The sequence below is a fragment of the Salvelinus sp. IW2-2015 genome, linkage group LG1 (assembly GCF_002910315.2).
Source record: "Salvelinus sp. IW2-2015 linkage group LG1, ASM291031v2, whole genome shotgun sequence".
NCBI lineage: Eukaryota > Metazoa > Chordata > Actinopteri > Salmoniformes > Salmonidae > Salvelinus > Salvelinus sp. IW2-2015.
In genome coordinates this window covers 28,355,242-28,425,629 of record NC_036838.1, presented here as the reverse complement: position 1 = coordinate 28,425,629, position 70,388 = coordinate 28,355,242, and the positions used below count along the sequence as shown (strand labels likewise).

The 70,388-nt window shown below is 42.0% G+C and overlaps 7 protein-coding genes across 13 annotated transcripts in view; 4 read left to right on the top strand and 3 right to left on the bottom strand.

The window, feature by feature from the left end:
- Positions 1-5,729: 5,729 nt before the first annotated feature.
- Positions 5,730-12,532, top strand: kbtbd12 (kelch repeat and BTB (POZ) domain containing 12). Its single transcript, XM_023988072.2, has 6 exons — positions 5,730-5,885; positions 6,320-7,526; positions 7,904-8,174; positions 10,263-10,413; positions 10,877-11,074; positions 11,789-12,532. The coding sequence occupies exons 2-6, from the start codon at positions 6,448-6,450 to the stop codon at positions 11,956-11,958; spliced, it is 1,869 nt and encodes a 622-aa protein (XP_023843840.1). The 5' UTR covers positions 5,730-5,885; positions 6,320-6,447; the 3' UTR covers positions 11,959-12,532.
- A 515-nt stretch (positions 12,533-13,047) lies between these two features.
- Positions 13,048-16,192, bottom strand: LOC139027767 (interactor of HORMAD1 protein 1). The gene is made up of 6 exons (XM_070443646.1): positions 15,860-16,192; positions 15,460-15,620; positions 15,304-15,352; positions 15,126-15,201; positions 14,691-14,806; positions 13,048-14,409 (listed from the first exon to the last, which is right to left on the bottom strand). Exons 1-6 carry the CDS (start codon positions 15,914-15,916, stop codon positions 13,129-13,131), a joined length of 1,740 nt encoding a protein of 579 aa, XP_070299747.1. The 5' UTR covers positions 15,917-16,192; the 3' UTR covers positions 13,048-13,128.
- A 13,037-nt stretch (positions 16,193-29,229) lies between these two features.
- Positions 29,230-34,063, top strand: lg1h1orf159 (linkage group 1 C1orf159 homolog). 3 transcript variants are annotated; one of them, XM_023988051.2, is made up of 9 exons: positions 29,230-29,304; positions 30,080-30,164; positions 31,070-31,154; positions 31,346-31,441; positions 31,581-31,637; positions 32,709-32,843; positions 32,956-32,981; positions 33,145-33,175; positions 33,436-34,063. In XM_023988051.2, the coding sequence occupies exons 2-9, from the start codon at positions 30,093-30,095 to the stop codon at positions 33,534-33,536; spliced, it is 603 nt and encodes a 200-aa protein (XP_023843819.1). In that variant the 5' UTR covers positions 29,230-29,304; positions 30,080-30,092; the 3' UTR covers positions 33,537-34,063. The 3 variants fall into 3 exon arrangements, with proteins under 3 accessions (XP_023843819.1, XP_023843812.1, XP_023843829.1); XM_023988044.2 differs by lacking the exon at positions 33,436-34,063 and having other exon boundaries at positions 33,145-33,395; XM_023988061.2 differs by lacking the exons at positions 31,581-31,637; positions 33,436-34,063 and having other exon boundaries at positions 33,145-33,395.
- Positions 34,064-37,933: 3,870 nt separating this feature from the next.
- LOC111967980 (RING finger protein 223) lies at positions 37,934-41,902 on the top strand. Its single transcript, XM_023993492.2, has 2 exons — positions 37,934-38,155; positions 39,121-41,902. The coding sequence occupies exon 2, from the start codon at positions 39,154-39,156 to the stop codon at positions 39,856-39,858; it is 705 nt and encodes a 234-aa protein (XP_023849260.1). The 5' UTR covers positions 37,934-38,155; positions 39,121-39,153; the 3' UTR covers positions 39,859-41,902.
- Positions 41,903-42,418: 516 nt separating this feature from the next.
- Positions 42,419-51,458, top strand: perm1b (PPARGC1 and ESRR induced regulator, muscle 1b). Its single transcript, XM_023988033.3, has 4 exons — positions 42,419-42,534; positions 45,234-48,939; positions 49,637-49,753; positions 50,074-51,458. Exons 2-4 carry the CDS (start codon positions 45,258-45,260, stop codon positions 50,181-50,183), a joined length of 3,909 nt encoding a protein of 1,302 aa, XP_023843801.1. The 5' UTR covers positions 42,419-42,534; positions 45,234-45,257; the 3' UTR covers positions 50,184-51,458.
- Positions 51,459-54,699: 3,241 nt separating this feature from the next.
- Positions 54,700-64,717, bottom strand: rereb (arginine-glutamic acid dipeptide (RE) repeats b). 5 transcript variants are annotated; one of them, XM_023988008.2, is made up of 17 exons: positions 64,604-64,717; positions 63,194-63,242; positions 62,784-62,908; positions 62,183-62,282; positions 61,828-61,926; positions 61,356-61,436; positions 61,004-61,157; positions 60,767-60,847; positions 60,152-60,345; positions 59,828-59,995; positions 59,492-59,605; positions 57,980-59,244; positions 57,555-57,768; positions 56,313-57,033; positions 55,701-55,862; positions 55,358-55,561; positions 54,700-55,188 (listed from the first exon to the last, which is right to left on the bottom strand). In XM_023988008.2, exons 1-16 carry the CDS (start codon positions 64,627-64,629, stop codon positions 55,359-55,361), a joined length of 3,756 nt encoding a protein of 1,251 aa, XP_023843776.1. In that variant the 5' UTR covers positions 64,630-64,717; the 3' UTR covers positions 54,700-55,188; position 55,358. The 5 variants fall into 5 exon arrangements, with proteins under 5 accessions (XP_023843776.1, XP_023843743.1, XP_023843759.1 ...); XM_023987975.2 differs by having other exon boundaries at positions 55,061-55,188; positions 55,363-55,561; XM_023987991.2 differs by having other exon boundaries at positions 55,061-55,188; positions 55,363-55,561; positions 55,701-55,838.
- A 405-nt stretch (positions 64,718-65,122) lies between these two features.
- Positions 65,123-70,388, bottom strand: part of eno1b (enolase 1b, (alpha)) — an 8,524-nt gene continuing 3,258 nt past the window's right edge. Inside the window, exons 3-12 of the mRNA XM_023988021.2 lie at positions 70,373-70,388; positions 69,023-69,081; positions 68,763-68,832; positions 68,439-68,572; positions 67,316-67,538; positions 66,919-67,116; positions 66,370-66,571; positions 65,976-66,084; positions 65,737-65,795; positions 65,123-65,578 (exon numbers count right to left, since the gene is read on the bottom strand). The exon at positions 70,373-70,388 is cut by the window's right edge and continues 80 nt beyond it. Coding sequence (XP_023843789.1) covers positions 65,512-65,578; positions 65,737-65,795; positions 65,976-66,084; positions 66,370-66,571; positions 66,919-67,116; positions 67,316-67,538; positions 68,439-68,572; positions 68,763-68,832; positions 69,023-69,081; positions 70,373-70,388 — 1,137 coding nt within the window. The 3' untranslated portion in view covers positions 65,123-65,511. The remainder of the gene's footprint in view (positions 65,579-65,736; positions 65,796-65,975; positions 66,085-66,369; positions 66,572-66,918; positions 67,117-67,315; positions 67,539-68,438; positions 68,573-68,762; positions 68,833-69,022; positions 69,082-70,372) is intronic.

Below are 70,388 nucleotides of genomic sequence, written 5' to 3'. Positions count from 1 at the left end.
CCAAACAAAAGAGTGAGGGTAAACCTCGTAGAACGACACAAGACCCGTAATACACAAAACACGCAGCACATGCTGAGACACCACATAGGTACTCACAGGACCAACGGACATGGGAACAATAATCGACAACCCAATTGGAAAACAAAGGGCACATTTACACAAACAAAATAAGTGAGGAATTGGAACCAGCTGTGCGTAATAACACAGTTCAGTCAGTCTAGATGGCCGGGGACGTCGACCTCCGGAACTGGTGAACAGAATGAGCAGCAGTACCGGGGGGATCCGTGACACAACCTTCCTAACTCAGTTGCCGGAGAGGAAGAAAACCGCTCAGGGATTTCACCATGAGGCCAATGGTGGTTTTAAAACAGTTACAGTTTAATGGCTGTGATAGGAGATAACTGAGGTTGGATCAACAACATTGTAGTTACTCCACAATACTAACCAAAATTACAGAGTGAAAAGAAGGAAGCCTGTACAGAATAAAATCTATTAAAAAAAATGCATCCTATTTGCAATAAGGCACTAAAGTAAAACAGCAAAAATGAAAAAATGTGGCAAAGAAATGTACTTTATGTCCTGAATACCAAGTGTTATGTTTGGGACAAATCCAACACAGCACATCACTGAGTGCCACTCTTCATATTTTCAAGCATGGTGGTGGCTGCATCATGTTATRGAGCTATGCAACTACAAAATCCTAGAGCAAAACTGGGTTCAGTCTGCTTTCCACCAGACACTGGGAGAGAAATTCACCTTTCAGCAGGACAATTACCTAAAGCACAAGGCCAAATATACACTGAGTTGCTTACCAAGACGTCATTGAATGTTCTTGAGTGCCCTGGTTACAGTTTTTACTTAAATCGGCTTGAAAATCTATGGTAAGACTGGAAAATGGTCATCTAGCAATGATCAACAACCAACTTGACAGAGCTTGAAGAATTTATTTAAAGAATAATGGGCAAATATTTTACAATCCAGGTGTGCAAAGCTCTTAGAGACTTACCCAGCAAGACTCACAGCTGTAATCGCTGCCAAAGGGGATTCTAACGTGTTGAATTATGGGGTTAAATGTTAGAATTTTTAATTCACTTTGACATTACAGAGTATTTTGTGTTGATCGTTGACAAAACAATTGCAAAAAAAAACATTTTAATCCTACTTTGTAACACAACAAAATGTGGGAAAAGTTAAGGCGTATGAATACTTTCTGAAGGCACCCCAAAAGTATTTGGACAGTGACAAATGTTTTGTTGTTCTGTACTCCAGCACTTTTGAAATGACACACTGACTATAAGGTTACAGTGCAGACTGTCAGCTTTAATTTGAGGGTATTTTCATCCACATCAGGTGAACCATTTAGAAATTACAGCACTTTTTGTACATAGTCCTCACATTTTAGGGGACCAAAAGTATTGGGACAAATTCACTTACATGTGTAATAAAGTCATCCAAAGTTTTGTATATGGTCCCATATTCCTAATGGGCAAAGACTACATCTCTACAAACTTGTTGGATGCATTTGTTGTTTGTTTTGCTTGTGTTTGACTTATTCCACATTTTGTTGTGTTACATCCTGAATTCAAAATGGATTAAATATTTTTTTTTATATCACCCATCTACACACAATACCCGATAATGACAAAGTTAAAACATGTTTTTAGACATTTTTGCAAACATACTGGAAATGAAATACAGAAACATCTCATTTACATAAGTATTCACACCCCTGAGTCAATACTTTATAGAAGCACCTTTGGCAGCGATTACAGCTGTGAGTCTTTATGGATAAGTCTCTCTCTATGTTTTCAGAATTTTCCGTCAATTAGCAAGTGGTTGAATCTCACCGGAGAAATCATCCGAGCGAGGGGAACAGCGCCCCTCTGTCTCAGTATGTGTAGCCCATGTATCTGATGCTTTCTGGAGTATGAAATCTTGCGGCCCTAGCCTTTGATTGATTGAGACCAGTAGGCATTTGGCCTCCCRAGGGAGGCCAGTTTGGATTTGGCATCACTCCAATCAAATCACATTCTAAGCAAAACGCCATTTTAGTTCCTGTACTGCTTGTGTTGATGTCCTGCAGTAGCTAGCTTGCTAAATCGGCCCTTTCCTAAGCCATAGATGGAGATGGGGATTTGGACTTGCGGTTTTGACTTAATTCTCTTTACAGGCCAATAATTATCATGGTGATTCTGATCTAAGCATAAATTAATATGTTGTGCCACTGGTCAAAGACGATTGAAGTTCAATATGTAGCCTAGATGTAGCCTAGCCCCTTTAGACTCAAGATAACTAGCTAGCTAATTTAGCTGGTTCATTGTTGCCCATGCAAGGAAGTTAGGCTAGCAAGGTAGCCTATGACAATAAAAACTAAAAGCATACTGTATGACAGAGCCATAGACCATTTGCCAACATGAAAGATAGGAGGCTTTCAACTAGTCTAGTAGGGTGTGTCCAAAKGTTTTTTTATTTGTTCACACATGCTCGCACAGAAATCAGTACCATGGACAGCCACATGATTTAGCAACATTGATTGGACTAAATCGGTTTTTGTATCTTTTAAGTTTGTTTTCAGTGCATTAAACTAAGCATGCATAGCCTTGTTAATTTGATTATGTTTAAATGTTTTAGTTGAAATGGGGCTGAAATAGCAGAGGCAGCAACCTTTGTGCTGACTTGCGGCAACTCTGTGGTTCTAAATCAGTAGTTGTTTAGTCAACTGTCCAAAGCGTTAACTTGCTTGACCACGTTGCAGGTCATATAATTGTTTGTTACATGCAATGTTTGCTTTGTGGACTTCACCGGACAGATGTTGCTCTTCGGTTTTGTGATGGAACAAACCTACAGTGCATTCGGAAAGTATTCAGACCCCTTGACTTTTTCCACATTTTGTTATGTTACAGCCATATTCTAAAATGGATGAAACATTTATAAAATCAATCTACACACAGTACCCCATAATGACAAAGTGAAAACAGGTTTTTAGAAACGCTATGAGACTCGAAATTGAGCTTAGGTGCATCCTGTTTTCATTGATCATCCTTGAGATGTTTCTACAACTTGATTGGAGTCCACCTGTGGTAAATTCAATTTATTGGACATGATTTGGAAAGGCACACACCTGTCTATATAGGTCCCATAGTTGACAATGCATGTCAGAGCAAAAACCAAGCCATGAGGTCGAAGAAATTGTCCATAGGGCTCCGAGATAGGATTGTGTCGAGGCACAGATCTGGGGAAGGGTACCAAAATATTTCTGCAGCATTGAAGGTCCCCAAGAACACTGTGGCCTCCATCATTCTCACATGGAAGAAGTTTGGAACCACCAAGACTCTTCCTAGAGCTGTCCGCCCGGCCAAACTGAGCAATCGGGGAAAAGGGCCTTGGTCAGGGAGGTGACCAAGAACCCAATGGTCACTCTGACAGAGCTCCAGAGTTCATCTGTGAAGATGGGAGAACCTTCCAGAAGGACAACCATCTCTGCAGCACTCCACCAATCTGCCCTTTATGGTAGAGTGGCCAGATGGAAGCCACTCCTCAGTAAAAGGCACATGAAGGCCCACTTGGAGTTTGCCAAAAGGCACCTAAAGGACTCTCAGACCATGAGAAACAAGATTATCTGGTTTGATGAAACCAAGATTGAACTCTTTGGCCTGAATCCCAAGCGTCACATCTGGAGGAAACCTGGCACCATCTCTACGGTGAAGCATGTTGGTGGCAGTATCATGCTGTGGGAGATGTATTTCAGCGGCAGGGACTGGGAGACTAGTCAGGATCGAGAGAATGATGAACGGAGCAAAGTACAGAGAGATCCTTGATGAAAACCTGCTCCAGAGTGCTCACGACCTCAGACTGGTGCGAAGATTCACCTTTCAACAGGACAACGACCCTAAGCACACAGCCAAGACAATGCAGGAGTGGCTTCGGGACAAGTCTCTGAATGTCCTTGAGTGGCCCAGCCAGAGCCTGGGCTTGAACCCGATCTAACATCTCTGGAGAGAGTTGAAAATAGCTGCGCAGCGATGCTCCCCATCCAACCTGACAGAGCTTGAGAGGATATGCAGAGAATAATTAGAGAAACTCCCCAAATACAGGTGTGCCAAGCTTGTAGCGTCATACTCAAGAAGACGCGAAGCTGTAATCGCTACCAAAGGAGCTTCAACAAAGTACTGAGTAAAGGGTCTGAATATTTATGTAAATGTGATACTTCTGGTTTTGCTTTGTCATTTTGGGTAATGTGTGTAGATTGATGAGGGAAAAAAACATTTTGTCAATTTTAATAAGGCTGTAACGTAACAGAATGTGGAAAAAGTGAAGGCATCTGAATACTTTCAGAATGCACCGTGTGTAATTACTTTTTTTCTGTCACTGTGTGACTGTTGTCTTTTTGTTGTCACGGCCTTGTTGTATAGCAGGATGCCATATAAACGAATGGGTTGCAGAGCAAACAACACAATTATCACAACAGGTTGAAAAAATGATTTTTTACTGGCTTGGCTTCCTCAGTGATTTTACCCACGCACCACTACTGATCTTTGTAGTGACTGGGTGTTTTGATACGCCATCCAAAGTGTAATTAATAACTTGCTCAAAGGGATATTCAATGCCTGCTTTTTTTATTTTTAACCATCTACCAATATTTACGAGGCATTGGAAAAACACCCTGGTCTTTGTGATTGAATCTGTTTGAAATTCACTGCTTGACTAAGGGACCTTACAGATAATGGTATGTGTGGTGTACAAAGATGAGGTAGTCATGAAAAAATCATGTAAACACTGTTATTGCACACGGAGTGAGTCCATGCAACTTATTATGCGACTTGTTAAGCACGTTTTTACTCCTGAATTTATTTAAGCTTGCCATGCAAAGGGGTTGAATACTTATTGACTCAAGACATTTCAGCATTTCATTTTTTATTAATTTGTAAAAATTTCTAAAAACTTAATTCTGCTTTGACGTTATGGGGTATTGTGTGTAGTAGGCCAGTGACAAAAAACAACAACATTTAATMAATTTTACATTCAAGTTGTGATACAACAAAATTTGTAAAAACTCAAGGAGTGTGAATAGTTTCTGAAGGCACACACAGTACATACAGTACATATAGCATTTTCTAATTTAAAGGCTAAACAGGATATCACAGAGAAATGCCCTCACTAAAACTGTTTTAGTTTTGCAATAGCTGTTTTGGTCATAAGGGTCATTATTTGCTCTGTTCAGGATGTTTACACGGTAGAGATCCTATTCAATGACTAATTCTATGGTTTACACCAACTCAGGTTAATATTTTAACATATATATTTTTGATTGGTATGAACAAAGTATYAGCTGCATCATAGTTTATTATTGGGATTATTATGAAYATTGGGATTATTATAATTTAAAATGTCTGTAGAGAGTGATGTCATGAAATTCGAATCCAAGCCACAAGCTGGTTCCATGTGCCATTCCACAGATACAKAAGCCTACACGTGATCGAGACACCCCCAAAATATAGCAATAGAAAATAATAGCAATTATACTTGTGAAATTCGACATGAGCATTGCTCAACATTACACAACATTATCATGTGTGAGTCTCCTGACATTATTCCTGGTAAAACCAAAATGTTCCCCTCGCCCTTACATGCATGCCGTTCCATTGGCCATATCACAGTCTATTTTAAGGTTTGTGCTCAGCTCAGAGGGCCAGGGCATTCAGGCAGGCAGCGAGGGAAGGGGAGGGGAGGGTAAACAGTACTGTGTTTCAGAGGGGACAGCTAGGCCGCCTGTCTATCTCTGACCCTAATTTCAGATGCATTCAGCCACATTAACAAGAACTCCTGCAGCCTGGCTGGCTGAGGAACATGACGGTCTACTGGAATTGGAGGATTCCCACTGAATGGTAGGACAGGATGACATAGGCTTGGCTACTGTGTGATCAAAGCGCAAAACAGTAATGGGGGCGAAAGAGTTTAGTGTCACAATGCATGGTGGGAGATGATATTGATGACATATCCCTGTTTAAAATGGATTCCTGGTTTCACTGCGGCAGGCGGGGCATGGCCATGCTTTTGTTGCTGTACTGTTATGTTGTCGTCTAAGTGTCAATGTGGGTAATGGGAATTCCAGTAAGAATGGCTCTTCATACTTACAGATTTATGTTAACAATGTCAGAACTGCAAAGTTGAAGATAGTGACTGGCCTTTTAACTCTCAAATCTTTCCAGAATGACTTAGATGACTCTACTAAAACTCTACTCGGCATGAGCGTAAACAATCTACTGGGCTTGATCAGATCAACATTGAACTTGTGTTTCTTTCTTTCTCTCCTTTTCAGATAAAGAACCTCCTTGTTTACACTGCCACTTAGTGATATTTATTTATATTTTATGTATTTCTATTCTATTTTTATTTGTATTCATTTTTTCTGAGTTGTTACTACTCCTGAATAGACATTTGATCCAAATGGATCTGAGAGCTAAACACAGTCTGGGTCTTCTGGACCAGCTGAGGAAGATGAGGGAGACAGAGAAGCTGACAGATGTGGTGCTAGTGGCTGAGGGCATCAGCTTCCCCTGCCACCGCGTGGTCCTCTCAGCTTTCAGCCCTTACTTCCAGGTTATGTTCACCTGCGGCCTGCGGGAGTGTAGTACTAGGGAAGTGTTTTTGCGTGACACCCCAGCCGATAGCTTGGGTCTATTGTTAAACTACATGTATTGTTCTGAGCTCCCGCTCAACAACGCCAATGTACAGGGGGTCTCGGTCGCTGCCTTCCTCCTGCAGATGGACGAGGTGTTCAACCACTGCCAGAGCCACATGAGGGAGAACATGGACGCCTCCAACTGCCTCGGGGTGTACTACTTTTCCCGCGACCTGGGAGCCGAGGAGCTGGCCGACCATGCCCAGAGATACCTGCGGACGCACTTCGTTCAGGTGTGTATGAGCGAGGAGATTCTGGAACTAGAGGCCCACCAACTGGGGGCGCTGCTGAGCTCCGACGACCTCAACGTGTCGCGGGAGGAGACCATCCTGGACGTGGTGCTGCGCTGGGTCAGGCAGGACACTCCRGGGGATGGGGTGGAGGACAGGCGGAGTAGACACCTGGTTGAGCTCCTGAGGAAGGTGCGTCTCGCCTTGGTGGCCCCTGACTACCTAAGGGAGGCTATGAAGAGGAATATGTCTCTGTTGGCGGATGCAGAGTGTCTGGAGATGATGGAGGAGGCACTGGAGGCCACAGGGATGCATCCGGCCTCCTCACCCCGTAAACTGAAGCTCCGCTATGGGATGGAGACCACGGATCTGCTGCTCTGCATCGGCAACGAGGGTGGAGGGATCCGATCACGGTATGGAAATTATTCGGAACGCAGCTTCTGCTACGCCCCCTCCACGGGCCGCACCCACTACATCACATCCCCACGCTACGGAGACGTTCTGGGATTCGTGTGTGCAGGGGTCGTCACTGAAGGCAACGAGATTGTGGTGGCCGGGGAGGCAGGGGTGAGGAAAATGGCCAGGCAGACGAACAGGAATGTGGAGATATTCAGGTAGGAATCTGAACGAATGGTATCATGAGCTCCGTGTGTGAATGAGATCATCAACAATGGTCACTGATGAGAGTGACAGTCAATGGCATACTGTTTATGTGCTGTGGCCAGGTTGAGTTTGTGGCAAGTTGGAGTGTGTGGCCAGGTAGAGTGTGTGGCCAGGTAGAGTGTGTGGCCAGGTGGAGTGCGTGGCCAGGTGGAGTGCGTGGCCAGGTGGAGTGACAGTATGAGAATGATTGTCAGTAACTCCAGACCAGAGGCCTGCCTAATGGGCTTTTATAGCACTCCTGTCTTTATTTTAGCATGGTGGAGTCTCACTAAAATAGGATGAATCTCCTAACCCCTGCCCGTGACTTTGGTTTTGTTGTCCTCCTCAGGCACAGGGTGGAGGCCCAGGGAACCTGGGAGCACCTGAGCTCAGCAGAGTACCGAGACTCGTACGCTCTGGGGGCGCTGGGTGATACTATTTACCTGCTGGGAGGCCAGATGAAGCTGAAGAACCAGTACCTCATCACCAACTCTGTGGAGCGCTGGTCCCTGCAGGGTGGGCCCTGGCATAGCGCCGCCTCGCTACCCATACCGCTGGCCTATCACAGCGTGGTCCGACTGAAGGACCGCCTCTACGTGCTCGGGGGTCGAACTCCACAGGTAATGGACTAAAGAGAAGGGATTTGATATACAGTACCAGTCAAAAGTTGGGCAACACCTTCTCATTCAAGAGTTTTTCATTATTTGTACTATTTTCTACATTGTAGAATAATAGTGAGGACGTCTATGAAATAACACATATGGAATCATGTAGTAACCAAAAAAGTGTTAAACAAATCAAAATATATTTGAGATTTTAGATTTTTCAAAGTAGCCACCCTTTGCCTTGATGACAGCTTCATGAGTTAGTCATCTGAAATGCTTTTCCAAAAGTCTTGTAGGAGTTCCCACATATGCTGAGCACTTGTTGTCTGCTTTTCCTTCACTCTGCGGTCCAAGTCATCACAAACCATCTCAATTGAGTTGAGATCGGGTGATTATGGAGGCCAGGTCATCTGATGCAGCACTCCATCACTCTCCTTCTTGGTCAAATAGCCCTTACACAGCCTGGAAGTGTGTTTTGGGTCATTGTCCTGTTGAAAAACAAATGATATTCCCACTGAGCGCAAACCAGATGGGATGGCGTATCGCTGCAGAATACTGTGGTAGCCATGCTGGTTAAGTGTGCCTTGAATTCTAAATAAATCACCTACAGTGTCACCAGCAAAGCAMCCCCACACCATCAAACTTCCTCCTCCATGCGGGAACCACACATGCAGAGATCGTCCGTTCACCTACTCTGCGTCTCACAAATACACAGTAGTTGGAACCAGAAATCTCAAATTTGGACTCATCAGACCAAAGGACAGATTTCCACCAGTCTAAAGTCCATTGCTCGTGTTTCTTGGCCCAAGCAAGTCTCTTCTTATTATTGGTGTCCTTGTTAGTAGTGGTTTCTTTGCAGCAATTCGACCATTAAGGCCTGATTTACGCAGTCTCTTCTGAACAGTTGATGTTGAGATATGTCTGTTACTTGAACTCTGTGAGGTGCAATCTGAGGTGCAGTTGCTTTCCAATTTCTGAGGCTGGGAAACTCTAATGAACTTATCCTCTGCAGCAGAGTTAACTCCAGTTCTTCCTTCTCTGTGGCGGTCCTCATGAGAGCCAGTTTCATCATAGCGCTTGATGATTTTTGTGACTGCACTTGAAGAAACTTTCAAAGTTCTTGAAATGTTCCGTATAGGCTGACCTGCATGTCTTAAAGTAATGATGGACTGTCGTTTCTCTTTGCTTATTTGAGCTGTTCTTGCCATAATATAAACTTTGTATTTTACTAAATAGGGCTATATTCTGTATACCACCGCTACCTTGTGACAACACAACTGATTGCCTCAAACGCATTAAGAAGGAAAGAAATTCCACAAATGTACTTTTAACAAGGCACACCTGTTGAATTGAAATACATTCCAGGTGACTACCTCATGAAGCTGGTTGAGATAATGCCAAAAGTGTGCAAAGCTGTCATCAAGGCAAAGGGTGGCTACTTAGAAGAATATAAAATATATTTTATATACACATTTTTTGCTTACTACATGATTCCGTATGTGTTATTTAATAGTTTGATGTCTTCACTATTGTTCTACAATGTAGAAAATAGTAAACAAATAAAGAAAAACCCTGGAATGAGTAGGTGCGTCCAAGCTTTTGACTGGTACTGTAGATGAATAGCCTGTGAATGTTAGACTCTATTAGGTGTGTGTGTGTGTGTGTGTGTGTGTGTGTGTGTTGTGTGTGTGTGTGTGTGTGTGTGTGTGTGTGTGTGTGTGTGTGTGTGTGTGTGTGTGTGTGTGTGTGTGTGTGTGTGTGTGTGTGTGTGTGTGTGTGTGTGTGTGTGTGTGTGTGTGTGTGTGTGTGTGTGTGTGTGTGTGTGTGTGTGTGTGTGTGTGTGTGTGTGTGTGTGTGTGTGCGCGCACACAATGTGCGGGCAGGAAGGCCAAGGGGGGATTTCACATTTGTTTAATTCAATCTCACAACACCTATGTATTTTTGGAGTCCCTCACTCTCACTCATGTACACACTGTGCTTGAGGCTGCAAAGCTTTGACAGCAGAGAGACACAATATCTGTGTCAGTGTGCTACTCTTAGCCCGCTCTCTATCCCCTCTTCCTTCTCTCAACTCTGCACCTGTCCTGTCACTTCCCCTGGCAGTCCTGGCGGATGGACGACGAGCCAGACCGCTTGAGCAACCGTCTGCTGGAGTACGACCCTAAGACAAACAAGTGGACAGAGCTTGGTCCCATGAAGTACTCCAAGTACCGCTGTGGTGCTGTGGCACTCAATGGAGAGATCTACGTGATGGGTGAGATTAAGTAAATAAATATCACAATTGGCCATTTGTTCTCATTAGTTTCCTGATGGTCATGACGATGATGGTCACTTTGTATCAGCAACCAGTGATTATTCCTCATAATTTGATCTTTAGTATCTGTTTTTTCCTATAGCAGTGTTTCTAATCCTGGTCCTGAGGACCCAAAGGGTTGCACAATTTAGTTTTTGCTTCAGCACTACTGTACACACGATTTAAATCATTAAAGCTTGATGATGAGTTGAGAAGCTGTGTAGTGCTCGGGACAAAACCAAAATGTCCACACTTTAGGGTYCCCGGGACCAGGATTAAGTAACACTGTCCTAGTGAAACCCCCATCCTTCAACATAAACAGTATGTTTGGACAAAACCCGATTTCAAGAGTTCTTTTTAAAGTAGCACTTTAACAACACAACGTAATAAATGTTCCAGTACCAACACAGTTGTGTTCTAACAGGAGGTATCGGCTGTGAGGGGGTTGATCATGGGCAGTCCCGTCGTTGCCTTGATGCTGTGGAAATCTACAACCCTGATGGAAACTTCTGGAGGGATGGGCCTACTATGCCCTCTCCACAGCTATCCCTACGCAGCAATGCCTCCAACGCCGCGGTGGTGGGGGGCAAGCTTTATGTCTGTGGATACTACAAGGGGGCGGGTAACTAAACCACAGATGATCCATTATATTGACCAGATACTCAAGTGGCCGCTCTAATGATGAAAATAAATGTTTTCAAAAATGGAAGGCAGTTGGGAGGAGGCAAGATCAGGTGGGACCATTCTAGCCAATGAGAGGGCAGACGCGTGTGAACAACAGGCACAACTCCGAGATAAAAAGTTTTTTCTCAAAGTTGCTGGAATGTCACGTCTTACTTATATCAGTACCCTCGTAACACAATAAGCATTATGAAACTTCTATTCGATCAAATAAGCCACATGTAGAAAAAAGCCATACATTTTTTGCAATCMAAATTGGACACTCACTGACCTCCAAACAAAAACTCCTCGCTTGGTGAGCGAAAAAAATAAGGATAAGAAACGCGACAGATTTTGGGCCCAGTTATCCCTCTCGCTTGCCTCTTCCTCTCTGACTAACCTACTTTCCTTTCCACTGTTCACAAAACTGTGACATCACGTGGCACAGGTTTGAGTAAAATATGACCTGTCCCTTTAAGGAGTAAACAAGTAGACTGTGTAAATGAATGCTGTTTCGTTTGATTGCYACACCACTCTTTAAAATGCCACTATTCTACGCCATGTGGTAGCAAACTTGCCACAAGTTATTCTGGAAAAAAATGATATTGTCAGTAAAGTGATTCCAATAGTGACAACAATTATATTCCTGGCCTATCCTAATCCCTGTCTCCTTCAGATCGTCATGAAGACATAATAAAGGACATCCTGGAACTAGACCCGTGGGAGAACCGTTGGACCGTTGTGGCCCGCCACGTTCTGATGCATGATGCCTACGACGTCTGCTTGGTGGCAAGCCTCAATCCACGGGAGCTYATGTCTCCCCCAGCAGACCTAGTAACTCAGTGACATTCACCTGCCCTAAGGTCTAATGACCCCTTCTTAGCTAAGAGTACCTTGGGCTATAATTATGTATTCTGAAAGCTGATAATATTGAGCAATAAGACCTTTCTTTCTGCTGCTGTGGGCCAGGAGTCAAAATGCAGTAATGCAGTAGTGCTGGCTGATCCTGGTGGTGCTTGTTGACAGACATTGCGCAGTTGGTGTTAAAAAGCCCTGACCTGAGTGGGGCACTGCACAAAATAACACTCTGCCCTTGTCTTRAACTGTATATGACCTACCGAKTTGCACATTTAGAAGTAAACATTGTATCTGAATATCATACCTTAGTGGGTTTTGTGACACTGAAATATAGCTTGTAAATATAATTATTTTGCGATTTTGTTTTGTATGTTGCTGTAAAATGCCTCTGCCTCATCTTTAGAATACTGGAAAGAAAACCAGACAGGTCCTTCACAATCAAGTTATTTTATAGCAATTTTCCATTTTGCTTTTGCTCTTTACATMTTTGTTCAAGATTATATTTTTGTCATGCAAATAAGGCTTACATTAAATTGAGTCTTTGCTCAGGTGTTAGCATGTGTTTGTGGAGCTAGTGTACAAGACTAGAATTGCAAAAAGAGGTGATGAGAGAGGATTCTACACGTGGCACTGGTACGTGTTGGCCTAGTTATGTGTTGCCCTTCTCCTCTATGCCAACAGAAGAGATGTCCCTTAATTAAACGCTATAAAAACCTCCAATTATACCGTCATGTAGAAAGTTGTATTGGTAATATAGCARAAAGTGTATTAATGCCTGGCACCCTCGTGGTTGACTTTAACACCATCAGACTTTCACTTATAAATCTGGTCTGACAATTACTTTCCTCTTTTCATCCTGTATTMTTTTGTGGGCATGATTTCTGTACATGTTATCCCACAATTTGCCCCAAAATTTACTCAGAAACMATAGCTCATTCATTTGTAGTTTAATCTTAATGGGAAAGTCTGATGTAACATTAACAGTGTAAAGGGTTTTGAAAACACTAAAACACAAACATAGGGAATCAATGAAAAAGTAAATTTTTGATGGTGAATTTTGTTGTCAAAACCAATTACATTGAGGTCAACCAAACACAACAACAGCTTGTCAAACAACAACAACCTCCCCACACTGACATCCTGATTCCCCTTCAGACATCAGTCAGAATCACAGTTCATGTCAAACAGCTGCCATAAGCCTCTGTTTCTCTCTGAGACAGCCTGGGGCTCAGGTGGCGATGGTGTCTTTTCCCAGGCTGGCCTGGCGTTGTTCCCTGTGGAACCGCACACAGAGCTGTTACTTTCCTGGGACCACAAGCTGAAAGGGTTGCGGTAGCCTCCGGTGGCTTTGTTAGACTTCTTCTCTTTGTCCTGCTGTCGTTTCTGAGCTTCTGGTATGAGTGTGTCCATTTCCATCTTGTTGGGATCATGCTGCTCCTTGCCGGTCGACCCAGCTCCCTGCTTCCTTTGGTTTTTGAGGGGCTGTCGGTTCTCATCCCCACCCCTGCCCACTAATCGACCGTTACTCCTGGTTTGTGGTGGCATTAGTGCCCTCCTCCTGCTTCTGAAGGGCTGTTTCCTCTGTCCCTGGCCTCTCTGGGTGAACCTACGTCCAGCCATGGTGCTCCTGCCCCTGGGGCTCTCTGAGGGGACCGCTGCAGGCTCACTGTGGTCAGGCTGGCTGCTCTGCTCCGGGTCGCAGTGGGGGTTCATGATGGTGCGGGTGCTCCTAATAGTCACATCTTGTAGAAGCGCGTAGGCCCTGCTGGGGTCCTGAAAACCCTGCATGGGGTACTGTAGAGCTGGAGCACCCCCCGATGTGCTGGGGTCTTGTAGGCCCTGCATAGGATAGTGTAGGGCTGCGGCACCTCTTCCTGGTCCATGAGTCACAGCGGTAGAGGGGTATGGGTACACCCCCTGCCAGGAAGTCTTAGCCGTCTCATCCAGCACCATCTGGCTACACCGCTCCAGCTGATCCTCCTCCACCTCCCCCATCATCGCAGGAGGGTACAGAGCTCTGTGGGCTGCGGCCTGGCCCTGGTCACATGTCTCTGAGGGTCCTCCTCTGGTTCCTCTATCTGCAGGGTGCAGCCGCCCTGCTGCCTCTCCTCCCGTCTCCCCTACACCACATGATGCCACTGATTTACGAGGCGCTGTGACCGCTGTCGCACCACAGAGACGTACACCTTCAAAGTACCTCTTCTCCTCACTCACCAGGCAGAACCTCTCTACCAGTCCTGGGGATGTCTGGACCGTGCTTTCTGTCACCCTGACAGGTGTGGAGAGGGGTTCGGACCCGTGCTGGGAAATCAAGGTGCTTAGAAGGGACAGGGCTTCTCCTAGCATGCTTTGATCTCGGCTCTGCTCATGTCTCAGGACCTCCAGATTCTGCTGCAGGCCCTGCATGTGGGAGCTGAGTGCTGTAGTCGCCACTCCCGTCTAGGACAGAATAGAAGACAACAATATATGACTAATAGCAAAGACATCAAAATCAAATATAGATATGTAACATTCAATTATCAACATTAAGTATGTCAAATAGTATTCTCAGCACCCAGAATCAAATATTTTGTGTGCCAGCCAACTAATGTTTCATTTGTCACGAGAGACTAGTCATATGTTGGTATCACACTCTCACCCCACACACCCTCATTAAGTATAAATTCAACATCAGGACAAAGGCTTGACAATACAGAGTTATAAATGCCACCTGTCCTTACCTTGGCTACTCTGTCCTCCATCTCTTTCAGCATCTGATTCTGTGAGCTCACTTTATTCAGCAAGGCCTCAAACTGCTGTGCAAAGCCATCCTGCAGACTGGCTATGTTTTGCTGCACTGTAAAAGATGTTAAAAGGTAACCCCAATGAATACACAATCCATTCCATAGCAATCAAGACCTATGTAAAAAGATAGCCACGATCTACACACTGCCCATTATAGCCAAAGAGACCGGCTCATTCATCATAATTTCAAAATCGAGGTATTAGATCAAATATTTCTATAATAAAATATATGCGTGAGATCATAATTTCACTACTGAACTATAGCACCATCTACTGGTCCCAGAGATGATTTCCTTTATAAACATGTTAATAATGAGCAATGCACAATAGATTCTAATAGAAGTTGAGAGAAATTGTTCAAAGCAACCCACATGTCTTTGCAAAATCTGCAAAATCTTTGTTGCCTGTTGTAGTGCTCTCATCAATGTGATTTACAGAGAGCTTAATCTGAAACACACATAGTATAAGGGTTTATCATTATTATGAAAATGAGTACCAGACCAGTAGTACCATTTTGCAAAAATTTATTATTCTGGATTGTTCACTTACATTTTCAAGTTTTTCACGAAATTGTAGAAATCCAGAGGTGAGAATGTCACTGATAAAACAGACAGGACAATAATCAAACCACAAAATACCATATTGTTTGTATCTTTCATAATAAAATCCCTGCAGAAACAGGTAACACTCATGAGACATAGCTACCTCTCACACTTTTCTTTTGCCTTTTTCTTGTCCTCTTCAAACCTGTCCAGTATGCCAATTGCTTTGCCACTTGTAAAGCTTGGCACCTTCACTTTGTCCTTTCCGTCTCCGAACAGGAATGGTTTGGAATGGTAATTGCTTAAAATCTTTGGCTCACTTGCCTGAAACACAATGACTGGTTCATCATAAAACAAAGAAAAGCTCTGACAGTTTTGAGTTTGTTCTGGGGTTCATCTGATAAAGTGAATTGCTAAATGTTGTATTATAAATTAATGGGATACTACATACGTGAGCAACAAAAAATGCATTCACTGAGCTCAGGACTGTGGCACAAAGGTGGACATGATGAGAAAATGAGATGGTTTACCAAGTTGAAGAAAATATGGGCTAATAGACCTACCTCCTGTGACTGTGAGCTACCGGATATTCTGTTTGAAAAGCCCATGTCCTGTGACATGCCCTGAGAGTTTTCAGGCCAAAACTGGGATCCAAACAGGAATTGTGAGTCTGTCAAACTGGAATAGTCACTGGTAGCCCCATTCCTGCTGGTGATCTTGGGCACACTACATGTTATAAACACACACACACTTAATTCATTTTAAGGGCTACACAAACATTTAGGCTAACTCGCTAAATTTCAATAATACATTTTTGAAAGCTGCATTAATTGTCTGCTGCAGTGCACTTTAGCTAACAGTTATGTATTTAATTATGTGTGGGGGGTTATCTTCTTGGCTATGGGGGGGATTATTTTCTTGGCTATGGGGGGATTATATTCTTGGCTAAAATGAGTTATGCTTACATGGATCCAGTTGGGATGCTTAAAATCTCTTTGATATTCCACACGTTGGGATTCATTGCTATTTCTGTTTGAGTAAAAATAAAATAATTATTTTAACGTTATAAACCAATTACAAATGATTTTTTTCAAAACACACAAATCAGCCAGCAAATGTATTAGCTAGCCAGCTAGTTGGCTGGCAATGTTAGCTAGCTAACATATGTTATTTATGGACTTTATGACCTGGCTACTAGCTAATGTTACCTAGCTTGTTCTGCTTTTTCCAACAACGTTAGCTACTCACCACTGCAGTCATGTAGTAGCCAACTATGAAGTTGGCTGACAACTCAATTATATGCTAGTTCCCCCAAAAATATGGCTAATGGGAAACGTGTTCTAGTTAGCTAGCTAGCTAGCTCCTTTTCGGTGATCAACAACACACGAAAACAGCTGATTGTTTGATATGAATAACGGTGTTATTGCAGAGCTTGGCCACAGTGGACAAACGTTTCATCACGTGCAGGTGGGTTAAAAGGAGATGCTCGTGGCGATTACCTCCCGCCTTCCCAAATGTTCCCTCYCAATCGTTCCTCATAAGGGTTCAAGCAAAGAATAAGATCTTTCCTCAACTGTAAGGTAGACTCTTCAGTGATGTCAGGGAACGTGACCTGGTTTTAATGTCTATGGACGTGACCGGCTCGTGGGTAATGTATTTTCACAGACCTTTGAAGGGGCAGGTGCAACAAACAAAAAGGCAGACCCCCTAAAGACAACGGGAGATGATTGACATCGGGAAAAGTGGCTGGCTATGAGCCCGTGATTTAAAAAATAAGAACGCTACGAGCTGATAAAAGCGAATTTTGTCGTAAATATGTTTGCTATGCTGCTGAAACAAACTCGTTTTTAATTGGCAACCGCATGCAAATCAGATGAGTGTTCTCTGTGGAATGATTCAGGGGAAAGGCATGTGCCAGCCAGGTATTGGAGGTTGCAGAAGCCGTGGTGATTTTAGCATTGAAATGCTGGTGGGGCAAACTCCCCCAATTTTTTTTAGATGCATGCCAGCAAAGCCACTACACAACACAACACTAAACAATACATTAATTGCACTGTAACGGTGACAAACGGTGCACACAAACTGTTAGGGCCTGTATAACGCTGTCCCAACAGCAGAGCTTTCTTTTCAGCACCATGGAGTGAATCCTTCCACCTGGCTATCAGCGAAGCCTTGTCTGGCAGCGAAACAGTTCATTCAGACTAATTTAATGCCTTTTAAAAAAACATAGCTGAAATGGCTGACTAACAAATGTGGTTTTGTTAATGAGCGAGCTARGACGGACGTAGTCGGTATAACTATTTGTTCAGCACTTTTGAAATGCGTTTTAGATGCCCTAAAACGCATTTCAAAAGTGCTGAACAAATTTATAAGCAAGAATGAGCTTTTAGAAGACTCGACGAGATGGAAAGTTCCGCCGACAAGGGCAACTACAAGGAACTTGCAGAGGTAATCGCACGTTACGATGCTTTACTTGCTGAACATATCGAACTTTCGACTGTCTTTTCTGGAATGTCGAAAACAATTCCGAATGATTTGATAGCTTCCATGGCATCATCCATTAAAAGAGTAAAGACAGTTTGACATAGAGCAATTTTTCGCGAGCGCTCAAGTAGGCTTTCCACTTTCCTCCAGTATTTATTTAGCAAAGATGATAACACATAATCACACCGRATAGACACAAGAAAAAACTCATGATATAAATGTTGCACCATAACGTTACTAATTAGTTTACCCTGACCAGATGGACAGGGCGCATAGGCTGTATGCAGCTGCTCTTATTAGCAKYTTACAGTTGATCAGACTGAAAAATAGTCTCGTCTTCATCCCATACAGCATGTCAGATTTCTAATGTTTAGATGTATTGCACATAATAATTAACTAGAATTAATGAATCAACATAATGGTGAGGATGGATGTGAGTAAATGTTTTATAAGGCCTACAGTTGCATAGGCCTGCATGATGCAAACATGTATAAAGCTAGCTCTGCCCTGTGAGTTCTATTGTTTATCAGTTGTTGTCTATGTGTCTGGATAGAGGAAATCCCCCTCCTAATCTAGTCTAAATATAATTTATATGAACAAATATAAGGTAGCTGCAGTTTGACAGGGTTTTCATCCCCCCCAGGACCAGGAGTTTTTTTCAGGAGTTTTTAAAAATCATGTGACCTGATTAGGAACAACTGGTCACATCATAGCCCATATAAAACCTTTTAACAACTGATTAATCACTGTCATACCTTATAGGATCCAGAGTTTTCCTAGTTAGGTTAACATATAAGGAAAAACTCCAGGTCCCAGGGGGTAAAAATTGGCCCACTGCTCTTTGCACCAGTCTCCTTGCAGTTGTCAGTTATCGACAGGTATGTGGATGATCAGAGCTTTATTCAGGAACGTTTCTTAATGCAGCTGGTGGCCACATCAGATACTGACTGATACTTTTGATTTTGATCCCGCCTTTGTTCAGGGACACATTATTCAATTTCTGTTAGTCGCATGTCTGTGGAAGTTGTTCTGTTTATGTCTCAGTTGTTGAGTCTTGTCATGTTCATACAAATATTTATACATGTTAAGTTTGATGAAAATAAACACAGTTGACAGAGAGAGGACTTTTCTTTTTTTGCTGAGTTTAGAATTACATATACACCGAGTATACCAAACATTAGGAACACCTTCCTATTATTGAGTAGCAGTGTAGAATCCCTTTTACTTTAATAGGACCTGGGCCTAATAGTAAATATTTGTCTTTTAACTTTAAAAATGTATTAGYCTTATAGCCACAGGAAGTACAGGTGTCGAGGGTGCTGGAGCACACCCYGATAAATCGAAATACAACTTTCTTTTAAAATTTTACATCAAAAAATAATATGAACTAGGCCTTTATTACTCCTGTATTAGTGTAGAAAATACTCCTCAGCACGTTCACCCCGGAGCATATCAACATGACAGGCTTTGTGTCATAGAAACAGGCAGCACCCTTAAATCAATTGCCACCTTTTAAGATATAAAATATATTTTCAACAATATCCTCCTGAAATGTATTTATAGAATTCAGTAATAAACTCATCATTCCCTGGAGATTTGTTCTCTTTTAAATTACTGATAATTTTTTTTATTTCAATGATAGAAATAAATTCATCACATGACTTTTTGAAGTCTTCATCTATGAACTCAATGTAATATCCCAGTGATCACATATCTTGGTATTAAAATTAGCAAAGATCAGAAAGAAAGGGCCAATTCAAATTTATTTCCTCTTGTAGAGAAAATTGGAATGAGATTTAACTCCTGGTTAAGTCTTTGTTTTTCCAGAACTGGTTTGACAACAGCAGTATCTGGGTTAAACAATTATTGAATAACGATAGACAACTATATCATTATCCAGAACTGGTATTTCCTGATTTTAGGGGCAAGGCCATTTGGCCTTCAAGAGGTGCCCAATCTATCAGGGCTCCAAGGCTATTAACCAAAATAGCCAATTAAATTGATTTGAAAAACCGGAAACAGCTATTCTGTTAAGAAAAACATACATGTACACTGTATGTAAATGTACATAAATAATTATCCTACAGTACATATCAAAGGGTAGATGATAGCCTATGCGTATTGGTTACAGTCTGTCATCATGTCCAGACCAATCCTGACGGGAGGGAGGTGCCAGAAAATGGAGCCAAACTTTAATGAGACTTTTAATTAYATATATACACTGAGTGTACAAAACATTAGGAACACCTTCCTAATATTGAGTTGCACCCCCTTTTGCCCTCAGAACAGCCTCAATTTGTCGGGGCTGGTGTCGAACGTGTTCCACAGGGATGCCAGCCCATGTTGACWCCAATGCTTCCCACAGTTGTGTCAAGTTGGCTGGAAGTCCTTTGGGTGGTGGACCATTCTTGATACAGTTATTTATACATGTTTTATTTAGCCTTTATTTAACTAGGCAAGTCAATTAAGAAAAAATCTTATTTAAAATGGGAAACTGTTGATTGTGGAAAATCCCAGCAGTGTTGCAGTTCTTGACACAAACAGGTGCGCCTGGCACCTCCCACCACACCCTGTTCAATGGCACTTCAGTCTTTTGTCTTGCCTATTCACCCTCTGAATGGTACACATACACAATCTATGTCTCAATTGTTTCAAGGCTTAAAAATCCTTCTTTAACCTGTCTCCTCCCCTTCATCTACCTTTACTGAAGTGGATTTAACAAGTGRCATCAATAAYGGATCATAGMCTTCACCTGGATTCACCTKGTCAGTCTATGACATGGAAATAGCAGGTGTTCTTAATGTTTTGTATATACAGTGTATATAAGAAATCTCTGTSAAGGTGTTACTATTCATTCTGCTAGATTCTACTGGAATGCATCACTGGGACAAGTGAACTGGAACTCATTTTTGTTGTTGTCTCGCAAATATTGTATWTCTAACAAGGTGAAAGAAGTATCATAACTCATTTACAGTCTACCCTGTAAAGACCTTTATTGTATACAGAATCAAAATTRCTATAGATGACAAATGTGTGTTTTGTGGTTGTGACGCAGGGACTCTTGATTACAAAAAATTGGACTGCTCTCATGTCAGAAGGTTTTTAATTGAGCTAGAATACTTTATTTTAAGGGGAACTACTGTTAATGTTTATTTGGAAGACTCTGATATGATGTTTTATTTTGACCCCACTGATATAGACCCGTGATTCAATTTTAATTGTTCATTTGATTCTTTTTCTTGGAAGATTCTTTATTCACAAGATGAACTGGGCGGAGAACAAACCCCTCTTCAAATTATTTAAGATAGAACTGAAACATTATTTTTCAATTATCAGTAAATGTAGAAACAAAAAAAGGAGTATGTACCATACAAATGTAAATTTACCTAAAAACTGAAATACCCCTGTCTACATTAAGTGTATGTACTCTTGTCTGTATATTTCTGTTTTTACATTTTGTGTTATTGTTCAATTAAACAAGTATTTTAAAAAAGCATTGGAGTTTAACCCCCCAAAAATATCAAAATAATAATAATAATACAACTTTTTTTAATCTACAGGACAGGCATTTCCACCTCTTTATGAAAAGCTGTGACCTTCTGCATTTTAATTGTGTGGCCTTTTAACTTGCGGTGATGAGACTACTGCAGCCTGGATAGGCTACTACTGCAAATGGATAGGCTACTGCAGCCTGGAGCATGTGATGATGATGCAAAGCATTGCGCAATGACTCGCACCAAATTTAACCATTGTGCACTCTCAAATGTTTACATTTTATGCCCTGACTTTCTCTGTTTCTTTTTTTWATTTGTTAAAAATATATATATATATGACTATTTCAGTCACGTTAAATATTAGCCACTATCAGTATCGACTGTCAGTAATAATAACACATATTTAACTGCCAATTTATAATTGTTTTGTTTACCTTCATTTACTTCCTCTGTAAACGCTGTCATGTCCATGTGGTTGTTGCTGACGACCCGTAGCAACAGTTGATTGTAAAAAAGATAATAATAATGAACATGTAGAATAATTAAATCATTATGTAGCACAGACAAAGTCGTAACAGTTTGAACCTGAGGCATGGCGCAATACTTGGCTGTGTCATCACACAGTTTCATGGTCAGTGCGGGCAATAGGCCAGGGTATACTATTCTCCCTATTATAATTCTATGTAAACTTATCTTCCAACATTATCATGGGTTGAAGAACTGAATGTGGCAATTTTCTGAATTAATCAAACCACCGTTTTTTTGGTGTGTGTGTGTGCTTATTAAAGGCTCTCCAAACCTTATTTTTCCATGAAATGGTTCATGAAAAAGTCCCTAAACATACAGTGTATTCGGAAAGTATTCAGACCCCTTGACTTTTTCCACATTTTGTTACATTACAGCCTTATTCTAAAATTGATTTTTTTTTTAAGTATCATCAATCTACACACAATACCCCATAATGACAAAACAAAAACAGGTTTTTGGAATTGTTTTCAAATTTTCATTTTTTTTTAAACAGAAATACCTTATTTATTTAAGTATTCAGACCATTAACTGACTTGCCTAGTTAAATAAAGGTTAAATAAATTAAATAAATACAGGTGCTTCCTGTTTCTATTGATCGTCCTTGAGATGTTTCTACAACTTGATTGGAGTMCACCTGTGGTAAATTCAATTGATTGGACATGTTTTTGAAAGGAATTGTCCGCAGAGCTCCGAGACAGGATTGTGTTGAGGCACAGATCTGTGGAAGGGTACCAAAAACATTCTGCAGCATTGAAGGTACCCAAGAATACAGTGGCCTCCATCATTTTTAAATGAAAGAAGTTTGGAACCACCAAGACTCTTCCTAGAGCTGGCCACAAGGCAAAACTGAGCAATTGAGGGAGAAGGACCTTGGTCAGGGAGGTGACCAAGAACCCACTGGTCACTYTGACAGAGCTCCAGAGTTCCTCTGTGGAGATAGGAGAACCTTCCAGAAGGACAACAATCTCTGCAGCACTCCACCAATCAGGGCTTTATGGTAGAATGGCCAGACGGAAGCCACTCTTCAGTAAAAGGCAAAGGACAGCCCGCAAATGACAGCCCGCAGATTCTCTGGTCTGATGAAACCAAGATTGAACTCTTTTGCCTGAATGCCAATGTCACGTCTGGAGGAAACCTGGCACCATCCCTACGGTGAAGAATGGTGGTGACAGCATCATGCTGTGGGGATGTTGTTCAGCGGAAGGAACTGGGAGACTAGTCAGAATCGAGGGAAAGATGAACAGAGCAAAGTACAGAGAGATACTTGATGAAAACCTACTCCAGAGCACTCTGGAGCTCAGACTAGGGCGAAGGATCACCTTCCAACAGGACAACAACCCTAAGCACACAGCCAAGACAATGCAGGAGTGGCTTCGGGACAAGTCTCTGAATGTCCTTGAGTGGCCCAGCCAGAGTTCAGATCGAACATCTCTGGAGAGACCTGAAAATAGCTGTGCAGTGACGCTCCCCATCCAATCTGACAGAGCTTAAGAGGATCTGCAGAGAAGATTGGGAGAAACTCCCCAAATACAGTTGTGCCAAGCTCGTAGCGTCATACCCAAGAAGTCTCAAGGCTGTAATCGCTGCCAAAGGTGCTTCAACAAAGTACTGAGTAAACGGTCTGAATACTTCAGTTTTGTATTTTTTTATAAATTTGCAAACATTTCTAAAAAGCTTTTTGCTTTGTCATTATGGGGTATTGTGTGTAGATTGATGAGAAGAAGAAAAAACTTTCCGAAAGCACTGTACATATTGTGAAATATCAGTGTTAAAAAAAATATATCTAAAAAAATTGTATTGTCACATGCAGTGAAATGTGTTGTTTTACAGGGTCAGACATAGTCATACAGCACCCCTGGAGAAAATGAGGATTAAGTGCCTTCCTTAATGGCACATCAACAGATTTTTCACCTTGTTGGTCAGGTATTTGAACCAGCTACCTTTTGGTTACTGGCCCAACACTCTAATCGCTAGGCTACCTGCCCTACGAAATGAAATACTCATAGGTTCTGAAACTGAGATAAATATGTACATGTTTTGTTTGCTATCTTTAATTGATCTCCATTCTGAAAGCATTCTCCATAGGCTACATTCTAATATAGTGCCGTTAAAATTGAAATTGAAGGTACACATTATTTAAAAGGATTGCTTTGGATAAATTAACCAAAAAAAATTGGGGGAAGAAAATGAAAAAGACAATTCTGACTCAGATTTGTTWCTTTAAAATGTATGTCAAGCAAAATGCAGGTATTGCGAAGTTAAACAAATCATACAACTCTGTGCACAAGGACTACTTTTAACCGTTTCCATTTTAAAATGAAAAATCTTAGTCTCAGCATCACTCTGTTAYCGTGGAATTGCCCTGATCAAATTGGTAGGCAACGGAGTGGATGTGTTTTCTGGGATTTTATTAAATGTATTCAGTGCGCACACTGGAGCCACAACCACAAACCTCGTTACGCACGTGCGTACAGTGCCTTCAAAAAAGTATTCACACCCCTTGAATTTTTCCAAATTATGTTGTGTTACAAAGTAGGATTAAATGGATTTCATTGTTATTTTTTGGGGAATGATCTGCACAAAATATCAAATCAAAWCAAATGTATTTATAAAGTCCTTCTTACATCATCTGATATCTCAAAGTGCTGTACAGAAAGCCAGCCTAAAACCCCAAACTGCAAGCAATGCAGGTGTAGAAGCACGGTGGCTAGGAAAATCTCCCTAGAAAGGCCAGAACCTAGGAGGAAACATAGAGAGGAACCAGGCTATGATGGGTGGCCAGTTCGCTTCTGGCTGTGCCGGGTGGAGATTATAACAGAACATGGCCAAGATGTTCAAATGTTCATAGATGACCAGCAGGGTCAAATAATAATAATCACAGTGGTTGTCGAGGGTGCAACAGGTCAGCACCTCAGGAGTAAATGTCAGTTGGCTTTTCATAGCCGATCAAAACAAAATACCAAACAAAATACTCTGTAATGTCAAAGTGGAAGAAAAATTCTAACATTTGTAAAACATTTATGAAATATAAAACACTAATATATCTTAATTAGATAAGCATTCAACACCCTGAGTCAATACATGTTAGAATCAATCACATTTGTCAGCAATTACTGCTGAGAGTCTTTCTGGGTAAATCTCCAAGAGATTTCCACACCTGGATTGTGCAACATTTGCTCGTTATTCTTTTCAAAATTCTTCAAACTCTGTCAAATTGGTTGTTGATCATTGCTAGTGTCATGCCTGCTCCCACTCTCCCTCTTGAGTGCCAGACTGACTATCATTACGCACACCTGTCACCATCGTTATGCGCACCTACGCCTCATTGGACCCACCTGAACTCCATCATGATTGGATTGCCTCCCCATTATCTGTCTGTTTCCTCTGTTTCATCCCTGTGTCAGCATTGATGTCGTTACTTTGTCCCCTGTCCAGACGCTGTTCCTGTCCTGTTTCATGTCCATAGTTTATTAAATGTTCTTCCTGTACCTGCTTCCTGTCTCCAGCATCGTTCCTCACAGAATGCTGACACCACAATTGGAAGGATCAGGGAGGCCTGGGGTTTTGTTGGTGAAGTCGGGGCCGGGTGCCGTTGTTGATGGAACCAAGGGTGCTTCAGCTAGCTCGTCAGGCTTCCACGCCCTAGCTGGCTCAAGAGGTTTTGCTTGCCCCAGCCAGCTTGTACAGCGCCCATGCCTCGGCCGACCCGTCAGGCTCGCCCAGTTGGGACGCCGGGTGGTGACCCTAGGGGGGGGTACTGTCASGCCTGCTCCCTCTCTGACGCGCTAGGGCGCCAAACTGCCTATCATTACGCACACCTGTCACCTTCGTTACACGCACTTGCGCCTCATTGGACCCACCTGAACTCCATTATTTTTTGCTTGCCTCCCCTTTGTCTATTTATTTCCTCTGTTTCATCCCTGTGTCAGCATTGATGTCRTTACTTTGTCCCCTGTTCAGACGCTGTTCCTATCCTGTTTCATGCCCATAGTTTATTAAATGTTCTCCCTGTACCTGCTTCCTGTCTCCAGCGTCAATCCTTACAGCTAGACAAACATTTTCCCGGTCTTGTCATATAGTTTCAAGCAGATTTAGGTCAAAACTATACAGTAACTCGGCCACTCTGGAACATTCACTGGTAAGCAACTTCTGTGTAGATTTGGCCTTGTGTTTTAAGTTATTGTCCTGCTGAAAGGTGAATTAATCTCCCAGCATACTGAACCAGGTTTTCCTCTAGGATTTTACCTGTGCTTAGCTCCATTTATTTTCTTTTTCATCCTGAAAAACTTCCCAGTCCATAATGATTACAAGCATACCCATAACAAGATGCAGCCACCATTATACTTGAAAATATGAAGAGTGGTACTCAGTAATGTGTTGTATTGGATTTGCCCCAAACATAACAATTTGTGTTCAAGACAAAAAGTGAATTGCTTTGCCACATATTTTGCAGTATTACTTTAGTGCCTTGTTCAAATCAAATTAAAGCTGATTTGTCATGTGCGCCGAATACAACAGGTGTAGACCTTACAGTGAAATGCCTACTTACAGGCTCAAACCAATAGTGCAAAAAAGGTATTAGGATTCATCTTTTGGAATATTTTTATTCTGTTAAGGCTTCCTTCTTTTCACTCTGTCATTTAGGTTAGTATTGTGGAGTAACTACAATGTTGCTGATCCGTCCTCAGTTTTCTCCTATCAGAGCGATTGTAACTGTTTTAAAGTCACCATTGGCCTCATGGTGGTTTACTTCCTCTCCGGCAGAGTTAGGAAGGACGCCTGTATCTTTGTAGTGACTGGGTGTATTGATACACCATCCAAAGTGTAATTAATAACTTCACCATTCTCAAAGGAATATTCARTGAGTGTTTTTTTCTCTCCCATCTACCACTAGGCACCCTTCTTTACGAGGCATTGGGAAATCTCCCTGGTCTTTGTGGTTGAATCTGTGTTTGAAGTCCATGCAACTTATTATGAGACTTTTTAAGCACATTTTTACTCCTGAATGTATTTAGGCTTGCGATAACAAAGGGGTTGAATATTAATTACTCAAGACATTTCAGCTTTTCATTTTTTATTCATTTGTAAACATTTCTAAAAACATAATTCCACACTGACATTATGGGGTATTGTATGTAGGCCAGCGACAACAAATCAAATATTTATACATTTTAAATTCAGGCTGTAACACAGCAAAAAGTGGAAAAAGTCAAGGGGTGTAAATCTTTTCTGAAGGCACTGTATGGTAAGTCTGAATTCCAAATGCTGAGAAGTGCTTAAATGAAAAGTGTAAAAAAGGCATACATTTCCAAAGTCTAAATTGGCCCCTTGGGGTGGGAGGGTTGGCGAGTTTTAGGAGATTCAAGTGCTTATGAAATTAGCACGTTGGATGTGCAATTTGTTACATTTAAAATTACAATTAAAAATGAAAAGAGGATCAAAATAAAATTGAAAAGTAATTTATAAAATAAAATCCACCAAGCTGTGGGGGGCACTTTTTATAGGAGGGCAAAAGGGCAGTTGCTTGGTAGCTGGTTGAGCCCTATCTGTGCACGTRCCTGCCCAGATAATTAGGCCAGACCAATTACATGTTTTCCTTTTGAATGTGACACTTTCCCAGTGGCTTCCATGGGCATTTACACACCAAATTCAGAAATTATTTTCTGCAGAAGTTCAGAATTGCAGCCAGACTTCCACCACCTGAAAATCTGTTGAATAAAGTCAAGGTTGACATAATCACATAATTGACACACAATAAGCAATAGCCTAATGTAAACCTTGTAGACCTGAGGAAAACATGATATTCCTCCATGCTCCATCCCTCTCATTTTACTTTGGCAAATATCCACATGCTGTACAATCCCATGCTCATGAGTTGGCCTGTGTCTTTGGCATATGTCTGTCTGTCTGTCTGTCTGTCTGTCTGTCTGTCTGTCTGTCTGTCTGTCTGTCTGTCTGTCTGTCTGTCTGTCTGTCTGTCTGTCTGTCTGTCTTTCTTTCTTTCTTTCTTTTTTCTTTGTCCAATAAACCCCTAAGAAACATAGTTTCTCAAAACATGACAACAGGGAGTTGTTTCAGGGCAGTGCAGTGTACTTTGAATGTGAAAGTGATTTTATTTTTTGAATAGGCCTATTTAACATGGATAACAATTATTTTTTATATTTTTTTTCAGAAAATGAAATATCCTTGGATTGTTTTCCTAACATCCACTACAAGTTGTGCACAACATGTGTAACAACCACCACAGAAAATTCMCAAAACGTTCTCATTAGGTTTCCAGGTAAGGTAATAACTAACACAATGTACCAGTAATGTTTATAGAATATACTGCCACAACAAAATGTGAGAGCAATGTCCTGGGAATGTTCATGCAACATCAAGCCAATGTTGTATACAAACATTGTATAATCATCAGCACAACTGGACAGTTTTTGTGTTATGAGAACATTTGCCGCTGGAAGTTGAAACCAGTCCCCTTTTTGCACCCCATACCATCTGACTGTTTGAAGAGGCCCCACTTGCAAGAGAACTGTGGCTCAAACATTTGGGTTAAATTATTTGGATGTATCAGTGACTGCCCTCATAATAAAGTCATGACTCATTAGACAGCCTGACAATTTTTCTGTTGGGATAATGTTTACTGATTCAGGTACACTTGAACAATCTGTCATAAGGGTTAATAACAAGCACTTTCATATCTATATCAGTGTTATGTAGCCATTGAAGAAGGTTCAAATAAAGTGTTGTGGTATTTCAATATAAGTGAACAATTATAGTAGTCATGTTTTTATTTGTGAAGATTTCTAAAAGACTGCATTTGGATATCTTAGGGGTTATTGATTATGCATACAAAAAATATTTGTTGAAGGCACAACGACAACATGGCCATCCATATTGTAKCCTAGCAACTGATTGGACCAGCTGATGTTTGTAGTTGAAAATCAGTTCGTCAAAAAAATCTTTGGTTCAGTTCTTTTAGCAACAGTTATCCCTCTACAAAACCACAAAACAGGAAATTCAAACACTGAAATAAAAGTCCTCAATAGATAGCTCTTCGAGGCCAAGTGTGACATAATTGGTTAATAAGTCAGAAGTGTGTTGATTTAATAATCATACCTTGTATGCTTTTTATTATGAATCATTTAGGTACTCTCTGTTCAAGAAGGTATATGAAATTCCTAATGTGAAGCAATGAAACGTAGTTTCTCATTTTATTAGCTGTCAAAATGTTCATTCTTTAAGACTCATTCACCTAACAGTCTATTTTGCAATACTTTTTTTGCAAGTCTAATTTGTAATGTATTTATGACATACAAGTGATGTATAATGTATTTTTGCATCTATAGCACAAATAGCTACGTTTGTTAGTTTGTGGTCAATGATCYGCTACTTTTATTTTGAAAGATGAAAAGCCAGAAGTTAATATTATTTGTAGCTAAATGCTGCTAATTGTACAACAGCTGTCATCTGTCGAGCGAAAACTTGTGTTGTGATTTGCAACGGTAGGTTGGTTTTGCTTTATTGATGACGTTCAATATAACAAATAACTGTTTTTCTATGTGATAGCTAACATGCTGATTATAGATAAGCTAGCTACGTTAGTGTTGTTCTTATTTGAATGGTAATCGAGTAAAAACTAGCTAACTTCTGTCGTCGAGCTAGAAGTGCGCATAACGACGTGATTGCTGACAGTCAGTCTAGCTTGCTATGATGTTAATGTTAGCTAGCTAGATTTGAAAAACTGCTTCAAAACGGCTTTATTGGCTCTGATTCAGTCTGTTAATCTTAGCATGGCTGGCTAGCTAGCTAACGTTAGCTAGTTATACAGCATGTGTCATGACCAATGACTGTAGGGCATGACATAGTTAACGTTATTYTTTTTATTTAACCTTTATTTAACTAAGCAAGTCAGTTAMGAAACAATTCTCATTTACAATGACGGCCTACCAAAAGGCAAACGTTAGCACCTGCACAGTCAGTATATCTCACCAGACTGGATGTTCCAGTCCAACTCTACCTGCTGTAACGTTAGTTACTGTAGTAAGATACGGTATAATAAATTTAAAAAAAAACTGTTGTAAGATGCTGTTTACGTCCAGAGCAATCAATCGTTGCATTTATTGCCAGATTACTAGCTAATGTCGTTAGCCACCTCAGTCATTATCTGAGCTGTCATTTTTCAGATCTCTCGGGATACGCAGCTAACGTTATAGCTACAGATTTTATATTTTGTTACTATAGTCTGGGAGTCAGTCTACCTTTCTCTGTTTTTTCTAGGACTGTTCTGAATATGGCTGTGTCATACCTCATGGTCCTTTCAGCAGCTTTGATACTGATCAGTCGTGAAACTCCAGTAACTAAGGTATAGTAACATACAGTAACGTTACAGGTCTTTCCTAAAGTGTTCAGACCCCTTCACTTTTTCCACATTTTGTTACGTAAAAAAAATGTATAGAAACCTGTTTTTGCTATGTCATTATGGGGTATTGTGTGTAAATTAATGAGGGAATTTTTTGATTTTTTAAATCCATTTTAGAAGAGGCTCTTCTAAAATGGATTTAAAAAATCAAAAAATTCCCTCATTAATTTACACACAATACCCCATAATGACATAGCAAAAACAGGTTTCTATACATTTTTGCAAATGAATAAAACATACAAAATTGAAATATCACATTTACATAAGTATTCAGACCCTTTACTCAGTACTTCGTTGAAGCACCTTTGGCAGAGATTGCAGCCTCAAGTCTTCTTGGGTATGACGCTACAAATCAAATTGTATTTTATTTGTCACATGCGCCGAATACACCTTACTGTGAAATGCTTACTTACAAGCCCTTAACCAACAATGCAGTTCAAGAAATAGTTAAGAAAATATTTACTAAATAAAATAAAAAATCTAATCAAAAAGTAACAGGAGAGAATTACATAACAATAACAAGGCTATATACAGGAGGTTCCGGTACCAAGTCAATGTGCGGGGGATACAGGTTAGTTGAGGTAATTTGTAAAGTGACTGCATAGATAATAAACAGCGAGCTTGGGAGAGTTTCTCCCATTCTTCTCTGCAGATCCTCTCAARCTCTGTCAGGTTGGATGGGGACAGCTATTTTCAGGTCTCCAGAGATATTAGATCGGATTCAAGTCCGGGCTCTGGCTGGGCCACTCAAGGACATTCAGAGACTTGTMCCGAAGCCACTCCTGGATTGTCTTGGCTGTGTGCTTAGGGTGGTTAAGGTTTACAGTATGTTTATGTTTTTTTTGTAGGCCCTACATCAGAATCCCTTTGACTGCTGTGGAGAGCGACAGAGGCTGAACAGCTCGTGCTCAAATGGCACTCAATGCGAGCCAGGTACTGACCACCATGTCATCCTATAGTGCAGTTCTGTTAAATGTTATTCATTAACTTTAGAATTGCAACAGTAAATTCCTCATACATTAGTAGTAGCCCATTTTGGATTAGACGCATGTACTAGGATTACAAAATAGACATGGGCCTTTGTTCTTCCAACATTTGAGCAATCATCAAATCTATTTACTCAGGATGCTACCTGCGTGTCCTTGAGAACAACACAGCTGTGTGTATGCACTGTGACTCGACTATTGCAGATCTTGAGAACTTCACCGCTTGCAACTACAGTAAGTGGACAAGTACTGGACATGAAAGCTAGGTACTATTGAATAAGAACTCTGGCCACTGAAGAGAGTTGGGGGGTGGGGGTTCCACAGGTGTCCTGACCCTGTTCATTTCCCACCTTTATCTCTTTGCCTTTAACAGCATACATCACAGACAGGACCAATCGTACAAATATAACTACAGTCCTTCCCACAATTGGTAAGAAATGGTGCCAGTTATTCTTACATACATTTTGGTTAATTCACAGGTAACTGCCAAAATAAAGGAAACACCAACATAGTGTCTTAATAGGGCATTCTACAGGTGTGTCTATTGGAGGGTTGCGACACCATTCTTCCACAAGAAATTCCATAATTTGGTGTTTTGTCAATGGTGGTAGAAAACACTGTCTCAAGCGCCACTCCAGAATCTCCCATAAGTGKTYAATTGGGTTGAGATCTGGTGACTGAGACACRYACCCTTTAAACCCCCTATGCTCCTTTGAGACCCCTCTTTCAAAGTCACTGAGGTCTYTTCTTCTAGTCATGCCAAAATAATRGGCAACTGGGCATTTTTATACATGACCCTAAGCATGATGGGATGTTAGTTGCTTAATTAACTCGGGAACAACACCTGTGCGGAAGAACCTACTTTCTATATACTTTGTATCCCTCATTTACTCAAGTGTTTCCTTTATTTTGGCAGTTACCTGTGTGTTGAACTGTCAAAAACTGTATGGGCTGTATCCAACTCTTCTATTGTTGTCATGCCATACGATTTGGTTATAGCACATATAGCAGGCATTAACATTAAGGGTTGTCCTGATGCCTGGGGAAAGTGACCTGAGCTGTTGCGCAAGTTGAGCCTGCTCTGAGTTTGCCCCTTAAGTGAAGACAGCCTAACTGCAAAGAATTCCTGTGGCCTAAAATGGATCCTTCTCGTTCCTCCCCATTGTTTAAGTGAAAGACAGACAATTAATGGCAGTCGGTCAAGTGAAGCCTGTTCTGAAAAGTTATTTTTTATTGATAACAACCAGAATACAAAGAATTCCAGAACTGATCATTCTGACCCCTCCCCTATGTGTATGTGAAAGGCAGGCAATATATGGCACTTCTGTATGTAAATAGCTAATTGATCATAATCTTCAGGCAACCAAAAAATACTCCTGACTTGACCGATGGGCAAGTTGATCCCTAATACAGCATGGGGCTAGAATAGATGAGCTGTATGTTTAGTGAGAACACTAGGCGTGATAAGGTTTATTTAACAATTGTCTGTCTGTGTGAACAGGTGGTCCGGGTGTGGCAGCCTCTCTCCTGTTCGGAACTCTGTTGATCAGCCTGTTCCTGATTCTCTCTGTTGCCTCCTTTTTCTACCTTAAACGCTCCAACCGTCTCCCAGGTATCTTCTACCGGCGGAATAAGGGTAAGTCGTTACGATAATGGGTTGAATTTGAATAACTGTAAACAGGAYAATAATTCTATGGTGTGCTCGAAATATGGAAAAGGTAACTAATACGTCTGGTGTACTTTCACAGCCTACATATTCCAACCAAATGAGACGGTAAGTCATTTTCAAACATTTCAACCGATTTATTGTGAAAAATTTACATTTGTAACAATGGAGTAAATGTATCACCCCATCGAATAAACAATACATTAGAATTATTTTATATGCAGTACTGAAAATTTATATCAAGAAATATGACTTTTCATCTTTCTTCAAGGCTGTCATGATACCATCGGCAACCTCTTCRGGTAAGAACATTTCACTAAAACACTTCACAACCTTCGATAGGGTTTTTGGTCGTGGTTTCACTGAGAAAAATGTGTCTGTCTGGCAATTGCGTAATATCATTGTTTTCAAACGTTTTACATGATCTCACTCCTTTATCCTGGCACGATCTTAGTCAGAGTTTGAACTACCTACTGTGTGTGGGAAATGTCAACATTGGGGTCAAACCGTATCCTATTGGGTTTATCATCCTCCTCTCTCCATTGTGTTGTGTAATCTGTAGTTAGGAAACCCAGATATGTGAGGAGGGAGCGGCCCTCAGCAAACTCAGCGTCCAGCGCTGCCACCATCCCCACCACCACTACCACAGTCTACAATGTGTAGGGRAGGATGAGGTCCAATGGAGGAGGCCTGAGCCAGCTTGCTAGCAGGTGCCAAATGACAGGGACAGGCCAGAGCACACCACAGTAAATTGGTGAGCATGTGTAGGCCTGTCCCTCCTCTGTAGTGTTGCCTAAGAAGACAGTTTACTTAATTCAAAAGCAGGTGGTGTCAGCTTTTTGACTCTGCAACACCTGCAGTATAGCCTTGTTACCGGAATTCTGTTTTGTAATGTAAATAGACCTTAGATTATTTATTTTGAATCCATGTTTTTTCTATTTAGATTTTATTCTATTGCTGTCTAGAATTGGGCCAATTGTTTTACTTGAACTCTGTAGAGAATGGGATGAGGTGGACAGTGATAGCTTCAGTGATAGCCCTTAATTTGAGGTTTATAATTTCCAAGCTGATTTCAATATTCTTATTGATCTCATTTAGTGAATCTTCTCATAGGAGTTTTAAATTGCATACTTATTTTTGGTTTGTTTGTTTGTCTGTGGTTTCTGCACTGAACCAAACTGAATGTATTTTAATTTATTTAATACATGCACAAATACAAACACTACAAAATGAGAACATAATGTAAAAATGCTTAAAGCTCTTTAAGAGCTCTCCTCGCATTCCATGAAAGGTGTGGATCTTCCAGAGCAACACACACCAAGAACGCTAACATGTGATCCACTGGCTGTGAAATATCTTAATATGTCTTATTTAATTCATCCCAAAAACATGGAAAGATGGATCCTCAGAAAATGTTATTTCTCTATCAAGTAGGAAAATGGTCATCTAAGAGTTGGATGAAAAATGCTTCTCAGTAAAAATCTTTATAATATTCACCCCAACACAGGTAATAGGACCTGGAAAAGGGTGCTAGCTAATATGACGTATGCTTTATCTGGCCATAATGTGGGGAATTCATGCTGACATTTTGCCTAATCTTTTCAGAACCACTGCACATAAGCTATTACTTGAATTCCTTTATTTCAAGCATAAATTGTGACATTTGTTGGCTAAGAGTAGCAACTGTTGTCACTGTTGCCAAATATGTTGTGATGCTTGTCTTACCAAAAGAATGTGCACTAAACTGAAGTCGTTAGTGTGCCATTGATGTGACGTGTGCTCAAAGATTTCTCCAGGAAACGGGTGGTGATCATTTTAAAGACAGGTGCATATGTTGTCTTTTGGTTTATTATTGGGTATTTGAGTGATCTCCTGTGGATTTTTACCTTGTATTAAATCCAGGGTGAGTATTTGTTTTTTTTCTTGCTGGAGGAACGGTACAACGGGTTTTACTTGCTAAACTTCAAGGGTGATTGAGTGATGATATGGTGAATTTAGGGATAAGTTCGTTTTAAGTTACATTTTTTGTTATTTATGCTGGAAGAACTGTGGTATGAAGACATTTTGAGAACTAGTGTGACTCGTAATTCCAGTTTGTGTGTTCAGTAGGCATGAGTCTGAAGTGATGGTATTTCCAACAACAGGAACAACTGATTGTAAAATCATTTTAATCCCAAATAGAATTTATCCTTCTTACATTAGCTGTTGTACAGCCATTTGTAAAATTGTACACATGTACATAGTTTTTATACAAACGATGTATTGTTTTTGTAATGTGGTATTTTGTACTTATTGATTCTAGTTTTACATTTCTGAAGTATTTTCTGATTCTGAAGAGTATGTATGATTTGCAAAAATAAAGCACCTTTCTCATAATCCTTTGTGATTAGTTCATTTATTATAATTTAATATTTACATTACTGTTGGTAAATAGTAGGATTTTACAATAGGATGTGTTGTAAAATTGGAATAAACAGATTGCCATAGCATACTCTTTCCCCTATAACCTCTGTGAAGGCTGAGTACCTGGAAAGAGAAGAGTATTATATTTGCARCTGCAGTGTGTTTAAATAGGGAAGCAGGACTGCTGCTAGTATCCAAATGCAAGCTGCAGTAGRGGGTGCTGCATGACCTCCCCAAATCCACTGTCACATTGATTGGTAGTGACCAGTTTATGAGTTCTGGATTACTACAGTATAACTATGTTAACATGATCATTGGAGCACSTTCCCTGAGGATGAATTCTAATTATTATCACTCAACAATATTTTATCTGTAAATCCTGAATAATTAATTGAGTGAAGTTTAGTTTAAATAATGAGATGCAGCTKTGTAAAGTGTACTACTTTCAGGATGAGGAAATTGTATTTGAATATAGTTCTCTGGCTGCTTGGAAAATAATCACCATGGAAGTTCAGATAAGCTTTATTGTGGCAATAAGTCAGTTTCTGAATGTAGCTCTGCCTTGGGTAGTGACACAGTTCAATACAACCAAGTCACAACACCTTTTATGACACACTGACTTTTATATAGATTTTATTGACCTATTTCTCAAAGTGTTTATGGATARGCATTGGATATAAAGCAATAAAACCAGTTTAAACACATGTTTGTATAAATAGTGTTTTGATCTTCTGACTGATGACTGGTGAAGTAGTAAGACATTGTCTGTTTTGGTTCACATCCCTGGGTATACTGATGTATTAAAATACAGTATCAGTCAAAAGTTTGGACACACCTACTCATTCACATAATAGTAAAGACACGTGGAATCATGTAGTAACCAAAAAGTGTTGAACAAACCAAAATAAATGTTATATTTTAGATTGTTCAAAGTAGTCACCCTTTGCCTTGATGACAGCTTTGCACACTCTTGGCATTCTCTCAACCAGCTTCATGAGGTAGTCACCTGGAATACATTTCAATTAACCGGTGTGCCTTGTTAATTTGTGGAATTTCTTTCCTTAATGAGTTTGAGCCAATTAGTTGTGTTGTGACAAGGTAGGGGTGGTATACAGAAGATAGCCCAATTTAGTAAAAGAATAAGTCCATATTATGGCAAGCACAGCTCAAATAAGCAAAGAGAAACAACAGTCCATCATTACTTTAAGACATGAAGGACAGTCAATGCGGAAAATCAAGAACTTTGAAAGTTTCTTCAAGTGCAGTCGCAAAAAACATCAAGCGAAATAATGAAACTTTCTCTCATGAGGACCGCCACAGGAAAGGAATGCCCAGAGTTACCTCTGCTGCAGWGGATAAGTTCATTAGAGTTACCAGCCTCAGAAATTGCAGCCCAAATAAATGCTTCACAGAGTTYAAGTAACAGACACATCTCAACATCAACTGTTCAGAGACTGTGTGAATCAGGCCTTAATGGCTGAATTGCTGCAAGGAAACCACTACTAAAGGACACCAATAAGAAGAAGAGACTTGCTTGGGCCAAGAAACACAAGCAATGGACATTAGACCGGTGGAAATCTGTCCTTTGGTCTGATGAGTCCAAATTTGAGATTTTTGTTATAATCGSMGTGTCTTTGTGAGACARAGTAGGTGAACGGATCATCTCTGCATGTGTGGTTCCCACCGTGAAGCATGGAGAAGGAGGTGTGATGATGTGGGGGTGCTTTGCTGATGACACTGTTAGTGATTTATTTAGAATTCAAGGCACACTTCATCAGCATGGCTACCACAGCCTTCTGCAGCGATATGCCATCCCATCTGGTTTGYGCTTAGTGGGACTATAATTTGTTTTTCAACAGGACAATGACCCAACACAGGCTGTGTAAGTGCTATTTTACCAAGAAGGAGAGTGATGGAGTGCTGCATCAGATGACCTGGCCTCCACAATCACCCGACCTCAACCCAATTGAGATGGTTTGGGATGAGTTGGACAGCAGAGTGAAGGAAAAACAGCCAACAAGTGCTCAGTGTATGTGGAAACTCCTTTAAGATTGTTGGAAAAACATTCCAGAGAATGCCAAGAGTGTGCAAAGCTGTCATCWAGGCAAAAGGGTAGCTACTTTGAAGAATCTCAAATGTAAAATATATTTTGATTTGTTTAACACTTGTTTGGTTACTACATGATTCCATATGTGTTATTGGATAGTTTCRATGTCTTCACTATTATTCTACAATGTAGAAAATAGTTTAAAAAATAAAGAAAAACCCTGCAATGAGTAGGTGTGTMCAAACTTTTGACTGGTACTGTATGTCCCTCAAACATACARCCCAATGGTCAAATTCAAGCCGATGTATCATCCAGGTCATCTGATGTGTTTTTATCATGAATGGGTAATACTATATGAGCTCCAGTAGGCCCTATGTTTCCATTCACACCCATACTACAGCATGTCATACCAGGAAGAGGTCTTTGTTTTTACAGTAAGACTCACTCCCTACTAAAGGTTTATCAAACAAACTTTATCAAATCTTTTGTCACTGTTATATGGCAAGATGTTTGTGTGTGTGTGTTTGTGTGTGTGTGAGGAGTGAGTAAGTGTTTTCCATTCCCTCCCACCTCCTTCCTGTTCTCCAGACAAGCCTGTGAGCACTGCAGGTGTAGGTGAGACTCCACTGTTAGTTCGTAGACAGCAGAGCAAGGGAAGCAGAGAGAGGGAGTGACTGAGTTATTACCTGAAGGATCACAAAGACAAGAGAAAGGTCATAGCTGTTGATGCTCTATCAGTTGGCCAAATACTGCCCCCTGGACAAAAAAAGCACCTCCTCTGGAAATACAACAGACATTGTATCAAAACTACTACTAATACCACTCCCTGCAGGTAAGGACTATACTACTGTTTTGAAATTAATGGTAATGATAACACATTTCGATTCTCATCTCTCTGTTTGTTGTTGTGAGATGTCATTGGCAGCAAGTCATAAAGGAAGCTTTCTCCTAATATGATATGTTAATGCATGTTAACATTTTAAACTAAAGCTGCTACCAAGCTAAAACATCTCTATACTGTAACTTGATGCCTGACAGTCACTGGTAAAACTGATGGAAATAATCTTAAAAATGTTATAAGGATGTTCGAGCTTCCCATGCTGCTCCATATATAGAAGGAAGGGAGAATCAGGAAGTAGAATGTAAAGTTAATGATTCATCTGCTGGACATAAAACGACGCCTGTCACCTTTCCACTGGGCTGTTAACAAAGACCTCACTCACCTGTTGGCTACACTCAAGGACCTAGCCAGATCAATAAGGAAATGGGGATTTGGGATTTCTGTTACACTTTCCTTTGTTTCCATTCCCCCTGATGTTTCCTTTACATTGTCAACGTAACACATGTCTATCCAAAAAGGTTAAGACAGACTATAGCAAGGACAGACAGAATACACAAGACAATGTAAATGTCTAATGTAGTATAACGTAATTTTTTWAAATACAACCAAACAGACAGTAATGTTTAAGGGTTGGTTGGCATAGTTGCATCAATGAAAAGCCTCCATTTAAAACATGTTCAGTAAAAGAGAAGAGAAGCAAGACATGAAGAAAGTGAACAAACAGTCTAATCTATAATGTGTATTTCAATGCACTGTCTAATATTTGAAGAGAGACGTTTTCTTTGGTATTGTACTGCCCTCAAGGAATCATTGTGCCAAAACCTTTAGTCAAATTGACACAGGCTAATCAGACCCAAGACTATCCCTTCTTAATATTCATGGTATGCAAACAAAGCATGACACCAACTTAAACGTTTTCAAACAGTCACTGTCATCTTGGGCATCTATTTCTGTAGGTGCGTATCAGAAAACCAGAGGGAGAGTAAACCATGGAGGTCACCAAGGTCTGGCACACCCAGGCCCTGGACCCAGTGTCCGAGGAGGATGAGCAGGAGTTGGACCCTTCCTCCGGCGGGGACAAGCCAGAGTGCTCCATCTGTTTCAACACCTATGACAATGTCTTCAAGACGCCCAAGCTGCTGGACTGCACCCACACCTTCTGCCTGGAGTGTGTCACCCGGGTCATGGCCGTGTCTGTGGAACAGGACGGGGGCCAGATCCCCTGCCCCCTCTGCAGGCACCTCACCTCCATCCCCGCCAGCGGTCCCCCTGCACTCCTCACAAGCCTGGAGGTTCTGGGCAGGCTCCCCACCCACCTGCAGCAGGAGGAGAGGGTGTGGATGGAGGGGAAGAAGCTGTGTTACTCCAGCCTCGGCAGCCCTGACCCCCTCCACCCTGCCGGCTCCTCCACCTGTATCTGTATCGACATTGGGAGGATCCAGGAGGATGCTGTGTCCAGACAGACTGAGGCTGAACAAGGGAGACGCGTCTGGGGCAGACGATGCCTCTGTAGCTTCTTCTCAGACTGGAAGCGGCTGRTGTTGTTCGTGGTGCTGCTGGTCATGCTGGTGTGTGTCATCATGTGGCCGCTGCAGTGTGTCTTTAGTACAGGATCGGTTCGTTGTTTGAAAAGCAAGGCTCCAGCCACTCTGGGGCAGACCCCTACTCCCTCTACAGCTTCCACCAACACTTAGCTGCTACGGTGAGATAAGGAGGGGAGACCCAATGTGCAGCAAAGGGCCTGGGGGCACCTTATTATCGCAGGTGACTCTGACTGGCACAGCAGGACTGTGAAGGATGAGACTGAAAGACAAGCTAGCTCTCCTGGTGAAATKACTTCAAATGAGCCATAGAGATCCTATTCAATTACTAAATGGGCTACATTGAGCTCCAAAAGTATTGGGACAGTGACACATGTTTTGTTGTTTTGGCTCTGTACTCCAGCACTTTGGATATGAAATGACACAACGACTGAGGTTAAAGTACAGTCTGTCAGCTTTAATTTGAGCGTATTTTCATCCATATCGGGTGAACCGTTTAGAAATCACAGCACTTTTTGTACATACCAGTGCCTTCGGAAAGTATTCAGACCCCTTGACATTTTATTACGTTACAGCTATATTCTAAAAATGTATTAAATGTTTTTTTTGCTCATCAATCTACAAACAATACCACGTAATGACATCCAGGCTGTATCACAACCGGCCGTGATCGGGAATCCCATAGGGCAGTGCACAATTGACCCAGCGGCGTCCGGGTTTGGCCGTGTAGGCCGTCATTGTAAATAAGAATTTGCTCTTATCTGACTAGCTAGTTAAATAAAGGTTATATTAAAYAAAAACAAATGACAAAGCAAAAAACGGTTTTTATTTATAAACATTTTAAAACTGAAATATAACATTTACATAAGTATTCAGACCCTTTAATCAGTAYCTTGTTGAAGAACCTTTGGCAGTGATTACAGCATCGAGTCTTCTTGGGTATGACGCTACAAGCTTGGCACACCTGTAYTTGGGGAGTTTCTCTTATTCTTCTCTGCAGATGCACTCAAGCTCTGTCAGGTGGGATGGGGAGCGTTGCTGCACAGCTATTTTTAGGTCTCTCCAGAGATGTTCGATCGGGTTCAAGTCCAGGCTCTGGCTGGGCCACTTAAGGACATTCAGAGACTTGTCCCGAAGCCACTCCTGCGTTGTCTTGGCTGTGTGCTTTGGGTCGTTGTCCTTTTGGAAGGTGAAACGTTGCCCCAATCTGAGGTCCTGAGCATTCTGGAGCAGGTTTTCATCAACAATAAAAAAGGAGTCACTGTCCCATTACTTTTGGAGCTCACTGTATGTCATCAACCCTGAAAGTCCCAGAATGGGATGAAAATGGCAGCCATATTGGTCAGGGAGAAATCCAAACCAGTCTAATTGGAATGAATGCCAGTAGAGACATAATCCTGATTTTACTTATGCAGGATATTAAAAGTAAGGCATGTGATATATCAGAAATTGTGTAATATCATTTTTGTCAACCTAAAATATTGTCATATAATTATAAATACAGTTTATATGKTTTTTATACACATTTTCTGGAAAAATGTTGGCACATTCATTTAAGTTAAAACATTTATGGGATCATTATTCTAAAACTGTCTGGCTAKCTAGCTAACAAATATACTGTGCAGATACATTTTTCAAATTCATAGGTTCTTTGAGGGTACATTGTTTTATATGATAGTTTGTTTTATATGTGAGATATTTTTTGATTAAATCATGTACCAAATGAAACAATTTTGTTTTTAGCAAATCATACTGTCTTTTTTAGGATACMTAGGGCTCTATTAAATCTGTAACGCTAAATAAATTGTTATATATATTTTTTTAAATGTTACAGATTCCGCAATATAAATGTAAAGGTAATTTCCAATTGATCCGACATATGCAGTGTTTTCCATGAATGCAGTCTCTGCTAAAGCGGGAACATTGCCTTTAAATGTCAATCACGCTGTAACGCTGAAYTTCCGTGATGCGTTTTGAATAGAGCCCCTASTGTTTGGTTTGTGGGTTCTTTGGAAAAGACAGTGGCATCTTGGTATTTTCATGGCCTTGAGTGGTGATCATCACATGAGCACATCTAATCCGCATGCACTGTTACTCGTCTCACATTCACACTTACACATTTTATTACTTTCAATCAGCTGACACACAGCTATTTTATTGTACTGTACCTCCTTATATAAAGACCAGTACACCTCTATTTCTGCTCTCTTGTCTGTGCAATCAACTTCTCGTGTCTGTCTGTACACACATGTTCATCACATGTTCATCACATGTTCATCACATGTTCATCTATTTAAGCAACCTTCTTAAGAGCGCTATGTTATCAAACGGTCTGTTTGTTCAGTGTATCACCTCATGCTCCCAGATATTCATGTAATAATGGTTCGTTCATGAAGACATAACTCTCAATACAGATGTACCATATCAACTTGTCTACACACACACTAATCCTCTCTTCATCACTGCCTCTGTTTAGATATAATATGCTCACCATTGTTATTGTGTAAGGTAATAGGTAATTATACAATTGATCCTATCCTACCTCTTCCACWTCAGAGGGCTTCTATTCAAGGCACTGAAATGTTACACCTCTGGGAGGGAGAGACAGAACGGGAGGGGTTGTGGGGGGGTCCAGACCCGAGCAGAGCCCTACATGTGACCAGGAGACAGACACACGCTACAGGTCTATTTATAATGKGGTGAATGGCTAGGCCCCACTCTGACTCTGCTACACCACAGGCAAGGACAGGGAGATGCAGGAGGACAAACACACAGCATGTCACTGCTGCAGGAAAAGCTGAACCTGGAGACTTTATACTCATCCCACAGGTAGGAGGCCATTCTTGCTGAACAGACACTAAACATATCAGCATGGAATACCTACACCACAAATATTGTAGCCTACAATACAGTTCCCATCCTTCTTACTGAATGCTAGAATGCTACTTATGGACCCGTGTTGTGCTTATGACAAAAGTTACCACTAGCCTACAAGGCCTCAGAGTGCCCTTTGCACATTTTTTGCACATTTCTGACTTAGTTTCATTATAAAAAGCTGTCTATCAAASCAGAACAAAGCCTCAACAGCATACGTTGAATGGTATCTGAACCTGTTTACTTTGAAGAGTTGGACGGGTTAAAGCTCTTTCCATGAAGTRGATTTTAATGCATATGAATCTTATATCTTAATGTATGTGAAAACAAAAAATACGTGAACTTGAATGTATTTATTTTGSACCACATTAGGATTTATATGGGTATGGACTGTATGCCAAAGTTTATGCAGAGTGAAGAGGTGAGTTACAATATGTCTAACATAGATTGCACACRCTAATAGAATTTTAACCTTGAGATGTTTCCAGTATGCATAGTATGTTGTGATATTGTAGGTGGAAGGTTACAGTAGTGTGGTTGCCCAACTCTGATCACATGACCATTTTTCCAGGAGTAGGGCCATGATGTATTTTTGGGGGTCTGTTATGGAACTGCAACTGCCATGTTTCTGTGACGCATACTAGCCCATAACATTTTTACCTGAACTGATCTACCGGGTGTAGACTTCGACAAGGTACTGCTTGAACTAGAGTCAGCTTTCATATAGCAAGAGAGGAGGGCAGTGAGGTCATCACAACAACACCCCAAGACAAATCAAACATTAGTTCTAAGTCTGAAATGGCACRAGGGCACCGTTTACAATCATCATTTTCTAAATATTCTGTACCGCATTGTGCTTGATTTACGGAACAACATAAAACATTTAAAAAAGAACACTTCTTGCAGACACTGCAGAAAAAAACAATTACAAAAGTAATATTTTATCRTTTCCTTAAAGGTATTCATTATATCTTCAGATAAATATCTGTAAATATAATTAGTAAAAGATGTATAAACAATATGTGTCATACTGTAACAGCATGTGCCTTAGGTTACTTTCAATTTGTTTTGCACACTTCTCCCCCCAAGTGAGAATACTGTGCATTCGGAAAGTATTCAGACCCCTAGAACTTTTTCCACATTTTGTTACGTTACAGCCTTATTCTAAAATTGATWAAATCGTTTTYCCCCCTCATCAATCTACACACAATACCCCATAATCACAAAGCAAAAAAAGCTTACATAAGTATTCAGACCCTTTACTCRGTACTTTGTTGAAGCACCTTTGGCAGCAATTACAGCCTTGAGTCTTCTTGGGTATGACACTACAAGCTTGGCACACCTGTATTTGGGGAGTTTCTCCCATTCTTCTCAGCAGATCCACTCAAGCTCTGTCAGGTTGGATGGGGAGCGTCGCTGCACAGACATTTTCAGGTCTTTCCAGAGATGTTCGATCGGGTTCAAGTCCAAACTCTGGCTGGGCCATTCAAAGACATTCAGAGACTTGTCCCTAAGCCACTCTCCTGCGTTGTCTTAGCTGTATGCTTAGGGTTGTTGTCCTGTTGGAAGGTGAACCTTCACCCCAGTCTGAGGTCCTGAGCACTCTGGAGCAGGTTTTCATCAAGGATCTCTCCGTACTTTGCTCTGTTCATCTTTCCCTCGATCCTGACTAGTCTCCCAGTCCCTGCCGCTGAAAAACATCCCCACAGCATGATGCTGCAACCACCATGCTTCACTGTAGGGACGGTGCCAGGTTTCCTCCAGACAAGACGCTTGGTATTCAGGCCAAAGAGTTCAATATTGGTTTCATCAGACCAGAGAATCTTGTTTCTCATGGTCTGAGTTTCCTTTAGGTGCCTTTTGGCAAATTCCAAGCAGGCTGTCATGTGTCTTTTACTGAGGAGTGGCTTCCGTCTGATTAGTGGAGTGCTGCAGAGATGGTTATCCTTCTGGAAGGTTCTCCTATCTCCACAGAGGAACTGGAGCTCTGTCAGAGCGACCATCGGGTACTTGGTCACCTCCCTGACCAAGGCCCTTCTCTCAGTTGGCCAGGCGGACAGCTCTAGAAAGAGTCTTGGTGGTTCCAAACTTCTTCCATTTAAGAATGATTGAGGCCACTGTGTTCTTGGGGGCCTTCAATGCTGCAGACATTTTTTGTTACCCTTCCCTAGATCTGTGCCTCGACACACTCCTGTCTCGGGAACTCTACGGACAATTCCATGGCTTGGTTTTTGCTCTGACATCACATGCACTGTAAACTGTGGGACCTTATATAGACAGGTGTGTGCCTTTCCAAATCATGTCCAATCAATTAAATTTACCACAGTTGGACTCCAATGAAGTTGAAGAAACATCTCAAGGATGATCAATGGAAACAGGATGCACGTGAGCTCAATTTCGAGGCTCATAGMAAAGGGTCTGAATACTTATGTAAATAAGGTATTTGTTTTTTATTTTTAAKAAGTTTGCAAACATTTCTAAAAACCTGTTTCCACTTTGTCATTATGGGGTATTGTGTGTAGMCTGTAAYGCAACAAAATGTGGAAAAGGTCAAGGGGTCTGAATACTTTCGAAATGCACTGTATGTAAAGGATTCTATAACCTTTCAACTTTGACATTTTAACTGACGCCCTTAAATGTTGTGTTGTTTACAGACGCAGGAGCCTGTGAAGGTTGCCATGGATGACTTAGACCACAGTGTGCACATAGCRGAGCGTGACTGGGACAGCTTCTATAAGGAGAGTGAGGAATGCTCCCTGCCACAGCCCGAGCTYGCAAGCTCAGACGACTTGGTCCTCAGTGATGAGGAACCAGAGGATTCTGTGTGTCCAGTGTTTCCGGCCTTAGGCAATGTCCAAGATGACCCCCGGCAGCAGAATGCAGCTCCAAACACTGCCATCCCATCTGAACCCAGTGTTAAGGAAGAGGCTACCCTCAGAGAGGATTTCATCTGTACAGACCTGCCTGTAAAGATTTGTGAGAGTGGCTCTGAAGAAACACAACTAAATGATCCATTGAGCTTAACTGAGGAAGAGGGTGGTGCTCTCTTGGACAGGGTCTTTGACAACTCCCCCCATGCACAGAAAGAATCAGATTCTGGCTACTATGGAGAAAACAGAGAATCTGGCTACTTTGAAGAAAACAGCCTCACCACAGAGTTGGTAAAAGAAACCCCAGGAGAGACTGCTGAGCAGAACACAGAAGAGACCTCTAGAAACCAGGACGTAACAAAAAATCTGGGTTCAGTTCCAGAATCTTCTAGCAACACGTGCATAGCTMACAGTGACCCCTCTGGGGCCTGTGATGTCTCAGATATCAAAGGATTCGACAGAGAGCTGCCAAGAGAAGGTGGCACTGGTACATTACATGACATCTTAACACCCCTCTCCCTACAGCCTGTTCCACTGCCACCCCAAGACCTGTATCCAGGCCAAAATATCAGCCAGSAGCAGCTGTTGTGCCACACAGAAACAGCTATATTATGCGAGAGACACGCCAGAGTGGCGCCAAGGGAAGAAAAAGAGCGCTGGTTTGTGACCGTGAACGAAAGTCCAGCGCCTCACAGAGTGCATGCTGCCACYGCGGTGAGAAAAAAACGAAGAAAAAAAAAAACTTGTAGGAATTCAGTCCCACGGGGCCACCACACCTCAGAGGGGCCAGACCCTCCCCCTGAGAGTGAGTCAGAGATAGATATAGACGTAATGGAGGAATCTAACGGACAGGAGACCATGAATGAGTTTAGTACCCAGTCATGCAATAAGTCAAAACCACTGCCAGACACACACACGTTGCCAAATAATTTTCGTAGAGAAGTCCATATAGAGTTKCCCAAAATAAATGTAAGCTATTCAGAGTTACCCCCTCTCTTTTCAGCATTAAGCTCTTCATCATCATTCAGTGAAGAAGTGAATGTTTCTACAGAGTCGCCCCTTCAGAGGGATGACTCTACCGAGGCGCTCGACCCAGAGTCATCTATAGAAGAAAACAAACAGGAAAATTACAGCTCAGCCGTTGGCTTAAAAAGGTCAGTAGACCATCCATTATCCAAACTACAACACCTATTATTTGCACTTCACCGCTCTGAGTCTGTGTACTCGAATGAGGAAGGGGAACTATTTTACACCACCAGCACCAGCTATGATTCTGAAGAGTATGTCTCAGCCACAGAAATGGAGGATACTAACACACCTTCCAGTGAGATAGATTCCACTCTCTCCGCYTCTCTTTCCCTACAAACCCACACTGCTAATTCACAGCCACTAATTCAGGAAGACTGTCTAAATTGCCCCTTGTTGTCACAACGTGAAGGTTATGAAAACACAGCTGACCAGGCTTACATCGAGTCTGTCAGAACATGTCCCTCCACTGGTCACAGTAACAGTAACCCTATAATGTCAGAGGAAAGCTCAGTGCCGGCTGATTCAAACCCCAGCCCTGACTCCCACATGACTAATGAGACACCAGCACACAGAGTTGGTAAGCCACTTACAGTCTGGGAACATTCACCACAGACGAACACTTCAGAAGATCAACCTCCTCTTCCTCTTCCCGAAGTAACAGTGACACCAACAGAAAACCCTGAAACATCGTATAATGCATCAGACCCCACTCGCCCAGTGTATGCCATCTCTGCTTTTTGGGATGAAATGGAAAAATTGACGATTAAAGACATCTTGCACCTCAGGGTATGCAGAAGCCCATCTCCCCCGAAGGAGACCCTCCATCCTCAGGAATCTGACAGTGCACGTGTTGATGTCACAGTCACAGACGCAGACATGCTGAACAGTTCCCTGACTGATATTGAGGAATACTATTCACAAGACAGCTCACTAATGGACACTTCCGATACTGCAGACTCTGACTATTTCACACACAACGATGACTCCCCCAAGCCAGACCGCTCGAGTTGCGAGTTCTCTACCTTCTCCGATTTTGACGAAGAGTACATGCCATTTTTCGGCACTAGCTCAATCCCCAGCCCTGAGCTTGGGAACTTCGAACGGAGAAGATCAGAGTCTCCCTGCTCAGGAGCCATCTCACAGGAGGATGAAACAGACTCCAGTACTGGCCTGGCCACTCCTGTTGACTGTGAGGAGCTTGCAGCACTATCCTCCTCCTCTGAAAACAGCATCCCCAACGAAGACAGCATCTCCAACACCAGCCTCCTCCCAGAAGCTACATGCCTGAAAAGGATCAGGAAGAGCAGAAGCATGCTCAACATTGTGCAAGATCTGGAGGTAGCTCAAGTAGAGACGCAGCTGAAAGACATGCACAATGCCCAAGCTCTGGATGTCGAGAAGCAACTGAAAGACATGTGCAATGYACAAGCAGCTCTGGAGGTCGACATGCAGCTGAAAGACGTGCACAATGTACAAGCTCTGGTGGCAGAGATGCAGCTAAAGGACGTGCCCATTGTACAAGGTCTGGATATAGAGATGAGGCCAAAAGACATGTGCAATGCCCAAACTCTGGAGGTCGAGATGGAGCTAAAGGACATGCTCGAGGAAGCCGAAAAGAGCTTATTTCTCAACAGCTGTCAGGACTTAGACATTGCGGAGAATCCTGTTCTTGCAGTGATTGATAGAATCAGCCGAATGCCCTTCCCAATTCTACCCAATACAGACATACTGGACGAGCGCTACAGAATCACCTTTCCAGAACTATACGAGTACCTGTTCACAGAGGATGTCCTCTCTGTCTACGAGTCCCTTATGTCTACGTCAGTGGCTGAGTGCTGTTATGAGTACTCTCTCTCTAAGTACGGAGCTGGAGTGTTATTCCCTCCCCTGGTCCAGCAGTCCCTGCATGGTGAAGGAGAACCAGTCCCCATCTTCTCCTGCTCTCGCTCGGCTGCACGAGACCTCAGGTCCCCCGAACTGGAAGATTTTCTCTTCCCACAACAAGACACATATCTCGAATCCGAGGAGGATGACTGCTCCCCTATCCGAGTGGTGACTCGCTCCGACATCCAGGCCAAAGAGGCTGCGTCCTTCTCCTCGTCCGCTTCTGCAGTCCCAGATGGTTACCCACCAAACACCCACTTCTACAGCCAGAGAGGCTGGACAGGGAACTGGAAGAGCCTGCTCTCCCTGAGGAGGATCCGCTTCCCAGGAATGGGCAGCACTAGCAGTAGCTGGTGCTGGAGGTCYGGTGCCTGGATGTCTCCAGCTGTGGGTCAGGCTCAGAGGGCTTTGCCCCYTCCCATTACACCGAGCAGCCAAGCTGATACAATTGTCAATGAGGCAACMAGGATCTCCCCTCCTCCACCTGAGGTCATTCAACTCGGACACCAGATCTTCAGACAGCTTTCAGAGAAGCAGAGACGATTCAAAAGCCTACAGACAACCGTCTCAGTGTCAAGTAAGTATTATCCAGTGATGTGAGATGGTTGATCCTTTACCTATACAATCACACATTGTGTACATACATACTCTTATACTTATACACATACAGGTAACTGCCAAAATAATGGAAACACTTGAGTAATTGAGKGAKTCAAAATATATTGAAAGCAGGGGCTTCCACACAGGTGCGGTTATGAGTTAATTAAGCAATTAACATCCCATCATGCTTAGGGTCATGTATAAAAATCCTGGACAGGCCATTATTTTGCCTACCATGGCTATTCCCCCATAGGATAACAATGCCCCCATTTTTTAGGCACAAGTGGTCACTGAATGGTTTGATGAGCATGAAATGATGTAAACCACATGCCATGGCCTTCTCAGTCACCAGATTTCAACCAAATTGAACACTTATCGGAGATTCTGGAGTGGTGCCCGAGACCTCGTTTTCGACCACCATCACCCAAACAACACATTTCCCGTGGAAAAATGGTGTCACATCCCTCCAATAGAGTCCCAGACACTTGTAGGATCTATGCCATCTATGCTGTTCTGGTTCGTGGTGGCMCAACGTYCTATTAAGACACTAYGTTGGTGTTTCTTTTATTTTGGCAGTTACATGTACRYTATACATAATACTTAATACATTTYATGTATTACGGTAATGTATTTTCATTGACCCATCCCAGTTACATGTGTTTTCCTTCCTGTAGAGAAAGATGGCATCCTCTTCTCACTGAAGCAGTCTGACATGTGTCTGGTCTGTATTGCCTTTGCCTCCTGGGTACTGAGGTCAGCAGATCCAATGGCTGCAGATACATGGAAAGCAGGTAAATCCATAGAACCGCTACYATTGCTAAAAAGCACTGTCATCAATTATCATTGGTTTTTATATCAATGTTTTATTGTATTTATTCTATACATTTCTTAGGTATTAAAACAGAATATAAATAAGTCAATTACTCATGTCTAATTGTAGCCAGGATGCCAGTCTGTTTCTGCACTTGCCAACTCCTTGTGGAATTTCCATGCCAAACATTGGCCGGACAATGAGTTACCAAGATAGCACAAACAGAACTTGGACCGGACTGGTATAATTGCGAAACAGGTTTCAAATTATGTAAACAACTCTCTCTGAACAATTGTTCAGCTCTGCTGGCAAATGTGAGTGCCATATCTGCCATCCAGTATCTTCGGCGCTACGTGGTGAAGAGAAGGGAAGCTGGAGATCTGAATGATTCAACTGMAGATAAGGCATGATATATAGCTATTGCTTCTAGAGAACCCTTTCCAGACATTTTAACTTGGGTCCATAGGAGTGTCATAAGAGTTTCATACAACGTAGAAACACGAACAACCATTTAGAGTTGAAGTCGGAAGTTTACATACACCTCAGCCAAATACATTTAAACTCAGTTTTCACAATTTCTGACATTTAATCCTAGTAAAAATACCCAGTCTTAGCTCAGTTAGGATCACCACTTTATTTTAAGAATGTGAAATGTCAGAATAATAGTAGAGAATTATTTAATTCAGCTTTTATTTCTTTCATCACATTCCCAGTGGGTCAGAAGTTTACATACACTCAATTAGTATTTGGTAGCATTGCCTTTAAATTGCTTAACTTGGGTCAAACTTTTCAGGTAGCCTTCCACAAGCTTCCCACAATACGTTGGGTGAATTTTGGCCCATTCCTCCTTACAGAGCTGGTGTAACTGAGTCAGGTTTGTAGGCCTCCTTGCTCACACACGCGTTTTCAGTTCTGCCAACAAATTTTCTATAGGATTGAGGTCAGGGCTTTGTGATGGCCACTCCAATATCTTGACTTTGTTGTCCTTAAGCCATTTTGCGAAAAATTGGAAGTATGCTTGGGGTCATTGTCCATTTGAAAGAACCATTTGCGACCAAGCTTTAACTTCCTGACTGATGTCTTGAGATGTTGCTTCAATATATCCACATAATATTCCTTTCTCATGATGCCATCTATTTTGTGAAGTGCACCAGTCCCACCTGCAGCAAAGCACACCACAACATGATGCTGCCACCCCTGTGCTTCACGGTTGGGATGGTATTCTTCGGCTTGCAAGCCTCCCCCCTTTTCCTCCAAACATAACGATGGTCATTATGGCCAAACAGTTCTATTTTGTTTCAACAGACCAGAGGACATTTCCCCAAAAAGTACYATCTTTGTCCCCATGTGCAATTGCAAACCGTAGTCTGGCTTTTTTATGGCGGTTTGGAGCAGTGGCTTCTTCCTTGCTGAGCGGCCTTTYGATATAGGACTAGTTTTACTGTGGATATAGATACTTTGTCCTGTTTCCTCCAGCATCTTCACAAGGTCCTTTGCTGTTGTTCTGGGATTGATTTGCCACTTTTCGCACCACAGTACGTTCAACTCTGGGAGACAGAACGCGTCCCCTTCCTGAGCCTTATTACGCTGCGTGGTCCCATGGTGTTTATACTTGCGTACTATTGTACAGATGAACGTGGTACCTTTAGGCATTTGGAATTGCTCCCAGGGATGAACCAGACTTGTGGAGGTCACAATTTGTTTTCTGAGGTCTTGGCTGTTTTTTAGATTTTCCCATGATGTCAAGCAAAGAGGCACTGAGTTTGAAGGTAGGCCTTGAAATACATCCACAGGTACTCCTCCAATTGACTCAAATTATGTCAATTAGCCTATCGGAAGCTTCTAAAGCCATGACATCATTTTCTGGAATTTTTCAAGCTGTTTAAAGGCAAGTCAACTTAGTGTATGTAAATTCTGACCCACTGGAATTGTGATACAGTGAATATAAGTGAAATTATTTCTGTCTGTAAACAATTGTGGAAAAAATAACTTGTGTCATGCACAAAGTAGATGTCCTAACCGACTTGCCAATACTATAGTTTGATAAAAGAAATTTGTAGAGTGGTAAAAATGAGTTAAATGACTCCAACCCAAGTGTATGTTACCCCGACTTCAACTGTATATCTCAATCACAGTAGTAATTGCCATAGCATTACATCGTTTTTACTGGCAGGACAGTAGAAGTAAAGTTAATAAGCATTCTAATCCACATAGGGGCAGTTTTCCGGATACAGATTAAATCTAGTCCGGGACAAAAAAAAAGCGGGCTCAATGGAGAATCTCCATCGAAAGTGCTTTTTAGTCTGGTACTGGGCTTAATCTGTCTCTGGGACACAGGCACTAATGTTTTATTCAACAGGAAGCTTGAGCTGGTAAATTATATTAGATTTTGACAGTGAGACATTACCTAAATTACGATGTTCAGTATGCAAATATTTCTCAGACAGCATTAAACACACCTAAAAGCAGGGATAAAATGTTCTGGGTGAACGGAGGTTGATGTGGACCATAGAGACTAATAGAGACTGTGCAGTATGTCAATGTAACTTTACAGTAACATGGTAAGCATGACTATGTGGTGCCTTCATGTAATAAACAGAGTATTTGGGTCTTGTAAAAAGCATTTGTTTGTGATTAAGTCAGTCAGCATGGTCAGTTCCTACATTTTATCAGAGAATTTGAAAGCTAACCATAGTGCCTATTTTTGACAAATGTGCAAAGCAAAATTACGCAATTTGTATGTAGAAAGTCTATGTGGAGAAATGGATTGTCAAGAGTTACGTGTAAGTCAAAGATGTCAGTCAGCCTGGTAGGTTTGTGTTGATGCTCGGAGAGAGGCTACAGCCTACAGTATATGTCTTTGCTTTGTCATGCATGCAAACGGGAGAAACGTGCTAAATATTCTGTGCTTGCAAAAGGGAGATGTGCAACATTTCATGTGAATGTACATGGTCAACGTACGTATGTTTATTGTACATGGTCAACGTACGTATCGTTTATTGTACATGGTCAACGTACGTATAGTTTATTGTACATGGTCAACGTACGTATCGTTTATTGTACATGGTAACGTACGTATAGTTTATTGTACATGGTCAACGACGTATCGTTTATTGTACATGGTCAACGTACGTATCGTTTATTGTACATGGTCAACGTACGTATCGTTTATTGTACATGGTCAACGTACGTATCGTTTATTGTACATGGTCAACGTACGTATAGTTTATTGTACATGGTCAACGTACGTATCGTTTATTGTACATGGTCAACGTACGTATCGTTTATTGTACATGGTCAACGTACGTATAGTTTATTGTACATGGTCAACGTACGTATAGTTTATTGCACATGGTCAACGTACGTATAGTTTATTGCACATGGTCAACGTACGTATAGTTTATTGTACATGGTCAACGTACGTAGTGTATTATACATGGTCAACGTACGTAGTGTGTATTGTACATGGTCAACGTACGTATAGTGTATTAATACATTTCCATGTCAGAATGTCCTTCCAAAGCGTTACGTTGAGGGAAGAAAAAGAATTGGAGGAAGAGTTTTAAGTATGTCTAAATGAAAGAATTGATACAATTTGATAAAGCGTGGTTGGTTGCTGTGTAATAAAGGATCTCAATGATGGTCAGTCCAAACAAATCATTCAGCTGTTGCAAATTACCATCTCATATATCAATTACATTTCCACTAAGGGCTCTGTTGTGTACACAACATATTATATCACATTGTGCACCTATTAAAGTAACTGAATGTACTTCAGCATGATTCTGCATGATTTTAAATGCCAATATTAACAYGGTCTATGCAAGGCTCCGATTTGTTTTCTCGGAAGTGGAAAGAAAGGCCAAATGGTATCTGCAATATTTGAGAAATTTGAAATGAATATCAAACACTAGCACTTTTCACCTTAGAAAAGTGTATATAATAATATGGTGCTGTGTGTGTGTAAGTTGATGGAATAACTTCAAGAAGCTATTTGTCATTGTTTAGCAATTAAATGTACCACTATGCATCTCTTCCTCTCAGTCTCCACTTCATTTACATATAATTGCACAAGTCTGGATGTAGGGTCACATTACCATACACTCAGTGTGTTGGGATTTGAAATTGCCACAGAGTGTACAGTGATCATACTGAAACAGCACAGCTTCAATGAGGAAGGGTGAGGATTGCYCCCTATTGGCCAAATGCTGTTACCAGAACAATTGCCACAAAAGTTCTATCCTAAGCAACCATACATACAGAAGACATACTTTGAACAAATGTTATCATGTTATTGCAGAATTATTTATTCATATAAATATGCAATGCATACATTTTGTTTTTCCATATTATTATTATTTCACATAAATATTAAAACAGGATTTGTCCATGGTAGGGATGCCAAGGTTATAATGCTTTTTCTGTTTCGTCTAACCAACACAATATTACTATCCGGATCCACTGTTCTAAACACCGTTTTCTGTCAGGGGTGACAATAGTGATACTCCAATTTATAATTTTCTGTGCTAACCCACTTTACTTTATAGCGCTATATATACTGTGTGTATATCTAAATAATTTAACTTTATTGTGCCAGCTTGCAAGTCAAGAATTCACACCTCATATTAATAATAATCATAGTTATTAATATAGAATATTGAACATATATTATTTACAATCTCAAAAATGTACTGTGTGTGTCAGAGCTTAGGTTAAATTGTGAAAACTTATCTTGAAATATATAAAACTTTAGGGTTTAGACAAATATTTAGCAGATATAGAATAAAATTMATCTACTATGCTTTTTAGTTGTCTAAACACAAATGAACAACGCTACTCTTAAGTTCTGATGAAAATCGAAAGGGAAACAGTCATGCAAGGTTATTACAGTCAATCATYCAAACATCTAATATTAAATGTCATTCTGTACAAGGAGATCATTCAGATTGTTTAGAAATTAAAATGATAGTTCACCCCCCCAAATCAGAGTTTGTCAGATGTTTTCATAACTCCCAAAAAGGTGAGCCATATTCYGCACTCGCTATATATTGCATTAGGAGAACTGTAGAAATGACAAAMTCCATATTAAGTGGTAGACAACAAATGGCATGGAATAGAGACTACGCTAATCTTCTATTTTTATAACCAGACCATTATTGAAATATGAAAAAGTCTCACAAACTTGGATGATTTGGGGGTAAACTATCCCTTTAAGTGCTGAGCAGGAAACAAGCATACAGATCCAAAGATTGTTAATTCTCAATTACATTTAGACTTATAGAAAASGATACACTAAGATTAGTTGTCGCATAATGTATGTCAAAAGTACACAGCATTGCTATCTCTATGTATTTTCATGGTGACTCACACCATAAGGTGTCTCAAGATGGCTTGTCACCTTCTTTCTTCAGGCGGCTGCGGAGGAAAACAACAACAATACAATATTAAATGTCAGTGCAATAGCTCATCAATAAACCAAGATCCTACTTTCGTCTAGTGATTTAAGACTTCTCAATAAATGCATAAATGAAAGCGCTGTGGTTCAGCTAAACTGTTGTTGGTTGTTTTTCGAGGTGGTAATCACCTCACCTGTAGTAATCCTCCTGCCCGGGCAGAGGCCCCCCATGTTGTAGGTGGTGGTGTCCATGCAGCCACTGCTGCTCCATGGCCAGCCTCTGCAGCTCTGCCGACTGGGCGTGCATGGCCTGGAGCTGGTGGGCTGCAGACATCTGTGGRATGGGGCCCTGAAGCTCACGGGGGTACCCTGCTCCTGCAACAGCGGCATAGGCTGTTTGGATGTTGATCAAGGGACACAAAACCTCAGAGTGAGTCTCAGTCAACTCACAATAACACAGAAATATAGACTAAATACAGTGAACTGAATGTGTGCGTTCCCATATAAAACAGTGAAGGTTGAGGTTTCTCACCAAACAGTGGGTGTCGCAGCATGTCATGGTCATGGGGCAGGTCGTTGAGCAGAGGGTTGGGGATGGGGCCTCCGGGGAAGGGGAAGCGGGCCAGGCGGGGCCCTGGAGCCAGGGGATCCAGAGGGTGGGGGCCATTACCTGGGTGACAGTAACACACATCATCTAATGAAGCAGGAGAACAAACAATATATCAATTAACACATGTCACACACATCAGTTAACATAGGGCAGGGGGGGATGAGCAATACACGCATACCAACTGACAATTACACTGGTAGGCAGACACAGTAATATTGAGAAGCATCCTCTCTCAACAATAAATAAGACTACCAAACAACATTAAATAAGAATGAATCTTTTTTTAAATGAAGATAGCTACCTTGTAGCAGAGCCTGGTCCTTAAGCTTCACTCACCATAGATGTGGAACAACTATTACCACTTAATTCTGTGCCTTTTTTTAAATTTTTTATTATCGGATTTTATTGTTTTAGAAGACAGAACTAAAACAATAATCGATTTGTGAATATGCAGCACACATATGTACACACATATCCTGAAGATGAAACAAAATCAAGAAAAARARAAGAAAAAAAACATACAAGTGTCCTTACCCTCACCTTGGTTGAGTGGGTCCTGCTGGTGCAGGTGCAGGTGTGAGTGGATGTGGGAGTGCTGGTGGTGATGCGGCGTCACATTCAGCATCTGCAGCCTGGCGGCCGGGTCGTTCGCCACAGACGCCATCCTCTCTGCGTGGAGCCTCTCGGCAGTCAGCCGCTCAGCGTAGCTCAGCTCCGGACGCATCTGGGGCCCGGCCAGGGCCAGCACCTGTCTCTCCCTCTCCAGGTGGTTCTGCATGGCCGGATGGAAGTGGCCAAAGGGGTGGTGGGGCGGCCCAGCGATGTGAGGCAGGGCCAGGGCTCCATGTCGGGCAAAGTGCTCCATGGGGTTGGCTGATGGATGCATGGTCTCCATCTCCGGGGGTTTGACCTCAAAGCCGGGCTTCATCCTCTCGCGGAGCTCCCTCTCTCGGAGGTTGCGGAGCTCCCTCTCTCGCATGCTGGGGTCGGCGGCGTAAAGGCCGGGCATGTGGTAGGCCAGCAGGGGGTCCCCGGGGGACAGGGACACGAAGAAGGGGTGGTTGCGGTTGGTGGGGGACATGACGTGGGGTCGGGCGTACTCACTAAGGGTGCGCAGGGCCGGGGTGTCGGGGCCGATGTAAGGGGGGACGGCCGCCACGCTGGTGGGGGGCTGCTCGAAGGAGGAACGCATGTGGACCTGGCCGATCATCTGGACATCACTCATACGGCTGTCGTGGGACGAGCTGGACGCTCTCTGGAAGAGGGAACATTTAGGTGGTTCAAATTAGCGAGAAAACAATGTATAGAGCCCTACAGGCATCATTAACTGATTACGTTGTTGTACTATGTAATAATATCATTGCTGAGATAGGAGATGGTAAGACATGTCAGTTTCAGAAAGGAAACGATAGGCTCTGCTCCTTCATGTAGCTCAGTGCCAGAGCAGTGAGCACAATATGCTCCATCAAATCCCTTGGAAGAAACACAGAAATCAGACAGGCGGAGGCTGGGGGGAGGATCAGAAAACAGCAAGCATAGCGAGTAACAGCAGCACGGCAGCAAGAGACACCAGCGCATGCGTGCGCCTGACATCGAGGAAGCATGCGTAGAACTGGTCGACTTAAATAGACCGCATGTAAATAAGAGTGCGAATCCAACTTGTGCAATATCCGCTGATGCYACCACACTCGGGTTTCCCTTCTGAATGGGCCACGATTTATTTATGTCAAAGAAAACAAACAAGGAATAGAGGGAAGACCACAGCATATTACTCACAGCATTTTTCTCTTCCTGCCTCTCTCGTTCCCTCTCCCGCTCTCTCTCCCTGTCCTTCTCCCTCTCCCTCTCTCGGGCGTTGTGTTCAGCCTCTCTCTTGGATCTCTCCACAGCCTCCTCTCTCTTCTTGGCCAGCTTGGATGAGGCCAGAGGGGTGAAGAACAGGTCTGTTCTGGAACACGAGTTGTAGCCACGGTYCAGGTGTTTGATAAACCTGAAAAGAAAAACAATGGACGTGTATCAAAACAGCATATTTTGAAATCACACAACATTATGTTTGAGAATGTAGCAAACTCAGATGAACAACATCTGTTATACATCGAGAAACACAACACCACAAGAAGGTCAACAATATGGCCACAATTAAATCTGTAAAGGAGACCTATTCTATAGGACCGCCATGAGCGTTGTCATGCAGTAAKTACCGTGCTGATTGGCTAGCGTGGCTGGCGATGTCGACAACCGAAGGTTCTGGCGAGGGACTTCTGGGTGGAGGGGGCGGRCTCTCWGGCTCACACTCATCCAATGGCTCTTCTTTAATCTGGACATGTGACCCTCCCATGCCAATGGGGTTTCCGGRCGAGGGGCGCAGGGGCATGGAGGAGAAGGMGGGCTGGAGACCAGGGACTGGACCCATGGTAGAGGGAGCAGAGGCAGAGGGGACAGGGTGCAAGGCCGAGGGGCCAGAGGAGGGCAGGGTGGAGTGGGAGTGACTGCCTCTGCCAGGGAGGTTCTGCAGCTGAGTGAGCACRGGAGGCTGGGGTGGGAGTCCCTGCTGCATGGGCAGGGACTGGGGCATGAGCTGGAGGGGGGGTGGAGGGGCACCGGGAGGGTGCTGGTTGGGCAGGGAGTTGAGGGGCTTCAGTGCTGGCGGTGGGGGCAGGTTGGATGGCATCTGGGGGAAAGGGGGAGCAGAGGAGAGGTGCGGTGGCTGCTGCTTGTGCGATGGTGGGATGGGTGTGGTTGGGGGTGGTTTGATTTGGGGACCAGATGTAAGGGGGATCGCCTGGGAGAAAGGAGGTTCCCTGGCTATGTGAGGAGGGGGTCGCTGGGAGCGGGGGCCCTGGGTGGGAGCACCATGGAGGGGCAGGGTGGGAGGAAGAGATCCAGGTGGAGGAAGAGGACCCTGGAACACAGGAGATGGAGGATGAAGGGCCTGTCCCAGTGGTGGAGGGAGGGGTGATGGGCCAGAGATGGGGTGAGAGGAGGGGGGTGGGGGTTGGCTGTGTGGTGGGCCTGACTCATAGCCAGCTGACTGACCAGCCTGAGCAGGCTGGGGGGGCTCTGGGGAGGGGGGTGCCTGGGCCTGTACCTGGCCAGGCTCTGCAGAGGGAGAGGTGCCCTGGGGGGGCAGGAATGTGGTCGAGACTGCAGCCTGCGCTGGAGGAACAGTCGGTGCGGTCTGTGTTACAGCCAGGGCAGCAGCTGCAGGGGCACTGATGGTCTCTGCTGCCRCCTGGTGGGCACCCTGGGGCTGCTGGGCAGAGGAGTCGGAGTCACTCTCGTTGCCCTCGTTGCCCTGGTGAGGGCTGGGGATGCTGGGGGAGGAGGAGCGGTTGTCCTGGTCGATGTCTTTGGTGTCGCTGCTGCCGTCGTCCTGGGCACTGCGGCTGTCTGAGCAGCACTCCTCCTCCACCTCTCCCCCCTCTGCCTCTCCATCGCCCTCTGACCGGCACTCCACCTGTTCACCCTGAGAGGAATGACACACGGTTAGAATTGTTGATGAGGGGAGTTCTCATCATGTTAATGTTACACGAAAAGAGGCACTGGATAGTTCCAGGCACACCCAACAATGTAGCTCAGCGCAGGAAGATAAGACATTAACTGAAGAATAATGAGAAAACAAAAGCGTTTCTGAGAGCTGGTTTTGTACATTTTGCTTTTCACTGATCTTGATCCTGTTCGCTGTCATTGCCTCGCTACCGTCTTAGTCTCACCTGCTGTGTTTTCGTTCTTTTAGTTGCTGTTCTCTCAGGCTCCTCTGGGTCCTGGGCTGCACTCTCCCTGGAACGTTTAGTACTCTTTGGTAGGGGCACCTCTTCCTTGATCTTCTGTTGGATGGAAGGAATAGAATTCGGTTATTCAATTCAGTTCTACGATGTACGTACAATACAGTCAAAAGTCTTCGGACGAAGAGGAAGCTCTGGTCTGAATAGCAGATATACAACTAGACATTTGTTAAGAGATGAAGTGTACTTTCAATTCACAAATGCGCCATTACATTGAATACAAATCTATATCCCTGACTTAAAAATTTAAAAAAGAACATGTACCTTGCCAGGCTTCTTTGTGGAGTCAGTCTTGTCTGAGCAGGAGCTTCTGGATGTGTTGGAGGTGGAGCTAGCTCCACTGGGTGCAGGAGACGGATGGCTACTGGACTGCTGGTCTTCACTGGTAGGAGAGCCGGTCCGCCTCTTGTGGCCACTTCTTAGTGAAGACAACTGGAGAGAGATACAACTTGGAGTAAGTACTGAAAGAGAGAATGATTATAACAACAATAGACAAAGATCTGGACGGTACTGACTGAGACAAATGAGTGAGGGTGGCAGGGGAGGTATCCACTAGATGGGGCTAAGATGGGAGGTTCTCAACCTTACCGGTGCTCTGCTGCGTCGCGTCCTCATGCCGTGCTTCCCGTTGCCCTCCTCTTCCTCTTTGACAGGTTTGAACATGAAGGGAGGGTCAGCAGGTTTGGGGCCGGGCGGCAGGCGGCCATGTTTGTTGTAGAAGGTCCGACAGGTGGTACACAAGAGGATGTTATCTCTGCCGCCGTGCTGCCAGTCCTTAGAGGCTGAAATTAAGGCCCAGTGCAGTCAAAAAAAGGAATTTCCTGTGTGTGTGTGTATGTATGTATGTATGTATGTATGTATGTATGTATGTATGTATATATATATATATATATTTCCACACTATGAGGTTGGAATAATACTGTGAAATTGTGGAAATGATGATAATGCCCTTTTAGTATACATTTTTGCCTGTTTTTGTGGGATGGAGTTAAATTTAATCAACGGTATTGATCCCGAAAGGAGAAATTGGATTTGGCAGTTACATAGTACACAGACACACAATGCATCAGAACCCATTGACCTGAGCACTGGTGGCTGGTGGAGCAAGTACGATACATGACATCAATGCAAGCTAATAGAATCAATTGGGGAATAACATTGTTGTGTTCTCTGAAGATAAATGGAGAGTTCAGCTGTACTCACTGGTAGTAGCACAGTGTCCACAGGTGCCCTGCTCGCTGTCTTCACTGTCCAGATCGTCCTCACTGGCCGAACTCACGTCCACTGCAGGAGAGAGAAGAGATCAGATTAAAGACTWTACCCACTCCTATTCATTCCGATCTTACTGTGTTATCTACAGTTACTGGACTAGAAGATAGACTAACGGCCTGCCATAAAATCAGCTAAATCTTAGGGGAATTGATCATCCCCGGCACTCACATGATTGGGCCTGGGAGGGGGTATTCACAGTGGCAAGGGCAGCGCGAGTCTTGGCCTTGCGTGAGGATGGCTGTCTACGGTGCTGACGGTAGGGCCGGGTGCCTGCAGCCTCGGGCGTCTTTTTCCAGTGGTAGTAGAATGTGATCAACTCACCCTGCCAACAACACAACACGCGTGATTTTGAGGAGGGGCACAGATGGCAGATTCCAATGAAGATACTGACTGCATCGCAAACAGTTAGGTCTGTTGATTGTGTGTATAGTTATGTCCAGTTATATCTGTCCGTTATGTCTAGCCAGACATGAGAGGCAGTATAATAGTAAAATATACTACACCAGGTGTTTTCATTTACCGTTTTCTTGTTGGGCAGCAGCTCTTTGCGAATCCTGAAGAAATGTTTACCGTACTGTCTCAAACCTTTGATAAACCGCTTCTGTTGATAGTAAAAAGATTGTCGTGGAAGCAAAACAAAGTCAACATAGTTCCCAAACATTTGTCTTGTGCAATATACCATGCAGTGTAAATGTGTTTCGTAATGTTGCACTGTTGTCTATGTTACACWATGGCCATAATTCATATTGAACATGCATAGCATTGTTGCTTGGAGTAACCCGATGCAACCACAGAGCAGCCCTAACAGCACATAGAGCCATATTCTGTCTTGAAATTTGAGCGCTTAACTCAAATATCTGCGCTGACATCAAGGAATGATTTATGCAAAAGCCTGAGCTGCAACGCTCATCTCAACTCTGAATCGGGTCCATAGTGTCTAAAGTTAAACATTGTCTTTGCACCTGAAGTAAGCATGGTGCACGCTGCCTTACCACGTCATCTTCTGACCAACATTTCTCAATAAGTTTGGGCACAGGTTTCTTCACTAGGCGCTGCAGAGCTTTAGCCGCGTCATAGCGGCTGGCGTGTAACTGTAGAGGGAGACAAAGGAACACAGAGCTCCTGAGAAGGGTTACAGATCTTATTCGTAGCAATATATTGTTCACACAATTGTACACTGGATATTTTTTCAATCCATTTTTTTTCTCTACCATTTTTTCCGGAAAAACAACAAATTACATTTAAAAASAAAAAGGAGAAAAAATGAATTAAAACAGGTGAAAATTAAATGATCTTATTGTTCCATTTCATATTCCCATTTAGATGCAGCAAAGTTATCCTGCTGACCATGTTTAAAGCGTTGAGTGTGGTATCGTCACGAGAGGCCGCCAAACAACCATCCTCTGTGGATCCTCCATCACACATTCCTGCAAACGCTGCCATGCTCCTTCAATCAGGAAGAGGCAGGGAATATAAATAAATTAGGAGGGCTGTGCAGTCAGTCAGGATGACAAGCATGAAAAGCATTGTACACTACAGACCCCTACAGAAGTGTTTTTAAATGACATTATCTTTAACAATAATGACCTGACAGGCTAGCTCGAAGAACTCTGATAGGACAAGTCTTTAGACTAAATGRCAACTAAAAACCASCAGCAGTCACACTTTCTTGATATGCTCACTAATCTGAAATGACCATAGTAATGCACTTCGCTCTCACCACCAGTGTTATGCAACGCTGACAGACACCAAGGTATTGAATGCATCCCATCAGTCTTTAAATCCGTCAGGAATCGTATGCACCATTCATCACACAAGAGATACAGTATGAGTGTAGCCTGGTCCCAGACCCATTTGTGCTGTATAGCCAACAACAACAAGAGTTGGATATACAGCACAAACAGATYTGGGACCAGGCTAAATTGAGTGCTGCTGAGTTGACACTAACCTGGCAGCTCTGAGGTACATGAGGAGGTCACAATCATTGACCCCTGGCATCCACACCAACTCTTCATTCTCTGTCTGAGTCTGCACACCAAACACAGGGCGTGGTTGCAGCTCAGGGAGCTTGGCCTGCATACACACAAATAATACAGACAGGTACAATGTTAGTCTCACCGTCACAGACAGTTTATTACAATGATATGACTTTTGCACCATGTCATTCACAAATACGGGCAAATATATGACAGCTTATGACCGTGAGATAGTTTATGATGACACACTGTATGAATCAAGTAGCTCACAGATTTTGCAACAGAGATTGTCAAAGACATAGCGGTACTGCTAAGGTCTCGTATGGGCAATACAGACTAGACAGAGTGACATCCTGCCTACAGGGGGTTGTTGGACTATTACCTGATGACTTGATCCCACTCTGATCTCCCCCTGCGTGCTGTTCAGGCTCCTGGAAATAGGGATAATTCAGTTATAACATAAGTTACATATAGCATTACATTGTTGTATTATTACGTTATTATAGATTTCATTACATTAACTAGCCTTTAGTGTATAATATTTGCAACTGATATGAACAGAAAGGAACCATGATAAATATTTTTGGGACAATGCAATGCAAGAAACACAAGTCATTTTATTTGTTGTTGCATCAAGTCAACTTGACACAATTTCATCAACTGTATTATTAATCAAGTAAACACTGTAAGGCCGGTAGGTAGCCCAGCAGCTAAGGAGTTGTCACATTAGCTGGTTGCTGGTTTGAATCCCGGGCCGGGCACTGGAAATAAAGGGCGGATTTGATCTGGCAACTGGAGAGCTGCTGGGTTCACAGTTTAACAATCCCCTATGGTTGGGCCCTTAACCCCACAACATGCTCTTCATCCAGGGGTGCTACACTGCAGCTTGATCCCATGCTCTTGTCAACTCAATCAAATTTCTGTTGTCTGCTGTAACATATGGATAAAGTTATTGGATTTTAAATGTTTATTGCTATACAATTCATGTTCTGTTCTAAAACAGAAAGAGAACTAGGTCTACTGCTAGATACCTCCCTTTTTATGACATACTAATGCATGTGTTGTTTATATGCAACCGTGATTATGCATATTTAACACAAATCACAAGGCAAATAGGCTATATGAGTGGTGGCAATATTTTAATCCCTAATCTAAATATCAGAATATTACTGTTTTAAAATTGCATTACAATTGGGCAGTGCTTTCCTTTAATCCCGCCCATCCATCAGTAAGAGCCAATCTGAGTGCGGCTATTACGTTCCCGCCTCCAAGCATTACATAAACGAGACTCGTCTCGAGGCCCTTGCAAACATAATCACACATTGACATCTTTTTACAAATTGTCAACAAGCATTTATTGCTTTCGAGCGTATAACGCATATTTTAGATTTAAAATAATCAACATCATGTCGTCAACGCGTCTATTTACGTGGCACGACAAGTCTCGCAAAATGGAGTATTGATATAACCTAGCTACATACTCTTTTCCAATGTGTAGCTAGCTAGCCATCTTTACAGGGAGCAGAAAATCGACAGAAACCACAGCAACTCTGTCTCAGTTGATTTGACACATACCGGTATGACACTAAAGTCCAAAATTCACTAACGTTAGCTAATGTAATGATTTTTTCTCCGTACGGTAGCTAGCTTGTTAGCTTTACATAGATTAGGCTAACAACTCCATCGCGACAATTGCAATTCCCAAGTATGTCATAAAAATKACAATGTAAACATTACAATACAAGATGTTCGCGTCCAAAAACATATACATTTAACGAGGCAACTCGAATACCTTCTCGGACTGAACAAGTCGTCCATGTCGGAGGCTTGTGTCGTTTTTATGTTGACACTGCCAGCGTAGTGGTCGATACAAACTATGCAATTCCTCTATTTCATAGCTACTACTCAAAATGGAGGCTACGAGGAGTCGATTTTTTTCCTACCACTAAGCTGTGCAATGACCTCAGCCCCCACACGCAGCCTTCAAAGTTCCTTTCTCTGTAGACATAACTGAGCATGTGCCGCGGTCCCTAATAGGATCATCCACTTGATGTCCAAAGAGCCGTACCCCTTTCGAGCAACGACGCAAAAAAATACAGAAGATCAGACGTATAAAATATAATTCAGAATTCCAGGAAGATTGTAGAAAGCGAGAAAACTGATTAGGTTAAATAAACTGTCCTTACAAAAAACAATTAGCTATAACTAAATTCATGATTTCCATTCACCCATCACACGTATTATAATATGCTTGACAATCAAACATTTACACATCCTGCTGAGAATAAATGACCAAAGAATTGCAAATGGCTCAGTTTCAAAAAAGGGKTTTATTCACAGCATCTACAGCCACAGGTAGGCTGCAGCTTTTGCAATTTCACAATCCATTACATTGATTACTCATGGATATAAWTATTTTGCTCTATATTGAAATAGATTCAGTGGAAGACATTCATTGCAACTCACAGGTAATTTGTTAATCTAGGGCAGCGGAATGTAGGTAGACTAGGGAATGTATGTAATAACCTATGGTATTGGACTGGAACTTTGAATGAGTCTTTCTAGCTACCTCGTTATGTGTATGTAACCCTTTCAGATTTTGGTTATCAGTAAGCTTCTTTAGCATTTGTAAGTAATCATTAGAATGCTTGCCAAAACGTTGTGTGTATATGCCCATGATTATGTTCCCATTGCACTCAGTTAAGCCAGGGGGTTCCTGAAGTTCTTCCCAGCAAAGACAGCCTTGTCTCCCAATTCCTCTTCAATTCTGAGRATGAACAGGGGGATAAAGTTTAGCAATATTCAATAATACAATTGTTATTATGCCATATGTGAAAACAATGCTCAATAAGAAAGCCTTTGTAGCAGAACAAAAATTACAAGCGTCACAACATTGATTAGGCTGTAAAGGACATGAACCCTCACCTGAGAATCTGGTTGTACTTGGCCAGACGCTCAGAGCGGCAAGGAGCCCCGGTCTTAATCTGGAGATGAACAGACAGAGGCAACATTACTTAAACAGCAATAATGAAGACAGTAACTAAAATACAGTAATGACTATATACAGTAACTAAAATACAGTAATGACTATATAATACAAATTGGTATTTCAACTGTCATATACAGTTGAATACCAACAGTATTTCCTTTGGGAAGCCCCTTACCTGTCCAGTGCATAGGCCCACCACCAGATCAGCAATGAAGGTGTCCTCTGTCTCCCCAGAGCGATGGCTGACCATCACTCCCCAGCCACTTGACTGAGCCATCTTGCACCTGAACAGTGGGAAGAGAGGAGTCATTAGGTAGAAGTTTTCACAGTTGGAAAATTATATAAATGTAAGGCTCACGTTAGACTTGCAACTGTCAGGCTATTTGACTTGCCTTGACTCTTATGAGACGCATCTCGGTTTGTTGATCGTTTCATGAATAGATCATGATTGTAATGCATATTTAGAGTGTAATTACATCAACTCAAATCTCATTAAAGGCACAAAATAAAAGGAGGCTGGAGTTCCTCTTGTAGAAGTCATTATGGAGTAAAGGGAGGTTGAAACTTACGCTGCCAGAGACTCGGTCACAGAGCCGATCTGATTGACCTTCAGCAGCAGGCAGTTGCAGGCCTTGTCCTCCACGGCCTTGGTGATGCGTTTGGGGTTGGTCACTGTGAGGTCATCACCCACCACTTGGATCTCCGTGCTGCCGGTGAAGTTRGACCACGCCTCCCAGTCATCCTGGTCAAAGGGGTCCTCAATGGATACCACTGTCAAAGAGGGGACATTGATCATAAGTGATCACATAGAGAGGAAAGTCATGGTCCTGTACCTTACAGAGTAGACAACCATAGAAAAGGACAATTGATAATTTTATGAAACGGTCAACAATTTAATTGATAACTTTAATTTCAATTGCCAACTCAGAGCAGTCCTACAATAGGTATTTGAACCATACTATTCAACACAGTGCCCAACTCCATTGTAGTGTACAACGATTGAATTGTGAGAATTAAAATACATATAACGCTGATCCAGCCAACGACAACATTTCATAGGTTTAAAACAATTATCAAGGAATGACTAATAGGTCAACAAGAGAGGACAGGACACACACCTGGGTAATCCTTGCAGAAGCTCTTGTAGAGGTCAGCCAGCTCATCAGGAGTGATGTAACGCTCTGGGTCATCAGGGGACTTGAAGTCTAAGTCGTATTTCCCATCCCTGTAGAACTCAGAGGCTGCCACATCCATGCCGATCACCACCTCTTCTGTGTATCCTGCTTTGCTGATAGCCTCTTTGATCAGCTCCAGAGCTATGGAAAATTAAGCAGAGATGTAAATTTGTTAAAATATGGTTCATTAGATATTGACAGCATCCTGTGATCATGTGGGTACTACACAGGGGTGGATGAGKTGAGTTTTTCCCTTAATGTAAAAGAGCTGAATCCAATCAAGTATCACAATATTGTTTTTTGGGCTGTAAATAAAACTCTGATCCCGTCGCTCTCGTACCTTCCTTGTTCTCCAGGATGTTAGGAGCGAAGCCTCCCTCATCTCCCACATTGGTGGCGTCCTGGCCGTACTTCTTCTTGATGACGTTCTTCAGGTTGTGGTAGACCTCGGCCCCGATACGCATGGCCTCCTTGAAGGTGCTGGCACCCACCGGCAGGATCATGAATTCCTGCATGGCCAGCTTGTTGCCTGCGTGAGATCCACCGTTGATCACGTTGAAGGCCTGGGAAATCAGAAATCCACAATTTATTCAAATGACATTTCATTAAATAAAATCTAATTATTTTATTAATCAGTCCCTTAAGCTCTTTTGACAAAGAGACCTAGGTGGAGAAATGTAACTACACAACAAGCTGTAAGACAAGCAGTGGTGGAAAAGTACACAATTTTCATACTTGAGTAAAAGTAAAGATACCTTAAAAGAAAATGACTCAAGTAAAAGTCACCCAGTAAATACTACTTGAGTAATAGTCTAAAAGTATTTGGTTTGAAATGTACTTAAGTATCAAAAGTATAAATCATTAAACATTTCTTATATTAAGCAAACCAGACGACTTGATTTCAATTATTATTATTTMTTTTTTTAAATGGCTAGCCAGGGGCACAGTTCAACACTCAGACATMATTTACAAACGAAGCATGTGTTTAGTGAGTCTGCTAGATCAGAGGCAGTAGAGATGTTCTCTTGATAAGTCCATAAATTAAACGATTTTCCTGTCCTGCTAAGCATTCAAAATGTAACGAGTACTTTTGGGTGTCAGGGAAAATGTTTGGAGTAAAAGTTGTCAAAAATATAAAGTAAAGTACAGATGTTTTAATTTTAACCTTTATTTAAAAAGGCAAGTGAGTAAAGAACAAATTCTTATTTACAATGACGGCCCACCGGGGAACAGTGGGTTAAGTGCCTTGTTCAGGGGCAGAGCAACAGATTTTTTTTTTTTTTTTAACTTGTCAGCTCAGGGATTTGATCAACACTAACCACTAGGCTACCTGMCGCCCCACAGATACCCCCCAAAACGACTTTAAAGTATTTTTACTTAAGTACGTTACACCACTGAAGACAAGGCGGCATGTGTGAGCGCACTTCAATATTAAATAAGAGTAAAGTATGCCCTGTGCTCACCGGTACGGGCAGTATGACCTCTGGGTTCCCAGCGAGGTCAGCAATGTGACGGTACAGGGGGACGCCTTTCTCAGCTGCACCAGCCTTACACACCGCAAGGGAAATACCCAGGATGGCATTGGCACCAAACTTGGCTGATGTGTCAAAAACATGAAAAATTAATAAGTGAAATAGATGATACACTTTCATATGGGGGAAATATTTAGTCATTCAGCAGACGCCCTCATTCAGAGTGGCTTACAGTCAGTACATTCAACTAAACTAGGTAAAACATAAGACAATATAAACAATTGTCATCTGATATTCTAATCTGAAACAACTTACACTTGTTCTCGGTGCCATCCATGTCAAGCATGATCTGATCGATTTTCTCCTGCTCAACCACAGACACCTCCTGAGATGTAGAAATAAAATGAGTGTTTGGCACATTGCACACTGAGGAACTAGGCCTGCATGAACTAGGAGTATGTGGAAGTGGAGTGAACACTAGACCTGCTTATCTTTACCAGGGTGGGAAACATCAATACAACATGCCATGTCATTGCCAGAATAACAGCAACTTTTTAAAAGTATTACGTTCCTACCTGCCCAACGAGTGCAGGTGCAAGTGTAGAGTTAATGTGGTCCACTGCTTGTGAAACACCTGAAAGGCCAAGGAAACATTACTGACTAAGAAACATGGAGACAGATGGGGGATTTGGAAACAATTCAAGCAACATCAACAATCCAGTATGCTTTTTCAGACGCAAACAAATGGTCCTCAAAACAGTCAGAGCACTAATAATCCAATACGTTTTTTTAGCTTCCTTGTTATCAAGCTTGGTGAATCATACAACCATTACTGTGACAAAGTGTTAACTTCATGCACAAGGATGAGTACAGTAGTTAAGAGACAACAGATCAGTCTGCTTTTCATTTCCAAAGTCRTCAAGAACATACATCACACAACAAGACAGGAAAGATGGCTTGGATAAACAATTAAGCTAATTTGTAAAAAAATCATGCATAAGTGATCACTACTACTCCGTAGTTCTCCAGTATGTCAATACATATGAATGTTGATTTGTCTAGCAAATCTTCAATGTGTATAAACCCTGTATGACTGAAAGAGGGCACTGTTTTGGTACTCATCCTCAATTGTAAAAAAGCAATAAAAATGTCTACATTCCTTTTTGCCAAGTATATTCTATGACAGACACCTTAAGGCAGTGATATTCAAAGTCGTGTTCTAAACTGCCCCCACCAAAAAATGAAGAGTACAGATAGTACAATTGTATAATTATGGGACCACATGCAAAYGTTTTTGAGAAAGAGCATTTTTTATTAAATGTATAGGTTTCTTTTCTTTGTGATAAGAGATTAAAATGTAATGAATTTAAGGTTACTTGTTTTTTGATTTTTTTTAAAATGTATCGATTTTAAGATTGTGACATATCAGAAATTCTGGTGGAATTAAAAATTTAAAAAAGGGGTCCCTGGCTGAAAAACTTTGAATACCACTGCAGGCTTAATTAACGTATACTTTAAAATTATATTAAGTGAATGAAAAAATAAGTGATAAAAATAATATATATTTTTTTACTAATCCTAAAGTCCCAACTACAACAAATACATGTAATTTTGTCATTAAAACATTTATTGAAATACTGTAGAATTCCACTCATTCTCCTTCTGAGGAGAACCAATATGGCAGCCTCTGGCTTTAAAGACTCATTGGCCAATACATAGCATCGATAATCCAGGGTTTACACACATAATTGGAGCAGACTCACCAATTTAACAGGCCTTTTTAGACCTGACAGAGGGGAAGAGTATAAAAAAGGAAGGAAGACTGAAGATTGCAGATGGCAAGTTATAGAGACCWCCCTGGAAGAGACTGCCATCATAATCATACAGTATATTTAAGTTACACTATATTAACCCCAGATACACACCTTTCCCAAGGTAGCG

Excerpts from the sequence above, each read along its gene's own strand:
- LOC139027767 (XM_070443646.1), bottom strand. The coding sequence starts at position 15,916 with ATGTCACAGGACATGGGCTTTTCAAACAGAATATCCGGTAGCTCACAG. Across the intron at positions 15,353-15,459 it reads GCAAAAGAAAAGTGTGAGAG|TGACATTCTCACCTCTGGAT; the intron begins GTAGCTATGTCT and ends CTGTTTTATCAG. Across the intron at positions 15,202-15,303 it reads TTCGTGAAAAACTTGAAAAT|ATTAAGCTCTCTGTAAATCA; the intron begins GTAAGTGAACAA and ends TGTGTGTTTCAG.